Source organism: Haliotis asinina, chromosome 2 (assembly GCF_037392515.1).
Source record: "Haliotis asinina isolate JCU_RB_2024 chromosome 2, JCU_Hal_asi_v2, whole genome shotgun sequence".
NCBI classification, from domain to species: Eukaryota; Metazoa; Mollusca; class Gastropoda; order Lepetellida; family Haliotidae; genus Haliotis; species Haliotis asinina.
This window is the reverse complement of record NC_090281.1, coordinates 56,016,922-56,073,626: the sequence shown is the minus strand read 5'-3', so window position 1 is coordinate 56,073,626 and position 56,705 is coordinate 56,016,922. Positions and strand designations below refer to the sequence as shown.

At 39.0% G+C, this 56,705-nt stretch overlaps 2 protein-coding genes across 8 annotated transcripts; one reads left to right on the top strand and one right to left on the bottom strand.

Annotated features, from left to right (window-relative positions):
• Positions 1-5,119: 5,119 nt before the first annotated feature.
• Positions 5,120-56,301, bottom strand: LOC137273947 (centrosomal protein of 135 kDa-like). Of its 7 annotated transcripts, XM_067806861.1 has the most exons (23): positions 56,150-56,301; positions 54,476-54,807; positions 52,109-52,276; positions 51,127-51,353; positions 19,359-19,487; positions 18,017-18,232; positions 16,989-17,054; positions 15,436-15,586; positions 15,012-15,268; positions 14,249-14,467; positions 13,412-13,648; positions 13,066-13,143; positions 12,811-12,962; positions 11,734-12,004; positions 11,328-11,383; positions 10,872-11,040; positions 10,337-10,447; positions 9,931-10,116; positions 9,325-9,534; positions 8,798-9,000; positions 8,388-8,492; positions 8,071-8,220; positions 5,120-7,669 (listed from the first exon to the last, which is right to left on the bottom strand). In XM_067806861.1, exons 2-23 carry the CDS (start codon positions 54,789-54,791, stop codon positions 7,537-7,539), a joined length of 3,810 nt encoding a protein of 1,269 aa, XP_067662962.1. In that variant the 5' UTR covers positions 54,792-54,807; positions 56,150-56,301; the 3' UTR covers positions 5,120-7,536. The 7 variants fall into 7 exon arrangements, with proteins under 7 accessions (XP_067662962.1, XP_067662963.1, XP_067662964.1 ...); XM_067806862.1 differs by lacking the exon at positions 16,989-17,054 and having other exon boundaries at positions 56,150-56,265; XM_067806863.1 differs by lacking the exons at positions 51,127-51,353; positions 52,109-52,276; positions 54,476-54,807; positions 56,150-56,301 and adding an exon at positions 30,732-30,866.
• On the top strand, positions 38,139-39,830 carry LOC137272718 (uncharacterized). Its single transcript, XM_067805102.1, has one exon. The coding sequence runs from the start codon at positions 38,147-38,149 to the stop codon at positions 39,269-39,271; it is 1,125 nt and encodes a 374-aa protein (XP_067661203.1). The 5' UTR covers positions 38,139-38,146; the 3' UTR covers positions 39,272-39,830.
• Positions 56,302-56,705: the final 404 nt, after the last annotated feature.

Below are 56,705 nucleotides of genomic sequence, written 5' to 3'. Positions count from 1 at the left end.
GGTACCATTATTGTTTCAGCATCGATTATGTACTAGTCTAGACTTATCCAGGCTTATATTTGGCCCCATGACCACAATTATCAATAAGTTTTGCCACATTAAAATTGAAAGTTACCCTGTTCATATGAAGATAATTGTACCTTTAAATATGTTTAAGGAACTTATAAAACAGGTAAGGCTGTTGTCTATTATTAGGGCACACCAATTTTATTTCTTGTTTTAAGGATCCACCGATCTTATTTTTTCAAGAATAAGAAAATAAGTTGATATTAACTGCTCAAAAGATAAAATTGTAATGTTTTTATTAACCAATGCAAACTCACAAGAATTTTTCTTAGATTGAATTTCTCCCCGTATACACTTCATAAACTGCCAAAAGTAAAATACTTTTAGTATTTAGAAGGAATATTACTTTGACTGGTGATTTTAATTTAATTTTTTTTACCCCCTACCTTTGAAGGACTTAAATCTGTAAACTAGAAATATAAGTGGTCTGGCCTTACCAACTAAAAGTAAAACTGTTTTGTCCCAATTTGCCTGTTAAGGCACACTTGACACAATTATTCTAGATTAATTCCTGACATATATGTGGCATGATGATCAGTTCCTGGGGACTTGACTAACAAAATGTTGAAATGAAAGTGTTTACTCTGTTATATTCCATCAATGCCCTTGTGCCCTTATTGTTCCACATTTGTTTATTGCAGCTGTATCTGAGGATGTTTACTTTTGTGAATTGTCTTCAGTTGCTGTTTATTTGGGGACAGTGTCTTCAGCTGCTGTTTACTTGGGGACAGTGTCATCAGTTGCTGTTTACTTGGGGAAAGTGTCATCAGTTGCTGTTTACTTGGGGACAGTGTCTTCTGTTGCTGTTTACTTGGAGACAGTCCTCAGTTGCTGTTTGCATGAGGATTGTGTCTCTAGTTCCTGTTTATTTGGAGATAGTGTCTGAAGTTGCTGTTTACTTGGAGACAGTGTCTTCTGGTGTTGGTTGCTTTGGGACAGTGTCTTCTGTTGCTGTTAACTTGGATACAGTGTCTTCTGTTGCTGTTAACTTGGAGACAGTGTCTTCTGTTGCTGTTAACTTGGAGACAGTGTCTTCTGTTGCTGTTTACTTAGAAACAGTCTCTTCTGGTGCGGTTTACTGAGAAACAGTGTCTTCTGGAGCTGTGTACTTTTGTGCCGTCAACATCTGGCAGATTGCAACAAACTGGATTGCGCTCTTAAGCTCAAATAGACAAGCGGTCAGGGTGCAGCATGCTGTACAGAGTTGCTTCCCTCAGCCATGTGAAGATCTTATGACCAGAGGTTTAAAGCTGTATGGAGTAAAATATTTCCATTATCAGCATGACATTCTCTGTTAATATAAGTATAGCTGCTGCTGAGGGTCAGCTGCTCACTAGGACTTGTGTATTGTCAGTGTTGGGACTAGAGTTGATTGTAGTATCCAAACATCCACCTTTGCTTCCATCCATGCAGTATACATGTATATGCTTCCACCTTTACTTTGTGGTGCTTTTATTCCTTCCTTCTGCAAGTTTTGGTGGTTTGGAGGTTGGGAACTGTGTCAAAATGTGTGAACAAATGTGTAACTTCAGATTGTTCTTTTCAATCATATTTTCGCATCACAAACAGCTGGTTTCTCTACTGGATTGAATCCCTGTACTGAATAAAGTGAGCTCTACTGTTGTGCTATACTGCATAGTATTGACTCCACTGCTGTGTAACAGTGCACACTGTTGTGCACCTCTGTGTCAGCACTACTGTTGTGTGACATTGTGTCAACTCTGCTGTTGTGTGACATTGTTTCAACTCTACTTTTGTGCTATACTGCATTGTGTCACAGTATATACCATTATGAGAGCTACACAGTGTCACAATGTCCAGTACATATAATAATGCTACATTGTTTCTAACATCGTGATATACCACTTCAGGGGTCAACACAAAGATTAGGAATCCATTTGTTTCTAAATCTCAGTGTGGTTTTTGAGGTCCATTACTAGTACATCTCGCATGCTATGTGAAGCCTGAGACCTCCATTTGTTGTCGTTTCAGATGTTGTTAGATCCTACCAGTTAATCTTCTGGGGATGGTGTTTGATGAGATTTTTGTGAGAAATGATATACTTTTCATTCACTGCTTTTGTCTGTTTTTTAAAACACTGTTGTCATGACAAGTCTTTCAAGAAAATACAAATCCCTATATCATTTTTATCATTATTATTCCGACCAAAATAGTTTTCACAGATTACTGGCTGTTATGTAGGAATGTTGGAATAATAACATCGCACACAACCACCCAGGGAATAAAGCCTGTATTTCCCAGGTGAGGTTTTGACCAGGGAATATAGTGTGTATATACCAAGGGAATCATTTTGGGATTGGGGGATATACACCGTATATATTCCCTGGTCCAGCCTCACTGAATCTGCAGCAAAGTTTCTGGTTGTAAGCCCTGTCTTTCCTTTGTCAGCTGTATGTGCAGTAAAAATATGATATTTTGATATATATTTATCTATGCAGATTTTTTCTATTTTCCTGTAGATGTCTTATGAGTATATCATATGTCAATATGGTGATAGATGTTTGTGCCATTATATATGATATGATATTGTCAATGTGTAAAATAGGATTCACCTAGGCAGTTTACAAACCGACTTAACAACCTGTCCTTTTCTTTGACAGCTGCACTAAAACTTATAAAGAGGTTCAAAGCGTTTTAAGACAGTGCAACAGGGAAATTATGAAGGAATTATGGGAAGCAAAATACCGAAATATATATCTGTTAATTTGCAGTCAAGTGTTAAGATCCAGCTTTACAATTTCTGGAATTAGTCTTCATAATTAAATAATGGAAAGATTGTTTGGTCAGTTTGCAAACTGACATATATTGAGTTGTAAATTGTTATTCGTCTGTTTCCTGAGTGAAAAGCATGCATTTACACTGTGACTGTAACATATATACACATGTACCTACATAACATGTGATGTGTTCAGATTATTTGTGGATATGGTGTCTGTGTACAAACATGTATATTGCAACATTTTTTTCTTTGAATTAGCTGTTTGTCATATACACCTGGGGTTTGTTGCAAGACATAAATAGCTGAGAGTTCGCAAATGTATCGCTGAGATTTAGCAAATTGATTGCTGAGAGTTAGCAAATTAAGTGAATAGATTTAGTAAATTAATTGCTTGGAGTTAGCAGATTAATCCTTTATTCTAGAACTGCTGCTTGAAGAACATGTCTACTCTTCAGAAGAACATAATAGAAGTCTTAAAGATGATGCATTCATGACTGTAGAAGAGATGCCAACCTATAATTTGATTGTATTCATTGCAAAATCAATTGAGGTGAGTCCAATGTTAATAACCAGAGCTTAGACTATATATCTAAAGTTTCATTTGATTTGAAAATTCTTGGAAAAGTTCAAACTAATTTTGGCCCCCAAATACTCATTTTTGCATTGATGTTTGTTCAAAGTTCCAACTGGGCAAATAAGGGTTGGCATCTCTGCTATAGATGATGTGGACTAGACCAGGGATGCTGGGCACATCCTGTTTTTTATGTTGACTTGCATTTGTTACATCCATTTATCTGAAAACTCTGAGTGTTGTTTCTTAGATGTCATGTGTATATACATCACAATTGTCTTTCTGTGAGCATTTGGCTGAATGTTGCTGATGCCCCATACAGTTCCTTGTGTTCACACAGTGATGTGGAGCCTTTGGTGTTCCAACAAGAAATACTGTGAATGATACAGCCTGTAGAATCAAATACCTCAATAGCTTCCTGGTTAGTGTTTAGTCACTGACTATTGTATTTACCAAGTGGGTAAAGAGTGTCTGAAACTGTTGTACACCCAGGAATTGTATCAGAGGATTAGAGATTTGTCACTCTGCTGCTATGATAAGACCAAAATGCTGCTACGAAATAGCCTAAAATGTTGCTTCAGTATGGCCAAATGCTGATATGATATAGGCCAAACGAGTGAGTATAGTATCGGTGTCATGGTTAAGTTTTCATTCATTCACTTCTAAAACTATTGTTGTCATCATTCTACTTTTTTTCTATTTTGTAATAGTTTTGTGTCAAGAGAATGATGGTTGTTTTAATTTCCAAGAGACACAGTAATGTGTAATTTTACTGAAAGTAGTGTTGTCAGTTTACTGCAGTGTTTTCTGGAGATCATCCTCATGTACCCAGGGAATTTTATATCCAGTAATACCCTTTACAAAAACCATATTAAACACACTATAACTGTATCTCTGCCCAGACTGTGTAGTTTTTGGTTTATGTTTTTTTGTTTGATTACATCTTTGTTAAGAATACAAAAGTATTGGCTATTGAACTTTTATTTTATATTTTATTTTTGGGATTATTTTTGAGTTTGTCCTTTAACTGTTAATGTAAAGTGATAGTGACGGTTGATGGGCGTTTTTTTCCCTGATTTGATGAATTTGAGTTGCAACTTTCCAACACATTATTTTGGTATGTTAGCTTTAATTGACTGAGGTTGTGTCCTGTCAGAACAGCTGCACAGCTCCAGATTTCCATCTTACATGATCATTATGTATTATGATAATCCTGTGTCACCAACTGTCGGCTTGTATAAACTGTACCTAGTCAGCTGTCTCATTGCAATAAATTACTTTTATAGCAAATCCATATTCTTCTACAGTTATTCACAAGTTGATGATTCAGACTGAAACACTGCGATTATATTACAAGTCACGATAAGTGTTGTGGAAAAACCCAGACTCATGGCAGATTTGAACCCTGAGTCACAGAAAGTCTTTACAAGCAACCATCCAAAATAGAGTGAGTTTGCTTTAATGCCGCTTTTAGCAATATTCCAGCACCAGGGGACACCAGAAATGGGTGTCACAAATTGTATGCATGTGGGGAATCGAACCTGTGTCGTCAGCGTGACGAGCCACCCCACTTCCCTTCCCAAAATGGAAGCTAACCTTCTAAGGTTTTCACTGAAAACTCAAGAGATTAACTTTCAGAATATTGACAACACTGTTTATTAACCAAAATAAAACTGTCAAGTCTGGTCCTTGAATCAGTCAGTTTTTCAATAAAAAGTCCACTAAAGAAATGACAGACCCACTTTGATTATGGACATAATTTATTGAGGAGTGGACAGATCAGAATCAACTACATCTGCAGACATCATAAGGCAGTATGGTAATGGAGGCGTGTTGATGGAAGACGATCCTTCGTTGGAATAATGCTATTACCACCATAGAAACATTGCACTGTGGGTTTCCAGCAAGAGTGTCAGAAGTTGGAAAATATTCAGTCTTCTGAGAGATGATTCTTGTACACACGTGAGACACCAGAAGAACAATTTAAAAGGAGAGGATAAGAGTGGATAAATTTAACAAAACTGAACATAATAGGCACCTTGTCAAACCAAGTCTTCATAAACTGGAATGAACTCACAGTGCTGATGTTTACAGGGCTGAGCACACCAGTCTCATCTGTCAAGCAGTAGCTACAGGTCCACAGAAGCTTAGGAAGAAGACTGCATGAGTTGTCTCCCCTACTGGAATGTAGAGTTCCACACACTGCATGGTGGAAAGGTTGGAATGTATCTGAGCTGTGAGTTTCCTACACAATATCTATGACAGTTTCAATGTTAGATTATGTAACAAAATAGAAATATATATATAGGACTACATGGAAAACCTCTGCACGCCACATTTCATGATTTTCTTGTCCATCTGTGACTAACGTTAATCTTGCACACCTTGAAGGGTCCTTGATATTAGTTTCATAGGTCATGAACTATTGAGTTATGAAAGGCAATTTAATAAAATATTTATATATAAACAATTAGTCATTGTACACTTTGTTCAAAAACTAAAATATCCATCAATAATATTGAGATTACTACTAAGAATGTAAAATATATCTGATGTTTCCAAGTTGTAAATATGGAATTTCAGAAGAAAATATGTAATGTTCCAAAATGAGGATGTTATCTGGTTCCCTACACACTAAATCTACAATTTCAAATCAATACCTATTTGTTATATTTGTTACTGTAGTATATAAACAAAGTACATCCATCTATCTACAATACTGGTACAAAACACGAACACAAAAAATAAAGATGGTTGGAGGGAATACCTATGTAAAACTAGCAGACCATTGGACGGATTTCATGCCACAGGTTTCAGTACAAAATTCTAGAGCCAGCCTCGCACAGCTTTAATAAATATAACAGAAATAAATATAGCACTCGTCATTAACAAGAGGGAACTGACTTCAAATTAGCAAAACTGTTAAATTCCACATTGGGGTATTTTATAGTTGAAGTTGTTTCACACCAAGGCATCTTAACTAAAAGTCCAATAATAATTTCTGGTGTGGTGTGAACAAACCCAACTTTCATTGATAACTTTTACCGTGAATTTTATAATATAAACATAAACAATACTATAATGATTTGAAAACTAAAATGTTAATCTTTTGAAAAATGTTAAAGTGTTCAAAATATTCCTAAATATATCCTTCCCACAGTTTTCTGACATATTGACTTTGGTGCATTATTTTGTTAGTTCATATTAGGACAAGCGCATTGCTGTGGGCTGAGACTGCTTTGTGGCAAAAGTTGAGAGGTAGCCATCACGTGGCAGTTACTAGCTACAATGTAGTCCTTCAGCCTTCATTCACAAGCGGCATGTACGATGACTGGCTCCAAGGACAAACACGTATCACAGTCCAGCTTATTAAATACAACAGACATGCCAAGAGTTGCACACTATATACCTTGGTTTGACCTACAACAATCAACAGTATAACCTTTTGCAGCTTCAAATCTTAAAGCAACGACATCCCTTCCAAATATATATGCTGGACAAGGGTATGAACAAGAGTGAGAAACACTGGCTACTTGACCATGAAAACCGTGTCCAACATACACATTTATCTTTAGAAGGGAGACAGCAGTAAACTACATCTTCAATGCTGTTTTATTATCACAGATGTCTTTGTAAAGTTTGCATAGGAATCGCTATTCCCATTCTGTAAGAAGACAAACCATGACATATAGAGTCAACCATAGCTACACATAACAATACTCCTAAAATAAATAATATCTCAAGTGACAGGAAGTGGCCATGAGTTGTTTCCCTTTGTCGACTCTCCACTAGAGAAGGCTGGAATGTTTGGCAGTGATGTTCCTCTGCTACAAGTCCAATGTTAGTATGTGATTACAAGGAACTGGCACAGAATTATTCAACTCGACTTCCATTCTTATCTTAATTCAGAGGAAGAGGTATGGTATACTGGATTGTCATATCTCATCTTTGACAAAATGCATCATATGTGCAGTATGATACAAGGCAAATACAAAGACTTCGATAAAATATAATACTCAGATGTTATGCAAGGATGGAGATTTTATCTTTCATGTCAAACAAATTTCTGACAGTGACTGATCTGTTTATCGAAGTAATCCTGTGCCTGCTGTCACAACATTCCCTGGAAATCAAGATGTTGGTTCTGATGTCACAGCATTTACAGTACATCTTGACTGTAGCTTTTTGGTGAAGTTTCCAGGAGGTCGTCATCCTGTCCGATGAAGCTGGTACGTTCTGGTGACCGACGACGGATGGAGGAACTCAACATGGAAGTGTCTGGACTGCGATATCTGGATCATTAACAGATTACAGTATGACCAACAATTGCAAAAGAAAGATGCATTCAAGAAGCATCAAGGAACAGGAAGAAAATGGCAACAATGTAGTTATTTCATGGAACTTTCTTTGTTTTAAAGAAGCAAAATAACTGGGTCTGGATAAGATAATCCAGTGACTAACATGATGAGCACTAATATACACAAAAGGATACGATGGTATGAGCCAAGATGGCAATTCTGAGCACCCAGTTCCATTAGTTATCTCTTACAACATGCACAGGTTGCTAGGGACAATTTTTAACTTGCATTTTCACTGGACTCTTTCATTTACAGATTTCCTACATCTATCTGAACAAGTCTGACTGCATGAACAAACTCCTCGTGACTTTTATTACATCAATACCGAAACCTACCTGCTAGGACTAGGTGATCTTGACCTTGAGCGCGACCTTGCCCTCCCTGGACTTAGTGACCTTGACACACGAGTGATTGAGGATGAATACTCTGATATCATAACTGGTGGATTGAGCCCATGTCTCCTCATCTCCTGCACAGCCCTCTCTCTGGAAACAAAATCACATCATTTACATTTGCTCAACACTAAGGCCTGTACATAATAGAATCTTGCTAAGCCAAACCTTGTGAATGTCATCATCGATGTCATCCTCCTCCTCCTCATCATCATCTACTGCTACTGCTACTGCTACGGGATCTGGTTGATGATACATACCTCTCGAACCTTTCCCCTGTGAGTTGTCGACGGAGTCTCTCTACGTCTCCCTCAAGCTCCACGTTCCTGGTCCTCAGTGACGCAATCTCTCGACTCTGACTTTGGCTGCGGGTAAATCAGGATCAATCAATACACTGGGATACTGAGTACACATTGATGGTAAGATGAAATGATTTTTTCCCCTAATTCTGACTGTACAGTTGTACCGCTGAAGGTTGTGCAACAATGTCCTTCTTGCAAATAAAATACACTAGTACTTTCATTATTTCCCTTGGCTGTGTTCCACAAAGTTCTATGTATCACAGGCTTTCGACAATCACAGCTTTGTGCAATGGGCCCAGCTCAAAATCCATAACATCAATACTAGGAGCTAGTACTTGCTGCACAAACCAACACATGACTTGACTCACATTTTGCTCTCATTGAGTGACAGCCTGTCCTTGAGCATCTGGACTTCTGCATTCCTCTCCTGGGTGGTGAGCTGGAACTGGAACTCCTTCTCACGATTGTTCTGCAGGAGACTCTCCAGGTTCTTGGAAGCTGTTCGCTCTGATGACACCTGGCCCTTCAGCAGCTCACCCTCCTGGCGCAGGTCCTCAATGACACTTGCCAACTACAGACAGAAATGAGTGTATCAAAGGATAACGGGCCCTTCTACTTGTTATCTGGCAGGTTAGAGAACATCAGAACATTCTGAACATTAATATAGAGATCTACAATACAGAAGCAATGAAAACTGTAAACAAGCAGCAACCTCTGGGAACAATAGCTGAGAAGGTAAATTTCACCTCTCCAAATGAGCCTAATCTGTTTAATCTCTTTGTCCAGAAGTTCCACAATCCAGCCAAATATACAACATATGAAACATTCTGTGATACTGACTTCATCCAAGTACATGAGACAATATGAACACGCGTATGTACAAGGCTCTGCATACCTGCTCCTTGTCAAGGGAGGCAGAGGTGAGTTGTCTCTGCAGGGTCTCCTTCACGCCCTCCAGACGGCTGCACATCTCACGGACAGCAGTCAGGTCAGCCAGCAGGTTCTGCTTGTCTTCCTCTGTCTGCCGTAGACTTTCCTCTAATGTGGCCACCGACCGGGTCAAGTTCGATAGCTGGATCTCGTACGACTGCTGGGCTGACAGATGCTGCAGCAACAGAAACAATATCTCGCTGAACACACATCCCAGTGACACTTCTCAGATGGAAAACGAAAATAGCTTATCAAGGTCAATTCAGTTTTTAGACACTGTCTTTACCAATTGTTTCTGTAAAAGCATGGTGCAATATTACCAAGTTTTATATGCAACAATATTTTCAGTTACATGGTTTCTATAATACAACACTCAGCAATATTCCAGCTGCATGACTTCAGTTGTAAGTAATCAACTAATTTAGCAAGAGATACCATCTGATGTTATCAACCATCTCTCATGACGAGCATGGTTTACTGAAAATCAATGCGATCCTTGACCATCGCAAATAGAGACGAAATGTATGAATGATCGATGTCATTCAAGCAAGTGCAGGACTTCAAGTCTTACCTCCTGGACCTCTCTCTCCAAGTTTTCAGTCTTGTCACGGTAGCGCCGCAGCTCAGAGTCCTTCGTCATGAGCTCTAGTCGCAGGTTGGATCCCTCGCTCTCCAGCTGGTGGCTGGTGGTCTGGTACTGCTCTGCCTCCATCGACAGCCGGCGGTACTGCTCTAGTAAGTCTGACCGCTCCTGCTCCTGAACACATACAACAATGTGAATCAGCACAAGAGTCTGAATACAAGTCGATCTGTTTGGCAAATGTGACGCACTTCAACTTGTACTTATGAAGCGTCTTACGGCAAGTTCTCAATACTTTCATTCATTTCCTCTTACATTTCAACATAAAGTTGTACTAAGTCATTCCTTTTTCTGTGCAAGCTATATAGGAACAGACAGCTCAAGAGACTTATCCTACCTTGGATGAAAGGACGTCCTCAGTGCGCTTGACCTCGATGATGTACTCCTGGACCTGGACCTTGAGTTGCTCCCGCTCTTCCAGGGCATCTTGCAGCTCCTGGTTCAGCTTCTGTAAAATGGCAACCACAGGCGATAATGTGAGGGAATCTGTAGAAGCTATGCTTGGCACTGGAAAATGTGTGGTACTTTGGTTATCCAGCTGGCCCCATCACCACACGCAAACCTCAGTAACGTATGGTTTGACCTTAGTGATGTAGGGTGACCTAGGAAATGTGTTGTAATACCTGGATAATGTATAAGTGACCTGAGTAATGTGGGGGCATGGATCTCAGTAATACATGGGGATGTCAGTAATGCATGGCAGACATGGGAGATGCAAACTTGGATTACTACAGGAACTTTATGGGTGAACTGAGCAATGACCTTTGGACCTGAGTAATATCTAGGGACCTTGGTACTGTATATGAGACATGTATATTGTTACAGACTGGTATGTAGGCAGTAACTAAGTATGTTCCAGCTGCTGTACTTGCCTGGTTCTCCTTGGTCATGACGGCAAGGTCGTCCTGGAGCCGCCGGTTCTCCCTCAGTGCAATGTCCTTGCTGCGGCTGGTCTCCGTCAGATCCTCCCCAGTGGAGTCCAGCTGACGCCTCATGCTCTTCAACTCCCTGTCCTTCAGGTTCAAGTTCTCATTGGCATGTCTGGGGAGTAGAGGGAACCACTAAACAATGGTAGCAGTAGTACTAAATAGGGCAGATCTAAACATTATTCATCATGCAGACAACAACTCAAATACACCGAAATAAAGAGTGAACCAGCTTTGAGGAAGAAGATCGAGTCAGTTACTACCTATACTCACTGACATGTAACTAAATCAGGCATATGCAGTATCGTCTAGTTAAATACAACAGCATGTCAAATACCACAGACATTGTTACAATACTTGATGTTCACATCAAATAGCATGACACTATTCCAGTAAACTCACCCAAGTTGAGCTTCCAGCTCAGACACCCGAATCTTGAGATCACTAATAAACCTCTCCTGCAAGACAAGAGTCACACAAGCTTGAAACAAATAACCCAGTGAAGAGAAAAATACATGTATAGATTCCACACCTCCCATTCACCCGAAGACACAAAGATATTATCAAACTCTGGTTGTAACTTAAATAATAATATTTTTATGACAATGAAAAATATGACTCATTCAGCTCATTTCAACACTTTTTAATTCAAGACACTTATTTTCAGACATAATATTTTAAGATTTCTACCATACCCTTCACCTAAAGCCGAAACAATCTGACTGAACGGATCCCTATATATTGCAGCATTCAGTGAGGCTCTGTTCCATGTGAACTGCTGCAGCTGAACATCTCTACACACACTAACCCTGTCATGGAGTTCATTATTCAGCTGTGCTTGCTTCTCCGTTTTCTCATCAACAGTGAGCTGTAGTGAGTCCTTCTCACGGTCCATGGCGTTAATTGTGTTGCGGAGCTGATTGCCCTCGTCTCGGGCAATTTGCAAAGCTCTGGACAACTCTGCAAGACGCTCCTCAAGATTTACAGATCTTTCTTCCTGAGATTGCAGTTCTCCCTCGCGGCGGGAGAGGCGTCTCTGAGTCTCCTCTAGAGACTTCTCATTCTCCTCTGCCAACATTCTGTCACACAATACATCATATATATAGACATAGTTCTGACTATAACATACACCTGGTCATAAGAGAAGATGTGTAATTTGCCCCACATTCGGCCAAACAATACATTGTATATACAGACATACTTTTGACTACAACATACACTTGCCTCATTAACATTGCTGTGTGAATTATTATCAAATAACAGTGTATAGTCAAAGACCCGTAAAGATTGGGGTTAGTACTGGTCTTCAGTGACCCATGCTTGTCATTAGAAGAGACTAACGGGATTGGGTGGTCAGGCCTGCTGACTTGGATGCCATCATATCCTAATTGCATGGATCGATGCTCATGATGCTGATCACTGGTTTGTCTGGTCCTGACTTGATTATTTGCAGATTGCTGTCATATAGCTGGAATAATGCCGAGGGGGACGGATGGTCCATGACAAACCAGCTATGAATATTCAACATGAAAAGACTGAAAGCCAGCAGAATCTTTATATGTAAATGTAACCATGTGCCTTGAAACACATTCCACAGCGCCTAAAATGTTTAATGTTACATCATTGTGAGAGAGTTTTACATCATTTTTAGCAGTATTCCAGCAATATCACATTGAGGACACCAGAAATGGGCTTCACACATTGTAGCCATGGGGGGAATCAAACCCAGGTCTTCGGTGTGACAAGCAAATGCTTTAACCACTAGTCTACTCCATCGCCCCTAACATCATTGTGAAATATACTCCTCATTGATATGGGAGAAGACATTCAGAAGGATGTTGGTGACAATGGTGACACGGGAAGCTCAATAGAGTGGAATGCTTACTTCATCTGGCTGGCTGTGGACCTGACCTTGGAAGCGTCATCTGTCACCTCTGTCAGCCTGAAGGACATGTCTTTCAACTGTTCCTCTAATGTTTTGATTTCCTCCTTGAGAACATTCACCCGTACTATGTATTCATTCCGCTCAGCTTCCACCTAAACAGAAATCAGGTCCGTGATCATACAAACTACATGTCTAGAAATATCAAAACAGGTTTCCGCTTTGAACTGTGGTGATGTTTAAAACGGTTATACTTACTGTATGTAGTGTATTTTCTAAATCTTCCACCCTCTGTTCCAGACGAGCTCGGTCAGACAGAGATGTCTCAGTAGCAATCTGGGTGCAAAGAAAGAAAACATTTACACATTTATGGCAATATTTTATCCAATCATATTATTGCTATAATCATTTTGCAACAAACTGAATTAAAATTCAATTAAATTCCTCCTCAGCCAAACTGCCTGATACAACACCAAACCATTATCAGTTGTTTACTTGTTAGGAGGGTGAGGTTGACGTGCCTAGTATGTTTGTTTATGTACCCTCACATTGCATCAAATAGACGTGTCCGAAACAGACAGACACTCCAAGTTACTGCTGTTACCTTGAGGCGTTCTCGTAGACTGTCTCGCTCCGTGGTGAGGCGGCGGAGGTCAGCGACGACATCGTCACGCTCATTCTCTGCACGTCGGAGGAGGGCCTGAGCTGCAAGAGATGGTTTGGGGGATTTGGGAGAGATGACCAGCTCCCTCCTCAGTCGCATCAGCTCATCACGTGTCTCCTCATACATGCTGTTGAGTTTGTCCCGCTCAGATGTCAGCACCTTTACGTTGGCCTGGATCTGTCAACAAACATAATGTTGCTGCTTTTACAAAGCAAGAGTCACCAGGAGATGACAGGTCATCCTGGTCTGGAGCAATTTAAAAATGAGTTGGCAACTAATTTCAGTTCAGTTTCACTGGATGCCTTCAGTTCAGTATTTTTCAACATTCAAACCATCAACATTGCTACATTGATCAGCATACTGAGTTTCATACAGAAAAATTTCGACAAACCATGAGTTCAGCTTTGGAAATGGGAAACAGATAATGAACAGATGGACATGCTGACTTGACATCCTCCCAATATTCTCAAATAGGTGGATAATGAATAAAGGCCTCAGCATGACTTTGTGAAACAAATAGTCAAGACATCAGAATTAGGGAACTGACCATGGGCTTCACAGATGTTGCCAAGCGAAGGGTTAACCACAACGCTGGGCCACAGGGCCATCAAGGAACAATATTTGATGCAGTAAATAACACATCTGAGATTTACTGTTTCCTTTCTCAACATCAACAGCCATGAAGTTGAGATGACTGTAAATGGCAGATTCATTTGCTGCTTCTCCTGCTAATCATGAAATGCTAAAACTATTCATATGTGCCTGGATATGTCCTACCTCAGCCATATGTCTCTCAAACTTGTCAAGGAGTCCCTTCAGTTCATCCCTCTCCCGAGTTAGGCGACTAATCTCAGCCTCTTCCACCACACCCTTGGTGGGTGAGGATCTGATGGGTGTGGCTGATCGCTTAAGGGCCTTGAGGGCCTCATACTCCCTCTTGTAGTAGTCTTTCTCCTCCTCCAGGACCCGCAAGATGGTCTCATACTGCACAATGCTCTGTACAACAGTGAGGAGTAGTGTCATACTAGGTGGTACATCAATACAGTCAACAGGCAGTGACAGGCAGCAACTCTCCATGGATCATTCACCTCACCGAGTGCTATTCAATCACTAACCTGGGCCTAGATTTTCGAAGCTCTCTATGCACTAAGATAGTCGTAAGTGCCATACTTTGACATTACCTTACGACTATCTTAGCGCTAAGAGAGCCTTGAAAATTTAGGACCTGAATCGTATTGGAAGATATAAATGACCTGCTTTTTCAATCAGGAAATAACATATTTTGATGAAAACATATACTGATGAGCATAAATAAGGAAACAAAAGTAAAGTTGATATCTGAAATGAAATAGGGATAACTAGAGGTAGATTCCCTCTACTGTTAACCATACTGACAAATTAGAATCTTAGTTTCTTTCTAGAGAAACTCTTCAACAATGTCTTATGTTGGAAACATTTTTAGCTTGTGCACAAATACACTTTCTACATCTTTGCTCCTTAATTTCTTTTGAATAAACTATACGTAGATGCAGTCTCTAACCTTTTTGTCTGATCTTGATGGTGTGGCCTCCCTGACTGGACTTCCTGCTCTGGATGAAGGTCGAGACCTGATAGGGCTGCGGGCTCGAGGAGCATCACCACGTAGCAGACGCTGCAGCGACTCGGCCTGCTCACGGTAGTAATCTCTCTCCTCCTCCACACTGCGGATAAATGCATCCAGCTTGCTTGGAATCTTGCCCTTCTTCACTGGACCATTCTTTCGTTTCAGACGCTCAATCTCCAGGACTAACTCCTTCTCTATATGCCCAATAGAAAGATCCCAGTTAATGAATAAGGTATTTAAATATGTCTAATCTACCATTTTTCAAATGTATTCTAATAAACCAAAATTAGAAGAATTACATCAGTGTAAGTCGTCCATGTAACTATGACAACACAACTATCCCTATGGGTCAAGATCTCACCATTGGCGGTCATCTTGTTGCATCGCTGACTGAGACGTCGCTTCTCCTCCTCGATGCGGTCAAGAAGACCCTCCAAACGAATGTTCTCATTCTCTTTTGAAGAAAGCCTGATCTTCATCTCAGAAAGCTCCTTTGACAAACGTTTTGTTTCCTAGACACAAGAGGAAATATTCAGAACATTTCTTGAGAAAAGGGTAGTTCTTAAAACTATTTTCTCTTACTGATAAATTGAAAATCCAAGTTCCATTAAAGAAATGATTGTAAATATCAAAGCAGTTTTTCAAAAGCAAGGTGACTTTTACTAGAGGCTAGATTTAGAACTACATGCAATACTGAGATGGCCACACGAGACAACAGCTTAGAATTAAACGGAAACCATATAAAGATTTACATCGTACAGTGTAACAAGGAGCAATCACAACAAACAACACAAAGTGCTTACATGTGCTTATTGATATATCTGAGCTGTGTCTGTTTCAAAGGTGTTGAGAAATTCACTGAGAAAATCATAGCCATGTAACTCATTAAATGATCAATATCTGGCAAACAAACAGCAATTATTTTCAAATTCATTTTCATGAAAGTCAAATTAATTTTTCAATTTTATCTAACAAGTTTAAATACTTTTTTCCCCATCTCATTTTTGATGTCACTAAGTAAACCTGACATCTTTTGTCTGATGTCTGACACGATTAGTTATTTAAGCATTGTGAATCAAGCCTCTGGTTTTGTACTTAGTAGAAGAGGACAACGAAAAATCTACTAAGGATGTTCAGTTCTTATTTCATCACAAGCAGACACACAAAGTGATCCGACATTTTAGCAAGTAACATTTCCTGAACATATCACATTACTATTTCTACCAAATACTGTTTATTCTGAGCCATAAACATGGAAGAATGCATAAATGCATGAATGCATAAATGCAATGAAGTAAGATCTCAAGAGACAAGGTCAGCATGAAACACAATTCTGCATTAATATCCTACTTTCAATCATCTCAGTGTTACTGCCTTTGTGTTACATATATGAACGACTAATGCTGTAGTACACATTAATACCATCAGTGAAATTACTCGTTCCAACAATTTTCTTGTAATATAACTTAATTCAGACATTCATTTCAGACTTGCTAAATACTTCTTGATTAGTTCAATCAACTTTAATAAATGAATAACTCTTTGACAACTTTTTTATCAACATCATTATAAATTTCACCAGTATTAATTTTTCTATGAACTTTTCTATGCAAGAATGAATTACTCGTTCCAACAAATTTTGTTATTTATTGTAATTTAGACATTCATTTCAGACTTGCTAAATAGTTCTTGATTAGTTTACTTTATCAAATGAATAATTCTTTCACAAGCTTTTTTTTAGCAACATGATTACAAATTTCATCAGCATTAATTTTTTCTGTGAACTTTTCTATGCAAGAATATATCTGTTGAAAGTAACACTATTTTCCAGTATTAGATTAGTATGACTATGGAGATTGTCTACAGTCAGTATGAACTGGTTAACCAGCTGGTAGGCACAGTGGGGACACCTACAGTCTTGTACTGGGCCACAGTCAAGTCGAGTCCCTCCAGCTCGAACCGAGATTTCTCCAACTCCTCCTGCAGGCGACATATTGTGTGAGTGAGGCGACTATACAAGCACTACAGTGAGGGAGTGATATCATTCTATGTTGTATTTGAAACATCTCCGTCATGTGACTATGATACTGGTGGAAGGATCTAACATAGGTGAAACAAGAATCATCTCATTAGTCTTCATATTACTACAAAAAAAAAGACAACAAAAAACCCCAGTGTGATAAAGCAGAAAAGACTGAGGAAAATGCCCTCTAATGCCATTTGAACAGTGTTTCAGTCACAGAAAGGCAGCTTGAGATGGGATGAAAACCTGCAGTTATATATCAAAGACCCATCACTAAAATGCTATCAACTGTCTCACAACAGAAATGAAATGTAATAGACTACAATATATCTACAATAACATCACAAAAAACTAGAAACTAGCTGATTCAGGCAGACTACATATTAGCTATTAAACTGTTGACATTCATAGCAAAAATGAATGCTAGACAACGGAAAGAGAACAATTTAACAGCTAGAAATATTCATACAAGAGAAAGATAAAATTAAAAACTTTTTCCATGCACAAAGAAGAAAACATTGAACTTTTCTAGACTTGATTGAGTGAATATTTTCAGCAATATTCCAGCTAAGTCAGGGTCACATGTGTATAATCAAATCTCGACCAGAGAAATCAGGAAATGAAAAAACAAATTGCAACAATCACTGTCATCACGCATGATGCCATGTCATCAACCATGCTGACCTGATCTGATCTATATTACTAAAAAGTTAAGAGAACAACAGGAGGATGCATGTAGAAACAATTCAATCAAATAGATAAACTGATCTTTGACCATTACAAACATTTTTTTTATCAGTACCGAAACAAGATTCCATTCATTTCCTTCACTAAGACGTGGAACAAGCTCAGCACAATGGCACCATCTTTAGATTAGTCCTAACCCTGACATCATCCATGCCCTGGTGTACGTCCTTACCTTCGCCTCGAGCATCTCCCGGTCAGCTGTCTTCACCACCTTCTCCTTGTCCCCCTGGATACGTTTGGCAATGCGGTCCACATCCTGAAGCTCTGCCTCCAAATCACGGATCTGGGACTGACGTTTCATCAGTTTGGAGTCTGCATCTGAGATCTTGTAGTTGGAGTCATGCAGCTTTCTCTCCAGCTCTCGGTTCTTGTTACTCAAGAAGTCCACCTACACGGGCAGAATCAATTATTAACACACAGGCTTTCATAATACGTGAAAACAGCTATGGCTTTACTAAACTGGAGCTAACTCATGATGTAATGCTTCATCTCATTTCTTTGAAACAAAACATTTCGAAGCTGGGATGTACTAGTGCAACCTTGTCTGACTGGCATACATGACTAATCACAACCCATGTGCACCCCAAAGAGGATTTGGGGATTTCTACCAACTGAAATACAAAACATCCCATTAAAATTTTAACACAGGGAGAAATTCCCTATTACTTATACATGTTTACACTACGAAATAACATCGAAATATCCAGTTATTACTTCTGAAAATTCCATTGTTCAGATTAAGGAAGAGATTTTCCCCAATGACCATTTGCTCCGTAGTGATCCCTGAAGTCTGACATAGTAGTAAAAGACTTATTCTGAGTTGCTGGTGAACTGTAACAGCACAGACTGTTTTCTCCTTTTAATAGACAGACTGATTGACTCAACAATATACATATGTACCTGAGTTACTAGTAGAGAGGTTTACAGGTGAGTCACAGTGAAATGGGGGTCTGCATTCACGTGCTTCTTTTCAAGTGAGAGTGTCTGTATTTTGTTGAGAATTGATTTTAGGGACAGTCAACTGAGAAACCATGCCACTGTTTAAGATGGATATTTGACAAGACAAAGTATGCTGATTCCAAGTTGACTGGTTTTTGTCATCTCTTTAATGCTCAGCACCAGGTAGGAAAAACACCATCATCTAACATCTGTATGCCATAGTTGTGGACCGAACCACCAAGATCCCGCTTTCAAAGTTCATGTTCCATCCATAGGACCAGGGTGCAGGTCACTGTACAGTATGACACTACTGGCAATGTTCCAGCTTGGTCTACCCTGAGTGGGATTCAAATCTTCATGGAGTCAAACACAACTCCTCTGGAGTCAAACACAACTCTCACTTTTACAACTAACCTCCCACCTTACTCATGAGAGTACATCACCAACCAGATCTTCTTGACAGTTACTATGAAGTATGTATACAAAAACCCCTATTCTCAAATTGTACATATTATGACAGATGAATAATAACACTAAAAACAGGGCTAATGAGTATGAGAAAGGGTGTAACTCACCTGTATGTTGAGGTGGGAGATCATCCGCTCGTTGGCACGGTTGCGCGACTCGAGAGCCACCACATCGGCCGGGCGGCCGCCATCCAACATCCTGCTCATCCTCTCTATTTCCTCATCTCTTCCTTCAACCTGGAACACAACAACAAGACATTAACAACAAGACATTAACAACAACAAGACACAGTACAAAACCACAAAATTGTATCAAATAGTTGCTGAAAAATTTTCCATTCCATCTATCTCTTATTGTAATACTATGGCCCTAAATGCAACAAGTCTAGACTTTCTGAAAATTCCTCTCTCATTGGTCCCTCCCTCTATCTCGTTTCCATCAGAATGTTTGTGTTTTTTCTGTGGACTGGATTTAGCAGAGTAATTGTTGAACGTACACATCATGTAATTGATTATCACTGTCCAATGAGTCCCTAATTATCAGATGAAGGACAATGTCTGACAAGGTTCCATGTGGTATCCAGCTTTCTACTGTTATTTTGTGCTAACACAGTAACATTGGATCATTATTGAACTCTGTGCCACTTGAATTATGGCCTGATCAAGCCTGGGTTGGGAAATCATTGTGAACTGAACGCATCACAATAATCACCATATCTCATCTGCCCCTGGTGTCAATACACATAACTCCTTCCATGGATCTTAGTTTCCAGCTGATTACACTACAGGGCACTAACAATTACTTCCTGGGTATGAACTGGGAATCTGAGTGACATATTGACAGGGCCAGTGCTTGTGTAGTATGGCACCAGAACATGCCTGTTGGGAGATATTGACACAGGCCAACAAGTCTGTAATGTTGTACACACAGTAAGCATGCTGAAAGACTGACAGTAGTCCATGTTCTGTAGTACAGCACAGCGGACAAACATTCAGAGGGTGAGTGAGGTTGCTTTTACTCACTTTTAACAATTTTCCTGCAATATCACAGCAAGGGACACCAGAAACAGGTCTCACACATTGTGCCCATAGGGAATCAAACATGGGACTTCATAATGATGAGCGAACTCTTCAACCACTAGGCTACTCTACTGCTCTTGAGACAGATACTGATAAAGGGTAGCACACTTGTAGTATGGTACATGTGATCACCATATCAATTGGTCAGAAATCTGACCGTTAATGATTTGAGAGCAAAAACAACTCCAGCACAGAACACAACAGAACAGAGTGCGGGTCAGTAGTTAAACAGACCTCCTGTGGTCCTGGCTATGGGATCAGGACGCCATATCTATAAAGGTACAGGTCATTGTTGATCTGCGACAATATTAATTTCACTGATACCCCGACTGTAGCCAAAGACAATCTAACATTGTGTAAATACTTGACTACTTTATGTGAACTTCACTGGTATCAGAAATGACATATACTTTCACAATACATAATCAGAAAAGCAACACCATCTATTTCACAGCAGATGCAGAATAAAACTATAATGGAAGACAATCCTTGACCTGAGTAAAACCTTTTTCTGCCACCACTGCCATGATACATGCTACCACCATCTGATGCACAACACCGAACAGAGATAAATTTTACTACCATCAGTGAGGCATGCAAAACACAAAGCTCGTCTTTTGTGAGTGTGTGAAGTACAATGGGCCGATTGATTTGCTGGTCCCCAGCTTGATCAACCGGTTACAAATCACAAAATCAATCTTACCAACTTCTCTGGCACTGTACGTACGGCTTCAGGTTATCAAACCCACCATGGACATTTCAGTATCAGCATGTAGTTTCATAATGCCACAGATTTAAGAGACAATGATGAAAAATTAATTCCAAATTCACCTGAATAAGGAAACAGGGTTATTGTTTAGCCTGGATATGAGAAAGCTATTTCACACTATCAATTTCTACAACTAATCCCATTTTGTACAGGTGAAGCTATTGTCAAGCTACTTGTAGTGAATTCTTTTACAACCTCAGGTTATAAATAAATCAATACTAGGAAATTTCTATGGCATGCATTTACTGGGCACACAGTGGCAGCAAGATGGTAAACATGGTGACTGCAATATCAATATTCTACACAAAGTTGTGCAAAAACAAACAATTTTTGCCATTCACAAAAAACCTCGAGTATTCATTGGAACAATAAAATGTTGATCTACGGATTCCTTTAGATAGAGTCTTGCTGCATTACCTTCTAAAAGCATCTTTTATTAAACAGTTAGTATGGGAAGAAAATTAGGCAGTTGGAGAAACAAAAATACTTTACTTATAGCATAACATTTTGGAAACCAGTTTAAAAGTTTATGTACCTATAAATACTTTGCCCATCTGCTTCTGAGTTAAGCTGACCTGAAGTGTGAACTTCCTATTTCAGCTAAGTTACTTACATGTTTCTTTCTTAGTTGACAATGATTCAATAACAGTCTGAATCATAAGTATGAATCATTTCCTGTCACAGACTGCCTTCATTACCAGTTTAATTCCTTGTACATGCATAATGTACATGTCTATATGATGCATAAAGTGTAACTGAAATGCCTTTGGCATCTGTTCCCACTGAGCCAATAAATTCTAAACCTATCGTAGTAAGAATTAGTACTGTCTGTAAGTTAAGATTAAAGTACTTACTTTGCAAAAAATACACAACAGAAATGTTAATCTACATATTCCTATTGATGGGGTCTTGCTATTTGTTGAAAAATATGCTACCACAAATATTACTGAATAAGGACATGTACTTCAATCAACCAGCTTAATTCCCTGTCTGTAAATGGTAATTGATACACAGGTTGTCATGCAGTACAGCATGCCACAGTCATATCCTACATCGTACCATGACAAACAAACAGCCATCATACAACAGCTACATTTCTCATTATCAGATTAGAACTAACTGATTTAGTTCCAGGCCCACCAATATCCTGTAGTCAGCTGTGCACTTGGGTTCCTGTCATGCTTACTCAAACGGAACTGCCAATCTGCACTCGACTCTGGAGTTCTTTACCTCCTAGATTAGAGAGCAAGTCTGGACATATCACAACACGTACTTGAAATAGTATGGAGAAAGGAGTGGAGCTGTTACAATCACTCAGCTTGCTTACAGACATGCATGAGTATTGATCTGACCAAAGATGTCTCGAGTTACATATAGAACGACATATTTATAGACTATTCATTCAAGAAAAAAAAAATTGTCTAAGAGGAGTCATTGATTTCTCAGGAAATATTTTTTCTTACAAGTTATGGGAGAGGGCCATTAGGGACTTTGGACATAAATATTCAATAAAAAGTTCAAACTCAAATAGTATACATATAATATTCATGCAAGATATTCACAGCCACTGTAATGCTTTTTCTGAACCCAAAACAGTTCATTAACACCTACATGATGATCTACTTTCAAGAATCAAAGTTGCAGGGAAAATATTTGCAACTTGTTAACTTGCTTGAAAAAATCAGTGTTTGTTTAAGATAGACATGTACATCATGCTTATGGTCAGAAGATACAATAACAACATTGATGACAGACATTTTGTCTAAGAAATAAAGCAATCACATTTAAATATACATATCTACAAACGCTATAATATGTAATACCATAAAGGAATTAAGAACAAGTCTTAACTTCAAAGCTAAGAGGATCTAGACTTGTCCAATCATTCTAGTCTCAGTATTGACTCTGTTTCTAATTTATTCTCTTGGGTCTTGGAGGCAGACTTACAATATGCCAGGTTAGCATTATATGTATAAGTTAACATTACAATGATGAGATGAACATAAATTCTTTCCTCCTGCAGTTACTTCACACAAAACTAAAAAAAACATGTTCACAGCAAAACAACCATTCTCTTCCCACATTGGTTACTTGTCACATCTTCCTGTGTAGCCTCTGATCTAATACGACCCTTTCATGGTGTGACTATTCATGACTTGTGATTGGAGGCAATCAGATTTAGTAGTGCAATCAGTGACCTTGTTTCAAAAGTGATTGTTCGAAAGATCTCAGTAATTTCCGGATGCATCATGAAAACTAGAACCTCTTCCTGAGCGTGATACTCAAATGTTTCTTCTAGACAGAACTCAGATATGTCATTTTTGTTTCTCCACATTGCTTGCATTTGTCAAATTGAATCTAAGTCGATGTAACACGTGTTCTGAGTGGACAGAAAAGGGAGATAAATCTGCTGCCATTTTTTGCCGCTAGGGGATTTTAAGAGGACCGCGAAATATGGCGGCATTAGAACCGAGGTTCGTAGGAAGATATGACAAGTAACCTCTGTGGGAAGAGAATGGAAAACAACAATCTTCAATAAAACATACTTACTCATCTCTTTAAACATATATGAAAGTTTCCACCAATGTCATAAGTCATTTAATACAAAGCAATGACTTTGTGACAAGAGTTCCTCCAGATCACAATTATCATCTAATACCCAGCACCAAAGCCCTGACTTACATGGGTGAGTAAAGCTGTACACAGTGAGGTAATACTGGGCTTTGTCCCCAACAGTACACCTGCTGTAGGCGGTAGAACCTGCCTAACTCTTGTCTGCCATTCAATCCGGCGTGAACAACTAAGACCATTGACTGACTTGTGTACAATAGTGTGACATAATACCCAGGGTAACTATCAAGTGTGGCTCAGACATCTTGTAAAGCCAGGGTCCACCTACTTGCCAAACATTCAATGAAGTACTTAACAATGATTGTGAGATAATTCATAACTGGCAAATAGTGGTTGTTGTCAGGGTACAGTCATGTTAATAAGATTTCTTCACATTTAGGGCTTGACTTTAAGTAGTAAAAAGTTCCTCAGCTAGCAAAGGACAGAATATTATATGCATCAAATATACTCCCATTAACAAAACAAATGTCTAAATACTGAAGAAAATGTACAAAAGGAACAATACATAAAACTTGAGACAAACAAACCTGGAAACAACCTGTCTATATTTGGAAATATAACTGGATATACATTTTGTATACTGAACAGGAAAAGAAATGCATCAGCTTGAAGTGATGAATAAGACTGTCATAGCCAAATCAATAATTCTAATCATTATACCCCAACAGACAGAATATTCACATGTATTTCTGCCAAATTGCTGCAACTTGCATCACGAAACGCAAACTTGATCAAACCATATAAATCTCCATTTGACTGGCTATAATTGTTGAAGGACTCACAGGTATGGATAACACTATACATGACATAGCCAACACAACAAAATGTAAATCAAACTCTGTGTTAATACACTATATCAATATTGACAACAATATCTGAAAGCCTGTTTCAACAATTGCTATCAAGATGAAAGCAGATGTCAACCTCACTATCCCATGGAGCAATATCCCTGGGCACAAATCACTCCACAGTGAGTAACATTGTGTGGACACTATACACACAAACATATGTGTAGATTTTAGACTACATAAATTATATCCCTCAATAGAACAGGTGTTCCTTCCTTACAAAAAAGCATATCCTATCAGTTGTATTCTGACAACCAAAAGAGAGACACTGCGTCAGTGTTGTTTACAGTGGTTGCAAAATTTCATGAGGACGTTTTCACAATTTAGGTACTGCAATGTCTATTGTTCAGCAAGATTCTGAAATAATATAGGGTCTATGATATCAGTGTAGTGATTGACAGCATGACAACCCACGCAATTAGGTTAGAGAGACATACCATCCCCCAAGTCATTGAATCTACAATTTCAAGCTGCTGGAGACTGATAACTTTACCCTGATACACTATGGGTGCAGCCCTGAAACCTGAAGGTTTTCAAACTACCAAAATCAGTACCACTGCAAATGTTTTTCAGTCTGTCTGTTCAGGTATTGAGACTGTACTGGAAAGGTTGGACATTGTGCAAAAATCTGTAGCAAAAAGGTTTGAGAGTGCACTGGTATCTTTATGCAGCACCAAATATCCATTCAGCTCTCTGTACCCTTATGGAAAACAAACCTGACATGACAAACAGACACCTTACCTACTTATAATGCTCTATCACTCCTGAGACACAATTAATACCAAGAACTAGCGTATGTGCATAGAGTCAAGGTATGTGATTGGTCCATCTAACAGACCAAAACCCATGCTTTGTATCCACTCACCTCTCTACAACACTTTCACAGACATAGCATTTTATCAAACGAATTAGTGCCTGCAAGAATAATAACACTTTCGTCAACAAAATGACACTGATGAACGAACAACATCCACAAACATAGCCAGTGATGCTGGGGACCAATCAGGTGATGACTTGTGGTGTGATGAATTTGTAAATAGTCTTGTGACTTCAATCAGATGATACTATCTGCATCTGATTCCTTGTTATGAGTGAGTGAGTGAGTGAGTGAGGTTTTAAGCCACTTTTAGCAATATTCCAACAATATCACAGCGTGGGACACCAGAAATTGGCTTCACATATTGTACCCATGTGGGAAATCGAATCCAGGTCTTTAGTGTGAAAAGCAAACATATTTAGAAAGACTTCTATCAAGTGGTGGTTATATATGTGGTGACATCAACTGACTGCTTCCATGCTAGGGGAATCGAACCGTGGTCTTCGGTGTGATGAGCGACCGCTTTAACCACTACCCCACTGTCCACTTCTGCAGAGTGACAAGCATGCACTTACTAACTTCAACTAGTATTTACAAATAGTCTTTCAGAGTAACAGGACATTGGGTTCTGTAAGTTTCAGGGCTCTGTCTGACCCAATGAAAATTCACAGGACTCAAAAAATAAAAATTAAACACACATTTCACATTTAACATTTCTTATGATAAGCATTAAAATTATCAACAAAGAAGTGTGACATGTCACGTGTAACAACTTCAGTCACAGTGATAAACATACAGACACAGGGCCAGGCGGGTTGTAGACTTCTTTTGTACCCTCTGCGCATCTGCTGGATTTGTCAGAGGGTCTGACTCTATTTGTGAACACTGTTCAACTAGTCACCACATTTACTTGTTTCCATTTTCATCACTGAAGCCTACAATGTAAGGCTATTTTTTCCTGCATTGATACATACAGAAGTCTCACAACATCCAGTTCACAAAACAACCTGTCTGAACTTAAGTTAAAGCAACAGTCTTATCACCAACCCCATAGACTGATAAGTTGTTTTTCAAAGAACTTCCCCTCCATCATGCTGCCTTTCATGTCAAGTACATACCAGTTACAACAATTTATCAACAAGAGCCACAGACATATATCTCACATCGTAACCCTCAAGTACGACCTACAATCTCAAGGCTCCCTGGGACTCCTCCAGTGCTGTGATCAATAGGCAGGTAAGTCCACCCATCTCCGAGATCGATGCACTTGTAGTTATCCTTTCAGCACTACGGCTTTTATCTTACAAAATCGAGACATGGCACGACACTGTGGACACTTTCATGGATAAACTATCTCAATAATTAATTCATCTGTTCTGGGGACTGGTATTGATTTGGAATATGTTCAATCTATTATTGACAGAATGGGGTTAAATAGGATCAGATAAAAACATACCACATCTCGAGTGTGAAAGTGTTGAGTTGGCAGTAATGAACATATACCAGCAACTGATCCCAACACGGATTCTTTACACAGCATAGCTGGTCCAAACTGTGTCATTTAGCCCTGGTTGTCAGTAAGGAATGCTTTGACGACAGTTGTAAAATACAAGGATAAAGATCATTGTAAAACATCAGGATACATGAAACAATACCTGGTTGTGTTGACGCAGACCATGTATGGCTTTACAAGGTGTTAATAATTATTCCTTCCACAGGGCTTGATTTATTGCTTTGTTACTTGCACAGGTGTAACCCAATATTACAAAGTGAAACCTAGGTATTAGTCGACCATCCACCAGGTGCAAGTCAGTTTTAAGTGGGTAAACTTCTGAATGAAACATCTAAATAAATTGGGCTCTGCTTCCATAATAATCTTCACACACTGTACCCATGTGGAGAATTGAACCAACATTGACGACATAATTTTGTCATATGCTTTGATTACCAAACTTCTGTACTAGAAATAAAAGGCATGTTTTTCATCCCCCATCCACTACTTATCTTGGAGATGTATGTCACTTTGCCTTAGAGATATAAGTCACTTGTCTTAGAGATGTAAGTCACTTGTCCTAGTGAGTGAGTGACATAATCCTTATCATCACATCAGCAATAATTCAGCCATACTGTTACAAGAGCAATTAATTATCAGGTAATCATAAAACAATATCATTATAAGAGAACCAGCAACTGTAGGTAGATCACCACACTCAGGACCATGGGGACTTACAGTACCTTTGCTACCTGCATGGACCGTAGTTGGATTTGGACCATCCCTTCAGCTGCTGGTGCACTTATCTTAGAGATGTAAGTCAAAGCCATGCCAAAATATTTTAAAAGTAAGTATTAACATGTCATCACCAGGGTCCACCGATAACCCTGAATCTCCACAGCTAATCACCATTGTTTAACAGGATGTGCGTATTGCTGTACTTTCCTTTGAATGATACCATGCTGCATTAAAACTGAAGACAACAGCTCAACATGCACCTGTTTAGTATTTACCTGATGCCAAGAGAAAAATAACCCAGTTATATCATTCACTGGCTCCAGCTCATTAACAGTGTATTATCTCTATGCAAACATTGCCTCTAACTGTAAACTTTGTTGTCTGTACAAATTTCATATCTTGATTGAAGAAAATGAGAAGTTAAACACAATGCTCTTCAGAAAATACACCTATACTAAACATGACATGACTGACAAAGTCATTACCATGAATCCCAAGACTCGGAAATATTCTCTCAGATGAGCAGAAAGTAAGAAACTTTATAGACAACAACTTCTTTATTACATATGATGCATTGTTTTGGAATAGATTCTTACACCATTGTCAAGCAAGAATGACTCATCATCGTATATAATCTAGAAGTTGTTATCCATAGAGTTTCTTTCTTTTTTATTACTGACCAACTTCTAAAATGTCAATCAAACAGATCCGGATAGTAGACCTGTAATAAGTCATGAGGGTCCATTTTACTGAAGACGAGAATACATGTTCAGGGCAGTATTCTAGCCCCATGGACAATCAGAATGTATTCCACTACTTCTGGTGCTCCTTGTCAACATACCTAGTCTGAGCTGAATGAAGTCTACAGCACACAGACCCATGTACCTGGTAACAGCCCCCAACTGAAGTATCTGGTATTGTATGTGCACAACTAACCTGGGAACACATGCATTACCTACTTAATTAGTACAGATTACCTGCCACTAATGTACATAATAGTTACCTTAACGAGCACCCAGTAAATAGACTAACCAGTTTGATGTCTAAGTGATATCAATTGTATCATTAGGTGGCTAATCCAGTTTGGTTGTTAAGTGTGCACATTAAACATGGAACTACGTTTCGTTATTATCTACTCTGCTGGATAATTATTTTGTTGGCACTGATAATTGTCTGCCAAAATCCCTGATCAGTTTGCGGGGTTCAATTTAGTGCTTTGTTACTTGCACAGGTGCAACCCAATATTACAAAGAACAACATACTTATGAATCTTAGCTTGCACAAGGTGCAAGTCAATTTTTGAGAATCATATTACTTTCCCTCCCTACAATACTAACGCCCTTAATGAGAAACAAGTCTAAATTTCTCTAAGTTCAGCTTATCTGGTCCCCTGGGGGTCCTTTTCAATTTCAATGTGTGTTTTTTTTGTTACAATCCAGATTATATACATATATATTTAGAGACTAAGCCTTAGTCTATAATAAGAGGGACAATACAAAAGGCTAACCATAACAGATGAATGGCTTTTGAATCAAATAAAGACAGTGAGTTCAACATACACAGACAGCCATATCATAGTCTGAGTCTCTGAAATACATGTAACACCAGTCACCAAAACAAAAGCATTTTAATATATCTAATGATATGGTACAGTCTTAGCCAAACCCATTACCAAGTTAGAATAAAACTGACAAATAAAAAAGTTTCTTGAATCATCTGTTGTAACATTCATCCAACCCTATATCTCAAATCTGTCTGTTATTAACTTAAGCTTTACTGGTGTCTGGAAATATATCATTATTGATAGTCTGATATTCAATTGGTCATCCATACCAGGTTGAATAAACAATTCTGTCTTTATCACCTTTATGTGTGGACTTGAGATAAGGGGGGTAATAAATCAAGCCTCTACAAGCCCCTTCCTTATCAACCCCAGGCTTTCCAGGGTAATGCAGTATATTGCACAGCTATCTTGGCGCAATATTACCTGACGAAATAGGTTAAATTTCAAAATCTTGAACAATATCAATTTTCAAAACTCAAAATACTTTCATAAACAAATTACTGGAAAAATGCATATTGTAATAAGAAAACACATGTAGGTCTCGTAATTTAGCTGAAAATATGTCAAAGACCACAGATTCTTTCAAAATACTAACTTTAATTTGGAATACCATGACAGATGAACTTAATCAAAATGAATTTCTTCAGTGATTTTTTTTAAAAACAAAATTATGTTGAATAGTATAGTTTTCAATAAATACTGTATTATACATCATTTATGTCTGATATCTAAACCTGCAATTTCTTAATCGAACCATTGCTATATGTCTGTAATTGACGTGTCATGAATTTTTAACTCTCTCTTTATCTTGCCTTTAAGACAAGTGATGAAGTTCTTGACTTTACATTATCAGGCACAAAATCCTCTGTTCATTATTAACCAGTCTAAACGTACATCGGGTGATAACAGCAATTTTCACTTGTGCAGATACTAATACCCACAGGGCATCAATGTAATTATAGGACAACAACAGATCTCATTATCACCAAACAGCTTTGTTTCATCTGTCGATCCAATCGTGCCAACAGGCACAACTGGCAATTACAGCCACAGAAGTAGTCACACAACAAAAAAACCCCCAGTCAACATGCAAGCTTGGGATGAGTTGAACTGTCAATACCTGTCAACTGGTCAATATGGACAATAGCACCACGGGGGAGATACGACTGTTATACTAACCTTAGAGATAACGGTTGGTCATGAGTTGGTTGAACCGTGACAGTTTAAATACACTTGTTCCACCCCAACAATTTCTTCAGACAAGCTATGACTCGTGATAGTATCTGCAAACACTTTAAGCTACATTCACTTGAGCTTCGCGCCAATTTCCGACTTCAAATCAGCCAGCCCATGTGTCATGTCCGAACATGCCTGTCAATTGCCGGGTGTAGGTTAATGTAATCTACAGCAGTACAAGAAGCTATTGATGTTATTAACCTAACCCAGCAGTGTATGCAGCTTAGACTGGCCCAACACACAGAATATAGAAACTTGCAAAACTCTACTCTGGTGAAATTATAGTAAATATGATTATTGACCCACCTGAATGAAAGAAGTATCCGTGTGAGGTGTGCTGGTCCTCTGCAGTCCACTGACTGGCGACCCTTGTAAAGCAGTGAAGGAGATTTGTTTTAGCCTCCCCTGCAGACCAACACACTAGGTACACCCGAGTCTGATCACAATATACCCCCACCTTTGTTGTCACATAACCCCAGATAATGCCTAATTAATTCAATTCTTTCTCTGACTGACAGCCAGTTCAATTACCTTGGCCCCGCCTCCATGGATTTTCAGCCAATCAGTGGGAGCCAAACTCACTTGCTCACTGACCCAGCAGATTGGAATTTGACCTCTCATGGTTGCTAAGCTTTTAGCGTACATGGCAACAGGTGAGTAGACTGGCTGTGTTAAGAGGGACAGCCATGTTCAGGAGAAATACCTATTAAAAACAACCCTATCACTCCCGTCTGGATAAGATTAACACAGTGATCAATAAATAAAATATTTACAAGACCTGCTATTCAATGAATGTCGCTCACAGCACCTATGACATGGGGAACTGTTTAGTAAGGGAAGCAAATTTAAATATCCACTAGCTGGTATACCTGCCGAAACAGGCATCAGATCTGGAGGCAAAACTTGACTATACCTCACAAGTATATCTGACAGCAATGAATGGCAGCAGACACTTCAGGTTGACCCCAGGCTGAGAAACCTTTAGATACGACACAAAAACTGCTCCAATGAAAGCACTAGAGTTGTTGTAAGGAGTATGTTAATTACAGAAATATCAAAGCAAGTTTCACAGAGATTTTCACAACAACAAAACATGGTGGTCATGAAAGGGAAGGACAGAAACATGACACATGATAAACCTAATATTTTTTCAGAACATGAAGTTAATTAGTGGACACTGAAACAAGTTCTTTCCAATGTGGCATGTCAGTCAGAAAATGACTTCTCAAACACTTATTTGACAAATACATATAAATATACGTGTAGTGGTTCAACCTCTTTCACAGTCACCTCCTTACAATAGCCATCCACAAGTGTAACATCATACGCTTGTGACAGGATGAAATATTTGTAAATATTCTGCGTTTTTATTCTTTAGTTTTAACTGAATTAGATATTCAGTTTAGCATATTTTTAAACACTATATACTTCACGCTCCAGTTTCTCTAACCCCTTTCTCTCAGCTTACAATTACACTGAGCACTGCCACACAATAGCCAGCCCAAGCGCGCCACTTAGCGTCCCTTTGTCATAAACTTTGTCAGCTTACTAGCTGTCCCCTGTTTAAAGTTTGTTGTCTATTAGCAGTTGAGTTTTAACATTTCTACTGGTCACAAAGCTGTCGGGATCACTTCCAGAGGTTAGTCTCTTTCAATACATTTTATGGTTGTACATATTCATGTCATGCGTACAGTGTATATATGCTTTGATAATTTGGCTGCTTTGTCATATTGTAGGTATTGAGTAGTTTGTGATAATTAGTTGTTTTGCAGATTGCAATAAACCATGAGTTTAATTATTTACAAATGGTAAATAATTCGGTAAGTGATATACATGTACGATGTGTAAATGCGTGATGAGTGAATGTGTACATAGATATTTGTGTTCTATGTATGAATTAAAGTATACTAGTATATGGAATCTGCTATCAATTAAGTATTGAGGCAATGTGTATGAAATGGCTCAGCAACGATGATATTCTGTAAATGGTTATATATATACACAGATTGTATTAATGACTGATATTATCTATCAGCATATACTTACGTTGTACTTAAAGGATGTTTTATTTGTTTCAGGGTTTTTTCTACATGAGTATAAATAAAGGCCATATTGCGAACACCACCGTGTCTGTTCATATATTGAGACAGTTTCGGTTTCAATGGAGCCCCCAGTGAGGAACATGGCCTACTAAGACACCATCATCTGCGTATTCATCCCTCGTTCACTACAAGTGTTATGACGTCACTCTCGGAGACCTAAGATGCTGTTAAAGGCGTGAGAGACATCTTTGTGTGTTATTCAGAAAGACACTTTATACTGTGCTTCATGTGAACTGCCAGTCGTCACATAACCAAAGAACGTGCCGGTGCTCAGTTCTTTGACTGTACAATCATATTTCCTAACTTTGCTTTATGCATACTATTGATAGTAATGTAGCCTTAAGGTACACCACCCGGGTTTAACTATACTGTTTACCTTGTTGTAAACCTTGTCAATTGATATCACTACATGTTGTACGTACAAATACTGTAGATTCGGGCCCTAGTTGAACTTTCTTGGGTATAATATGCTGATAATTTTGCCGTGCCTCAGAGCATAAACTGGTTCATATACATTGTAGTGTCTTTCAGTGAGCGCTCACATTTATGGTATTTTGCTAGAAAGAAATTTACATATTCCTTTTCTGTGTGGTGCCCTGTGAGTGAATGAACAATGACTGAGAATATGATGTTGGTTTGCGTGTATGATTGATGTGAGATACAAAACTTCACATTGAAAACCTTGCAAAAATAAACAACTAAATATTTAACCAGATAAGTTTCATCATGTAGGGTTGGTGTTGTGTTCCAAGGTCAGTAGTGGCATTATTATTGTCTTTTGCAAGTGAAATTATACCATATCGTTCATTTACTTGCATTACGTGTACCTTCTTGTGTCAGTAGGGATTTGCCTTGTTTGCTGGGTCTATTCTTAAGGCATTGCCATAGTGTTCCCTCCTTTCTGTTTCCATGCCCTGCGCGCGTAAATATACATTGCATATAGACTCAAGCACAACCGTCAACTCTGTTCTTTATATTTGGTCTCTTTGATTTGTGTGAAATATTAACAGCTTGTTAATGGTTTAGTTATTCGGCCATTATATTCCAGGTGTCTCGCCCATCTTTCGATGTCATTACCCCAGGTGTACGCTCTCATTTGTATCATGCGCTTGTTGTTCAGTACATCCTGAGTGTACACGTACATTTTCATATTTCCACCTGCTTTTATCGGCATATCCCGATTCCGGTTATTTACACAACATTAACGTTGTTTTCCCACATCACTTGTCTTCATTTTTTTTTTTCTTTCGCCATCATGAGTAAACCTCTACCCGAAGAGTTTGAGAAACTAATATCATCCTTTCAGGCTCTTGGTACCTGGCCTACTGTTGATAATGCAGAGGACTTGGTGAAGTGGATGCGAGCATACACTCAGACCAAGGTGAAGGTTGAGGATGGTGAATCCACCCTGCCTTCTAACTCTGGTACTCCGTCTAATTCAAATAGTTCAGGCGCTCAAGCACCTGTTACATTAGCTCAGGCGGCAAAAGTCCCATCTTTTTCTGGTGACAAGAAGGGCGAAACATCTTTTGATGTTTGGAAGTACCAAGTCGAGTGTTTGATTCAAAACAAGTCTTTTTCATCACAAACTGTTGCAAACATAGTCCAGCAATCCCTGCGTGGTAGGGCAGCCACGGTTGCCATGTGTCTTGGTCCTGAGGCTGACATCAAACAACTTATTTCCAAGCTAGATTCTACTTTTGGTAGCGTAGATACGGGTCAGTCACTTCTGGCTAATTTTTATAGCTCACGTCAAGAGACCACAGAGGAAGTTACGGCATGGGCATGCAGGTTAGAGCATTTACTCATTCAAGCAGAGACACAAGGCCCTCTTCCCCAGTCAACCAGGAATGAGATGCTCCGTACACAGTTGTGGTCAGGGTCCAAGCCAGAACTCAGAGATCAGACAGCTCACATCTATGATCAAGGAAGCACTTTTGATGACCTCCTCAGAGCACTGCGGAGAGCTGAAGTGGACTTGCAACAGAGAGGAGCTGGAGCTAAGAAGAAGATTTCAGTTCCTAGTATGGCCGCTGTAAACCCACAGGACACTGAAATGAAGGAGATCAAAGGGATGCTCAGACAGTTGTCTGGTGAAGTTGCGGAACTGAAGAAGCAACAGAGTCACCCATCGTATGTTTCCCCTGATCCTTGGATGAACCGAAACCCAGGACCCATAGGACCATCAGCACATCAGCAGCCTCAGTCTCAACAGTATTGGTCACCATCTCCAGGATTGCCACCACGGTACCAGGACTCCAGGAATCAACGACCATCTAAGGATTCCGTAACTGGAGAGCCAATTTGTTTCCGATGCAACCAGCCGGGACATCTACAGTATGGTTGCCGTGTAATACTTGACCACAGACGCACTTTAAACAGGAAGAAACCTATGGGACGGGGCAGGCCATAGGTTATAGGAAGACGCGCCCCATCACTAATCAGCAAGCTGCCAAGCTGGTGGGTCAACCAAATGAGGGGACAGTTTTCATTAATGGAGTTAAAGCCACAGCTCTTTTTGATACAGGCTCCACTGTGTCAACTGTCTCCCACAGCTTTTATACAAAACATCTATTGGATATTCCCATTAAACCTTTGGATGTATTCTTGCAGATTGATTGTGCAGATGGACAACGTCTCCCATATTATGGCCACATTGAAGTTGAATTGAGAGATACAGGAGCCATACCCCCACTTCCATGTATCCTACTAATTGTTCCAGACACATCCTATAACTCAACAGTCCCTGTGTTACTTGGTACTAACATCTTGTCCTCTTGCATGGACACATGCAAACAACAGTATGGAACTCGTTTTCTCCAACAGGCAGATATTCATACAGCCTGGTACATGGCTTTCCGGAACATGATGCTTCAGGAGAAGGAACTGGCAAGAAACGATTACTCACTCGGAAAGGTTAGAAGCGCTGAGACTGAACAACTGATAATACTACCCAACACTGAAAGAGTTATTTCAGGATATATAACCAAGCCTCTTGTTTATAAGGATACGTGCGCAATGATACATCCGACTATTGGATCCACGATACCATCTGATCTCGATATAGCACCAACTGTCATCAACTACCATTATGACGACAAGATTATGGTACAAGTACACGTTGCTAATGTAACAACAAGGACTGTGGCCATTCCACCCCGTGCAGTTTTGTGTGAACTCCAAGTCGTCAAGGTTGAATATCTTCCCCATAGTGAAAGCCAAGGTGAAGGCCAAGATGTAATGAATCTCATGGACTTCAGGGAAGCAGCAGTGACACTCAAAGAGTTGGAAATTGGCAAGCAGGTTATCTCACAATATTTGGATGTATTTTCCAATGGTGAGACAGACTTAGGACATGTCCCGAATGTTAAGCACCGGATTGACCTTGAGGACGAGCGACCTTTCAAGGAGAGACACAGAAGAATTGCACCATCAATGTATCAAGAAGTCAAAGAACACCTACAACAATTGCTGGCATGTGGAGTTATCCGACATTCGTACTCTCCATGGTCATCTAATGTGGTTCTAGTCAGGAGAAAGAATGGAAAACTACGCCTATGTGTGGACTTCAGACAGTTGAACCGTCGGACCATCAAGGACTCATACTCTCTACCACGAATAGAGGAGATGTTCGATGCACTAGCAGGATCAAGATATTTCAGCACACTGGACATGAAATCGGGATATCATCAGGTAGAAATTGAGGAAACCCATAAGGAGAGAACAGCTTTTACTGTAGGTCCTTTGGGATTCTTTGAGTATAATCGCATGCCATTTGGTCTCTGCAACAGCCCTGCAACATATCAACGAGTCATGAATGAATGCTTTGAAGGACTACACCTTAGAATATGTCTTATCTATATGGACGATATTATCATCTTCTCCAGCTCATACGAAGAACACCTAGAACGGCTTGAACAAGTCCTCAAACGATCCAGAGAGACGGGAATGAAGCTAAGCGCTGACAAGTGTTCTTTCTTTAAGAAGAAGATTAAGTTTCTTGGCCACATTGTGTCTGAAGATGGAATTGAGGCAGATCCTGACAAGATACAGAGGATTAAGGACTGGCCTACACCCGTGAACCCTGATGAAGTGCGCAAGTTTCTTGGGTTTGCCGGTTACTACAGGAAATTTGTCAAAGATTTTGCTAAGATTTCCAAACCTTTATCTGCTTTGATACCAGCTACAAAGACCAAGGCACGAAGGAAAACCAGTCAAGCCCACAAACCAGACAAGCCATGGCAATGGGGACCACAACAGGATAGTGCTTTCAAGACACTCAAGACATGCCTGTTAACACCACCAGTCCTTGGATATGCAGATTATACTAAGCCCTTTGAGGTTCACACTGATGCCAGTAGCCATGGACTGGGGGCTGTCTTGTACCAAGAACAGAATGGATTGAAGAAAGTCATCGGTTATGCAAGCCGTGGGTTGAACAAGGCAGAGAGCAACTATTCAGCACACCGTTTAGAGTTTCTAGCTTTGAAATGGGCAGTGACGGAAAAGTTCAAGGATTATCTGTATGGTAACACCTTCCGTGTTTATACTGATAATAACCCTCTGACCTATGTGCTTACTTCTGCAAAGTTGGATGCTACAGGTCATCGCTGGCTGGCAGCCTTATCAGCATACAACTTTGATATCGTCTACAGACCAGGACTCAATAATGCAGATGCTGATGGTCTTTCCAGGCTACCAGGAATAGAAGCTGAAAGACAACAGATAACATCGGAATCAATACAGGCTGTGTGTAACGTTTCACAGGACCATCCTTTGGTGCACAGTCTTTGCTTTTTAGCAACGCCAGATCTATCAAGCCTAGAAGATCATCCCGGAAAGGACCTTGAAGTGATGACAGACAGAGACTGGAGAAAGGCCCAGGCTGCAGACGACGTTCTTAGGCCATGGATTAACTTGATAAGGATTAACAGAAAGCCAAAGCGACAAGATTATCCCCCTTGTCAAGCCAATACTGTTATCTACAGGAACTTTGACAGTCTAGTTCTCCAAAATGGAATCCTTTGCAGGAAAACTAACGTCAACGGCCAAGAACGACAACAGCGTGTTTTACCATCAGCCATGGTTGAAAATGTGCTCAGAGGACTTCATAATGATGTAGGACACCCTGGAAGAGAGAGAACCCTGTCGCTTGTCAGAGATCGTTTCTTCTGGCCAGGCATGGCCAAAGACGTAGAAGACTGGATCCGGAGATGTGACAGATGTTTAAGAAGGAAGTCTCCCACCAATGCACGTGCTCCTCTAGTCAACATCACCACCACCCAACCTTTAGAGCTTGTCTGTCTTGACTTTTTAACTTTGGAACCGTCAAAGGGAGGCCACCAGAATATTCTCGTTATCACAGACCACTTTACGAGATATGCACAAGCTATCCCAACTAGGAATCAAACTGCCAAAACTACAGCAGAAGCCTTGTTTAAGAACTACATAATGCATTATGGGATCCCAAAGCGTATCCATAGTGATCAAGGAGCAAACTTTGAGAGCCAACTTATGAAGGAATTGTGCAATCTCTTGGGAATGGAGAAAAGCCGAACTACATCTTATCATCCCATGGGTAACGGTATGGTTGAACACTTCAACCGGACTCTGCTTAACATGTTGGGAACTCTCCAACCAGACAAGAAAGCAGACTGGAAGACCTATGTAGCTCCGCTTGTCCACGCCTATAACAGCATCCGGCATGAGTCAACAAATCAGTCTCCATTCTTCCTTATGTTTGGTCGTGAACCTCGTCTTCCTATAGACCTTGCGTTTGGGATAGAGACCAACAAGAGTCACCAGTCTCTTACAGCTTATTCAGAGTCTCTTAAGAAGAAGCTTCAGGAAGCATACACTCTGGCATCCAAGGCATCAAGGAGAGCCCAAGACAAGCAGAAGGCCAGCTATGACTTGAAGACGAGAGGAGCCACAGTCCAAACAGGTGATCGAGTTCTGGTAAAGACATTAGCCTTTGATGGTAAACACAAGTTGGCTGATCGATGGGAGGAAGATCCTTATGTTGTTCTCTTGCAGCCAAACCAGGATATCCCTGTGTTTGTTGTGCAAAGAGAATCTGGTGAGGGGAGGAAGAGGACGCTGCATAGAAACCACCTCCTGCCCATTGGATCAGTACCAGCGATCACGGAGAACAACAGCATACCAAGAGCCACGAAGCCAACTCCTAGACCAAGAAAGACACTGAACAAGACTGTAGAAGATGACAATCATGAGGATAAAGAGTCTGAGTATGATGCTCCATTCTTTTTTCCCACAGTTGCTGAGGATGTTACTATCATCAGTGAGGACACTGTGGAAGAGAGTGTGGCTACTTCAGAGACAACAGGTGACGATCTACAGTCTCTTGAAGTAGCAGGTGATGCTTCTGGTGGTGACGACCACGTATCTGATGACGAAAACAGCTCAGAAGTAGATCCTGCAAAGGAGCAACCATCACAGAACACGGAAGTGGAGCCAGAAGACTCAGTCAGAGATGATCTACCCCATCCTGCACCTCCCGATACTCATCCTCAACCCATACCTGCACCGAGAAGAACTGGCAGACTAACCAGGAAGCCTGCTTGGCAGACCTCGGGAGATTACGTAATGTGCCAGACTTCTGACCCGGATTGGCAACAGAAGAGTCGACGATTGGAACAGCTGGCAGCGACAGGCATTCTGGGGCACATCAGCACCAGTATCTCCAAGGCATTGCTTTCCCTTGTTGATGAAGAACCGGAATGACGAGGACGTCATTATTCAAGGGAGGGAAGTATGTGACAGGATGAAATATTTGTAAATATTCTGCGTTTTTATTCTTTAGTTTTAACTGAATTAGATATTCAGTTTAGCATATTTTTAAACACTATATACTTCACGCTCCAGTTTCTCTAACCCCTTTCTCTCAGCTTACAATTACACTGAGCACTGCCACACAATAGCCAGCCCAAGCGCGCCACTTAGCGTCCCTTTGTCATAAACTTTGTCAGCTTACTAGCTGTCCCCTGTTTAAAGTTTGTTGTCTATTAGCAGTTGAGTTTTAACATTTCTACTGGTCACAAAGCTGTCGGGATCACTTCCAGAGGTTAGTCTCTTTCAATACATTTTATGGTTGTACATATTCATGTCATGCGTACAGTGTATATATGCTTTGATAATTTGGCTGCTTTGTCATATTGTAGGTATTGAGTAGTTTGTGATAATTAGTTGTTTTGCAGATTGCAATAAACCATGAGTTTAATTATTTACAAATGGTAAATAATTCGGTAAGTGATATACATGTACGATGTGTAAATGCGTGATGAGTGAATGTGTACATAGATATTTGTGTTCTATGTATGAATTAAAGTATACTAGTATATGGAATCTGCTATCAATTAAGTATTGAGGCAATGTGTATGAAATGGCTCAGCAACGATGATATTCTGTAAATGGTTATATATATACACAGATTGTATTAATGACTGATATTATCTATCAGCATATACTTACGTTGTACTTAAAGGATGTTTTATTTGTTTCAGGGTTTTTTCTACATGAGTATAAATAAAGGCCATATTGCGAACACCACCGTGTCTGTTCATATATTGAGACAGTTTCGGTTTCACGCTTACTAATCAAACTGGGGATTGGGAGCTGTATATCCTCTGTGGGCAAATTTGGGAAACAATTATGCTGCATATTCTTTTGATCTTTTAAATGTTCCTTTCATGTGTTTTCATGGGTTTTGTGTTCATATTGTAATGTAAAACAAAGCATTAGAACTTTTTCCACCTTGAGAGTTGGTCCTGTCATGAGTGAAATACCTCTACAAGGCTATTATACTGGACAAAAAAGGTTAGGGATATAAGTTATTTATGTAAATTTTGAAATCATTAATAGTGATATTTTTTTTTATTGACACACTGATAAGATATCAATCATTAAAAAACCAATATCCCTAACCTATTTTGTCCAGTGCATAACAGTCCTAACTGTACTGATATGAATTTGGAAATTTGAAAGGAAACTTTGAATTTTGACGCTGTCCTGCTGTACACAACAAAAATGGTCTACAATATATTCAATACATCCCAGTGAATACTGTTCTGAGGATGAATGTCAAACACCTTTGTTTAAGAAATCTCGACATAGACACACAAACACTGCTACTTTTAAAAATGTTCAAATATATTGACCACATTTATTCAGTGACTCCATATGATAATCACAATCAGCACCTAACATTGCCTACATTCCTGTTACCATGGTAATCCTGATGAACAACACACTGAATAGAAGTCTAATGAGGATGAAGAATATCTTCTGTTTTCCTGTTACATAGATTTAGTTTGGCCTTTAATTAGACGCCTTAATGTGAAATAATGACCCCACCGGAGTACATCTAATTAATAATCCCACCACTCAATGACACAGAAATATAATAGAAACTAGAGAACCATTCACATCTCAAATTTCACTTCACCCAAATCAATAATATGGCTGTTCAATTATTCATCTATATTTGATATTGTCAACTCAACAGAACAGTTATTTGATTCAAAGAGGTTCTAGTGTGTGTAGAACAAAATTTATAAAGTAAGCTTTAAAAAAATAAGATAAAATTACCAAAACATTTCAAAGCAGCCGTCTAGCAAAACAACCAATTCCAAATAGCTTACTTTGGATATCAGCCTTATGTTAAGCAGTATATACTAACTAGTAAATTCAAAATTGAAACTTGGATATTTTACTCCTTGGATATCTCCTCTTTCTGTTGTCTACTAAACTGTGTCCCTAGAAACTCTCAAACCTAATACCACGTTTCCCTCCCAACTACACCACACAAGAATTATAAGTCAAGACAACTTCTACTATGACTAAAAGTCAGCTAAACTATACACAAGTTAAGCCACAAGGCATACAAACAATCACTTATTAGCCCCTGGGCTTTTGGTCATAAATTACCCTCTGTCAATAGCCATGTTTTGCCTATTGAAAGCAGCTTGGCAATTGCTCCTACATGAAGCTTTCCCGCTTCAAGAACAACGTCAAGTTGAATTCTTCAGCATATATAGCCTGGACAATGACTTGTTGAAGGGGTTGTGATTGTATGTATGGGCAAGATATTGTGTTTAACATGGTATACCTTCTACACTGTATGTGTTGCTATAGCCCAAGTGGGAACCATGTCCCGTTTCACATAGTTTATTACTAAGGATGACATCATATCTATATTAATTGGTTTGTAGATCTCACAACTGTAAACATCAGGTAGTAGAAAAAAAAAGTGACAATAAATATTTTTTATTTCCGTTTAGCAATAAACTATCTAACAAACTATTTCCTTGCATGTCCTGACACAAGATAATCACAACAATCTTATTATAAATAATTGTTTGACATCTTGGCAATTATGACCCTGAATTGTTATTACCTATTGTTAAAATGTATACCGATCTAGTTTACTCAAATGACCCAAAAAATTTCAAAATGCTTTATTCCAAGCCCTTAAAGTTTTCAGACAAAAAATTTACAACCCAATCATAAAAATAGCCTTTGTTAACCTGCATACATTAGGCATGTGAGTATTTTATATTTGTTTAGTTGTAAATAATTTACAACCTGATTATGAAAATAGTGTCTGTTAACCTGCATGCATAAGGCATGTGAGTATTTTGTATTTCTTTAGTTATAATTACTAAACATTAGTTAATTTTTTTTGAGTGGAATTTTATAACTCTGCATAAGTGCAGTACAAGAATCTGTATTGAAATAGATACAGATATTCATGAAGTTTGTCAGTATTGTACTTGCCTAAACATTGCTTTGTTCTTTTGTTTTACTGCAGGAAGAGCACTCCCAGATGGTACAGGTGTTGACTCAGTAGAACACCTTAACAGGGCATGGCACTTAAGGATCAAATATTGAGAACATTTTGTATTCTAAACCCCAACCTTGTGGTCTAGTAGGGTTCAGATAGATGTACCCTCAACTATACTGGACAGAGAAAGTCCTGAGAACATGAAATCACATAAAAGTAAGCTTTCATGTTTATGTCTTCTATTTAAAACCTTGACAACAAGCATTGTCACTAAGGTGACATAATCCCAAATTATCAAATCAAACTTTAAAAGGAATGAAAGTGAAGGTCATAATTTAAGATGAAGTTAAATGTCGACGAAAACATGACCAATCAGCCTCTCTTGATATCTTGCTCTGTAGTTTTCAAGACTCACTTTGATTTTAACATGAATGTCATAGTGTATGAAATATGCAAAAGTATTAATAAAGAAATTGGTTTTGGAAAAACATTCAAGGAAAGTCTTGAAAGTCTATGAAGAAAATCCAGTGATATGTTCTTGTGATATCTCGCTGACAATCATAACATGCAGACTAAGATGCTGAAATCTTCAAAGTGTTGCCAGGACCTTGAAAATTAAGTAAAGGTCCCCCAAAATGACTGGGCCCAGTGCCTTCCATATATAAAGCTTGTTGTTGAATCTGAAGAAAATCCAGAGAACAGTTCTGGAGATATCTCACTGACAAGGGTAAAATGCTTAAGTCTCCTTATGACCTTGAAATGAAGGTCAAGATCACAAAACCTGACTGGGACCTTTCTTATACCGTGATGAAACTAGGTACCAAACATGAAAATAGTCAACAGTTCTGAAGATATTCCAAATCGTACATACGGACAGAGCCTAAAACTATATGCTCTGCATAGTGCTATACTCGCAGGGGATAAACATGATGAAAAACTGTAAGTATGAGCAAAACAGTTTTACCTGTAGGCACTTGTGATAGAATGTGAGTGAGTGAGTGAGTTTAGTTTTACGTCGCACTTAGCAATATTCCAGCTATATGGCGACGGTCTGTAAATAATCGAGTCTGGACCAGACAATCCAGTGATCAACAACATGAGCATCGATCTGCGCAAGTGGGAACCGATGACATGTGTCAACCAAGTCAGGTAGTCTGACCACCCGATCCCGTTAGTCGCCTCTTACGACAAGCATAGTCACCTTTTATGGCAAGCATGGGTTGCTGAAGGCCTATTCTACCCCGGGACCTTCACGGGTCTGTGATAGAATGTAGGTTTAATAATGAGGTCTGAGATTTTCTCAACACACACACAATTGTGTATATATACTAATTTGGGGAATGTCTTGTATCACAGGTATATGAAATATATTACTTATTCTTTCCTTGGTTCCATAAGGGTGGGAAAATATGAAAGCCCATATTTAATGAATATATGGATCTAAATACCTTACAACATGCAAACATTTTAAATTGAATCTTAAAAAATATTGAAAATACAAAATCTCTCTCAAGCAGCTCTACAATCTAATCCTGATGTGGAGAATATACAAGGTCACTAAATGTGTAGAGATCTCTGATGGGGTTAGAGTAAACATGCAGACACTCAATGAGTAAGTGAGGATCGCTTTCAGCAATATTCCAGCAATAGCACAGGGGACACAAAAATGGGCTTCACACATTGTACCCATGTGGGGAATTGAACTCAGGTCTTTGGTGTGATGAGCAAACGCTTTAACCACTGGGCTACCCCACCGCTGCAAGAAACTCAATGAAACACAACACTACTCTATCAACGATGATACTATAACTTATTTCCGCCAAGAGACCAATCCCATCCTTTAACTGTCTGCAGTTTCCAGGTATTGTTTGTCACTGGTTAAATTCAAATTATCTTATTCGATTAAACCGATAAATGGAAGGACCTCAATTTACTTGATAACAGCCCGGTCAGCGATCAATCATCAATAACCAGCAGTCAAAACATCATTACATTGCATGTTCCATACATTAAAGGTCACATGTGACCAAAAAATCAAACATAATTAAAACCAGTCTAAGTAAACTTAGTCCCAGTGTATTTCGTTACACTCCCCCAATGAGTCTAACAAAACCTAGTAGAAGGTCGCGTCTGGTAACCTTTGAGCTACTTATAACTGTCAAATCAAACGCGAGATGGTTAAATAGAATGAACCAATCAAACAACGGCTACTATTTAAGGATCGGAGGGACTTTCAAAATATTCAGGTTACCGACAGAGATCTCTCCACAAACAAAAATCTGTATATAACACAGTTATTTGACCAGCTGTATATACGCTTTGGGGGTTCTGTTGACATGGTTACCATTAGCCAATATTTCCGCTAGACGACATACTTGACTATTGCCAAAAACAATTATTTTCAGGGACTGTTTACTCACCGTTGTCATGGTTGTAACGTGCGCCGTGTGCATCACCCGGAAGGGATCATACACTAAATAGCATTCGGAATCGTTCGGGTACGAACCTTTTCGAGATAAAAAGTTCAAAAGGTATGTGTGAATGTCCACTTTTGCGATTTGGTAAGCTGTGTTCTGATTGGTCAATCTCAAAGGTTACCTGACGCGACCTCCCATACGGTTTTGTTAGACTCAGTAGTGGTGGAGTGTAACAAAAAGTACTGAGGATAAGTTTACTTAGATTGAATTAAAACACAATTATCACTTATTCATGACATATAATATACATTGCCGCTTGTAAAAAAAACAAACAAAATTATAAGCGTACAATTGCGATTCAAAAGTGCAATATTTTGTACTTGGGCTTACTTCCCTCAAAACAAAGCCCTCGGGAGACCGAACCCTGTCATACCGATTGGATGTGCACTCATATGTAACGACTTCTTCCGATTGGCTGGTTCATTTGCTGATACGCCGAGGGCTCATAGTGTGTTCAGAAAGATGATCTGTTAGATGGGCATTTTAGAACTATGGCGAGTCACAAGAAAGTAAGATTCTTTATGGATAACAACTTCTTTTATTGTACTTGATACGTCTTTTCAGTATGGATTCATATGCCGTTGTCAAACAAAATCATATACATTAGAAGAAGATGTTATCCATAAAGAATGTATGTAGAGATGTTGGCTTTTGTCAATACATGCTCTCTGAATTTCCGTTCGATCCAATCAAAAATCATCTCAGCAGAGATGGTGAACTACTGGAAACTGTCATTCGTCCAAGTACAAAGCAGGACTTGAAACTGACAAGAGTTTCCACCAGTTTCCGTTAGATCCAGTCATCCGATAAAAATGGATGTACATGTAGTTTCTTTGCAACCCGACAGAAAAACATGTCATGTGTACAAGTATCACACCTGCCTAATTACAAAATGTGCCAGCAACAGGACTCGGGTGCACGAGTCATAAATCAATTTATTTTGTTTATGGCGCATAGCCTGATAGTGATAAGTTTAAATTGCATGTGGTCAATGATTGAAGCTGTGTATTGCATATTGTCTTTAGCAGACAGGCAGGCAGACATATAGGTGTCAATAAACCAGACATTGAGCTTTCTCTGTGACAGAGGCTGCTTACCACAATCAACAAGGTTTTTTTATGCAATGAGTAGTATATTTACTTGTTTGTGTACACAACCAAGATTAGACTACTGCTCCCGACCTCATACTCCGGGCGTGCATATTGTTTCAAGCTCCATGAACCTATTCACTGCGCATGCATTCTGGGCGCAGCGCAGCACAGCTGTTGAAACCACTTTTCCCCCCAGTGCTGGGGGAAATTTAGTGAATCGTTTAAACTCTTTTCATCACGTTTTTCTTCAACTTTATAGGTTGAATTAGCATTTTTGACGATTTGTTTCGGTAACTGCATATCGAAAGGTATCAGAATCTGCAAAGTTGCGTTTTACGTTGCATGTGACCTTTAAATTATATACCAAATTAGCCACTTTGTGTGAATGGATATCATTATCCTTGCAGTAACAGTGACAGTGACTGAGAAGAATGACCACTTGCAGTGACCCTGCTCTTAGCAACGTTGAGATTCAATAATAAACCAATATCAAAATCCCTTCTCATCTTGTAGTGGAGTTGTCTCTGTCAATAGTCTGTCTCTCAGTCTCCAAACTAATTTTTTTTCCCAGGCACTCCACCCTTTATGCAATATGAAAAGCTTTGAACAAAACAGGTTTAGATGTAAAACATATGTCATATCTGGGCTTACACTTTCCTAGTAAAGTACAAAGTCAAGTACTTTTTTGGTTGAGTCCCATCCGGGATTTCGAACCCGCACCCTTACAGTCAAGCACCTAATCGTCATTGCACAAAGTCAGCCACCCAGCCCGCTCAGCCACTGTGACTTCCAAAAAAATGGAAGTCGGACAACTAGTAGTCTAGACTGCGTACTTTCTGTACCCCTCTTATAAGTGTAAATTGGCATGGCTCCCACGGCCGAATGCTATGATTAAACAATGCCATTTGATAGTGGTCAAATGTAACATATGTCATGTTTGGGATTACATTTTCTTAGTAAAGTACAAATTCTAGTACTTTCTTGGTTGAGTGCCATCCAGGATTTGAACTCCCACCCTCACAGTCATGCCAGTTTACACTTATCAAAGGGGTACACAAAGTACACAGTCTAGACTACCAGTTTATTTATCATATAATCAAATATCCCATAAACATGCCATTTTTAATTGTTAATAACTGATAAAGTGTTCTCGTATATCACAAGGTAATAAAAAACATTTCAAGTTTTCATGAAATTTGAGCATAAAAATATATTATTCGAAAAAAAAAAAAGACGTTAAAGAACACCTGAAGCTTCCATAATAATTGGGTTCAGGCCTGACAGTTCAGTGATTGATATTGTGAGTCTGGACTCATGTTTGTCTTATAGCCTGCTGAGATTACCAAGAGGTATATAGCAGGAATATTACATATGAAGTTTCAAATATCTGTCATAAAATAAATGTGACAAAATTTTTTCCATACTTAGAAAATGAACACAGTGGTGTAAAAGGTATTAACTGTGGTGGTCAAGTTACAGGTAACATACTTAACTCACATTATACAGTGTTCCCAGAAATTATTGAGAAAATCTTTGTTTTTTTTTCTAATGATGCTAAGATTGGAAAAAGGGCTTTCACTATGCACTAAGCATACTAAATAAGGGAGACAACTCTTGAAGCCTTAGAAGGCAGCTCATTACGTCAAGAGTTATCTCCCTTGTCTGAGCAGACGGCTTCCTGTGTTGACATGGCAGAATTTACAGCAAGAGAGAAAAGAAAGCTCATTCTAGATGATTTTGAAAGGGGTGAGGCTGATGCTAAAGTGTTAGCTTGTAGACATGGTATTCCTCTGTCTACAGTATACAGAACTTTGAAGAATATTCAAACAGGAACCGGGATAGAGCACAAAGCAGGGGCAGGTCGGCCTAGGAAATTCAGTGCTGTGGATCGCCGAAGACTTGGACAGATTGTGAGTAGGGGCAAATTGAAAAGTGTTGAGAACATCAGAAATGAAATGATTAGCAGAGGAAGTCCTCAGGTATGCAATGAAACAGTTAGGCAGGAATTACAGAGACTTAATTGGGTGAAAAAACATGGAATTCCCTCGCCGTTGATGAAAGATGCACAAAAGGAAAAACGTTTAAACTGGTGTCGGGCTCATGAAAATCAAGATTGGGATAATGTTTTCTTTTCGGATGAAAGTTCTGTTTGGCTTTTCCCTAATTGTGTGAAAATTTGGACCAAAGATACTGTCAAACCTATCTACCAGCGACCAAAACATAGCCCGAAGTTTCACATGTGGGGTGGCATATCCGCTCGCGGAGTGACGCCATTGTGTGTTTTCACGGGAAACTTGACAAAAGAAAGATACGTTGACATTCTAAATGGTCACCTTCTTCCGACAGCACAAACACTGTATGAAGATGATTGGATTTTCCAGCATGATAATGACCCAAAACACACTGTGCGCTACACAAAACAGTGGTTGTCGGGCGAAAATGTTCAAGTTTTAGACTGGCCCAGTTACAGCCCAGACCTAAACCCAATTGAGAATGTGTGGGGAGTCATGAAGGACAGAATAAACCAAAAGGGACTGAGAAATATTGAAGATATGAAAGCCGAGGTGGTCCAATATTGGGATACCCTGTCACACGATTACCTACAAACTTTGATGGGTAGTGTGCCTAGGCGTATTCAGGCATGCATTGCTGAGCGAGGAGGTCTAACAAAGTACTAAAACAAGACTGAGACTGTAAAAGGATGATGTTTTAACATGTTTATGTAAGTAAAACACCAGAAGTTAATAAACGTAATGAGTTACATGACGCAACATGATTCTCAATAATTTCTGGGAATACTATACAACTTACTTAAGAGATAAACAACAGGAACAATCAATGCAGAGAAATTTCATCCCTGATTTCAAATCATAGTCATCCAATAATGATGGAGAATGTCATGTGTTTCCATCAATTTGCTGGTGAGAATGATGATTATATTTTTTGCATTTAATATTAATAAGTTGCATTTTTTCCAAATGCAAAAGATTTCAAACATGGATGCAGATACCTGTCAAGTACCATGTTTTTGTTTCAAGATGATAGTTATCATGAAAAGATTTACTATTGCAAGTGATTTACAACATGGTACAAATGCCAGATATTTCATGCTGACATGTCCTATTGCTACAAAATGCGCTCTTCCATATTCCACCTCTATGGTAACAACCTGCAAACCTTCTGGATACCAGACAATCCAGTGATTGATATTTCAGGGAAATGGACCATGTGCCTGAGGTACTGGGACTTGCTGCAGCAGCCAAGAAAGCATTGCTTGGTGGGGACTGAGTGCAACCTGATGCCTGATCAAGAGTGGATTGTTTGGTTCAGTCTTTCTATATAAGTCCTAGTTTAACCATACTGACATTACTAGCAAAAAAATTACAAGCTGTCCAATTAAGCAAGTTGTCAACATAAGTGTGTAGTACATTTATCATCATTCGAAAGCTCTGCAATCTGGCAGCTGTGAATTCCAGTTTGTGGCATGAAATGAGCCGCCCAAATATGTGGTATAACAGTAATCAGCACTGTTTACTCAGGCACGTGGTGAGGAGTTTGCCAGATGTGTACTGTCACCAATTAATCCTAAGGTTAAACTACATGGCTGCCAACAAAGATAATTTAATCTTAGTTCAGTAAGGGCATACTTGTACATGTAATTAGTGAGTTTACACATTTTATTGTCAATGCATGCAGTAATTGAGAGAATCATATGATACAACAATGTATCTGAGAGTGACAAAATTGGTTCAATTCTAGTCAAAGGTAACCTTGTCAGCTCTACAATCCATCACAGTATCTAAACCAGATTATTTTTTCAGTCCCAATGTGTACCTGTATAGACAGTTTCTGAGTCATTGGTCGGGACAATTTATTAAGGGTATCAGCATCCCTGCAGATTTACAGGGAAGAATGTTTATAAGAAACTGAGGATGCTACTGCTCAAAACCTCACACTGTCTTTCCAATAATCTGTAGTAGTGACTGGAGAAGAAATTATAGTACAGGAAATTTACAACCTTCAAAACAGCGATAATGGTATCGAAATTTGAGACAAAGGTGTCAGCTTTGATTTTCGATGAATCAAAGTGAATTGTTCAGCCCTACTACACAGTATATAGTATAAGTGACAATATTTGATTTAAAGTTGAATGTGAATTGCGACATCCCATCTGTAACTCCCTGCAGTGATGGCTGGACACTAATTCTCTCAATGGTTTTGAAAACTGACAAAACTGCTCTTAATTTCAGTGTGTTTTGTCAAAAATCATTTCCATAGATTCAGTCAAGCCAATATTGTCTCCCCTGCAGCTACTGAGACCGTAGCCCAGTAGGGAGTCAAGGTGACCCACATGTTTTGAGGCTATAGTAAACCCCTTGCTCAGTCAATGACCAGATTTCATTGGTACACTGAATGATTTTGTGGGAGCTTCAGTCAACTTGTTCATATTTGTGGTATCACATGCACATAATTAATTATGTGAAAAACACATTTCCATGTCAACTGTTAAACCTGAAACAAATGTTTAAAGCTGTCATGAACAATAAAACTTAAACCAATCTCCAACTAAACAATATCGTACCAAGCACATGAACATTGGCTTTCATGTACCTGTCATCTCGAGCACCCAGGGCATTACAATGACAGATAGCTAAAGATGGCAGAAAGATACATCTGTTTTAGACATGTCTCCTGGGAAAGAAGTGATGAAGTGAAATGAGGTTCAGTAGTACATTTTATATTGTGCCTGCACAAGTCCATGAAAATATGGTGGAGGAAAATGAGGGCGTTTTGGTGAAAGTGGCAAGCACAAATGTTGTGCCGACAGAACAAGAATATTATCAGAGGGAGAGATAAACCAGTGCCTTACAGCATCTAGCTGTTGTGTGTTTTGGGACAAACAACTGAACAAATTGTAGAACTGCCATCAATGCCTTCAGTTTTTAGGAAATAGGGTAAACCAGTGTATGCGTTTGCGATGATGGTAGGCTTTGATCTCAAACATCCTTACAGGTGCTTAGATGATGAATGATGCCAGGCCAATTAAAAGTCTCCAAGCGTGTTCAAAATTATATGATTTGAAATTGAGGCTTGGTCCTGTATTACCCAGTATTATTTCCCATTTGTCAAGGGACCTTTAAATGTTCAACAGATAACATCAAGCCTACGCTAAAAACCACTGGGTTTAAATTTAAAAACTGACAGTTCCAAGTATGTGCCATTTCCTACCTGTTGCCTGAAAGTCTTGATCTTCCTGTCCATAACATCCTTCTCATCCTGCAGTGTGCGCACCTCCTCCTCCAGGTTGGCGATGCGGGTATCAGCGACCTGGAGCAGGTCAGCCACATAAGGGTCGTCCGGAGGAGGCACATTGAACCCTGAATGCTCTGCTGATGGGACAGTCAGATCAATCTCCATTCGCTGTCGGCGGAATGGAATTGTCTTCTTTCTACCACCTACAAATTCAGTTGAAGTTGAACATATAGAGTTAAAAGCTCAAAGTATTTGGGCTGTACATTTTACTATTAACAAGCAGTAAGATATACCTTTGATATTTCGAGTATCAAATCAATTGCCGACCGACCAGATGCTACACTGTTGTTTCACACTTACTGACACTGAGAATCATCTTTGAAGCTCATATATTCCTTATGCAATGATTAAGTGAAACATAACTTTAAGATATAAATCTAACATATGAAAATGCAGGTTGGCCAATCGTAAATACACTTGCAGTACATTATATGTACTACAATGTCAATGCCCGATCCCATTAGTCTCCCCTTATGACAAGCATAGTCTCCTCTTATGGCAAGACCTATTCAACTGACAAACATCCAAAAGGAATATTGTACAATGCTCAGTATGTGGTAGGACTCTACACTATTTCTGCACTCTCTGTGCACATGACCAGGGAGGATATCTCTCAAAGGGAAGGAATATTTCAGGTTCCCAACTGTCCAAATATTACCCCATTTTTCCGAGAGAAACTGAACTAGAAATTTAACAACAGTTTTGTTAAAAATGACTGAAGTTTAAAGAGGGGGAAACCAAGTTCTATGGACACTCAACTTGTTTAAAGCTATTCACTGAACTTGGTTTTCCTTCATATTTACATTCCTCTCAACGATGTTACATGGAGTTTGTACAACAGTGTGGAAGTTGTAGAGAGGTACCTGGAGTTTGCACAACAACTTGGGAGGTAACCTACCTGGAGTTTGTACAACAGCATGGAAATTTTTCTCTTGCAGACTGAGGATGCGATCTGCCTTCTCACGAGCCTCTTTCTCCAGCTGCCGGACCTTGTGCACATACTGGTTGTTGAGGAACTTCAAATCTGCGTTCTCATGCTCCAGCTTACGCAGTGAGGCCTTCAGCTCTGACAACAGAAAGTCTTCTGTAAAACACAAGCTTTTCAGCTCTGACTTTAGAAAATGATGCTTTAACACCTAGCCTTCAGCTCTAATATCAGAGAGCCTAACTGCAAAACCATGTATTCTGACATTTGGAAGGAATAAAGGCAGCCATTTCAGTCTTAGTAAGTTGAGTAAATGATCAGTGTTCATTTTCAGTTTTGTAAGTGTGCGTCCAGATATGGAATAATAAACATGTAGTCCAAATTTTTTGCACATTAAATTTTTATTACTATCTGGAATCATTTCAAAATTTGTTTCTAACTATATTGCTGTTTTACTTTAATGTACTTTTTAAAATTAATCACATCAAAATCTATGCACTGAAACCATCTGCAAAATATCATTTTTGAGTGCTTTCATTTATTTGGAGGGGGATGTATGAAAAAACACATAGGTTTCTGGGTTAACACAAACACTGAAGATGGAGAGAATTGGGGATCAATGGCAGTCAGTCTCTCATTCCAACACCAACATGGTACAGCTAGCCTCTTAATTCCCTCCTATTTCACACTATCATCTTATAATAGTAATATGGCGTAATGAAAACCCTACAGTCGTCAATACTACTTTTATAAGCAAGCTGAGAAAGTGAAAAATGACACTTGTAGCAGGAATCTACATTCATTTAAAAATGTACAACTAAACACATTATGAACCTTGTATATCATGTACCATATCGCAACCCCTGTATATCATGTACCATATCGCAACCCCTGTATATCATGTACCATATCGCAACCCCTGTATATCATGTACCATATCGCAACCCCTGTATATCATGTACCATATCGCAACCCCTGTGTATCATGTACCATATTACTACACTTGTGTATAATGTATCCTATCACAACCACTCTGTATCATGTGCCATTGCATCACCTGTATATCATGTACCATATCGCAACCCCTGTGTATCATGTACCATATTACTACACTTGTGTATAATGTATCCTATCACAACCACTCTGTATCATGTGCCACTGCAACATCTGTATATCATGGAACATATTGCACCCCCTGTATATCATGCAAAATATAGCTACCTCTGTGTATCATGTAACAAATTGCAACCTCTGTATATCATGTACCATATCACAACCTCTGTGTATCATGTAACATATCGCCACCTCTGTGTATCATGTACCATACTGCTACACTTGTACATCAAGTACCATGTCACAACATCTGTGTATCATGCTACATACTGCTATACTTAAATAGCATGTACCATATCACAACCCATGTGTATCAGTGTACTATCACATACCATATCCAGAGCTCTAGATAAGTTTTTTTTTGCAATTTGATTATGCTATCCATGGTGTCTGTGATAGTGGGTAGTCTGTGGATAGTACTGATCTTCAGTGGGTACTCAAATTTTCTAATAACCATGCTTTTCTTAAAATGTGGGTATATCCTATGTCAGTAATTTTTTTTTAAAGTTTAAAATATAACCAATTGTTTGTATTTCAGTCGTTTATACGGTCAATACAAAAAAGTGAAGTCTTTATAAGAATGGCGATTTCAATGGGTGATATTTTCAGAAGAACAAATTAATATGAATGATACAAACATAAATGACCTGTGAAGATCCGGGGTCGGGTGGTCAGACTCACTGACTTGTTTGACATATCATCAGTTCCCATTTGCACAGATCGATGCTCATGCTGTTGATCACTGGATTGTCTGATCCAGATTTGATTATTTACAGACCACCACCATATAGTGTAATATTGCTGACTATGGCGCAAAACTAAACTAACTCACTCACTACAAGCATTACTAGGTGTGTTTGTATGAATGTTTCTTTCAGTATTTCATAAAGTATAGTTCCATAGAGAAATCCGTTCAATAATCTACTTGTAAGATCTGACAGTTAATTTCTCTTACGTATTCGTTTTTCAATGGTAAGTGTGGGTATGCAAGTCAACAACTAACCAAAGCGTTTCTGTAATTTCCTTTGCATGTTTCGGAGGATACAGATATATTCTAGGATATTATAATGCTTATTCTGGAATTTTCAAAGTGTATTTTACGCAGATACGCAGCTTATCTAGACTTCTGCATATCACAATCCCTGTGTATCATATGGCTACACATTTGTATCAAGTACCATATCTCTCCTGTATCATGTACCATATCAGTCTATAGTGTCTGCCTACCTCTGACAGCAGTGTCCATGTCTTCCTTCTGTTTAACGAGCTGCAGATGAATCTCATTGTTCTCCCGCACAAGCTTGGCATTGTCCAGCTTGTAAGGTTCCACGGCACCATCAGCCTCTTTCGTCTCATTCTGACGTTTACCAAGCTCCAATTTTGCATTCTTTAAACTTTCTGTTGTGTGAATAAGATCTGCAAACAGTTTCTCCACAAGTGGGAGAGATTCAATTCCAAGGGTTTGTCGGTATCCTAACTGATCCAGGCGACGTCGAAGATTTGTAAATTTCTGCTGCGCTTGAGCAGATGCAGTGGCAGCCATTGTTGTGCCCTCCTGCCTGACATGGAAAAGAGAAACATGATCAGTCACAAATCCAAATCTGCCTTTGACAGAACATGAACAAACCATAACAATAATATAAAATGCAACTTTGGTGAGAATGTCTGTGCCAAAACGTTATCATGATTATGACTGCTACTGACCTGGGCATAGATTTTCTAACCTCTCTTAGCACTAAGGCAGTCATAAGTTAATGTTATTGTATGGCACTTACGACTATCTTAGCGCTTAGACAGTTTCGAAAATCTAGGCCCTGACTTGTGTGACAAATGAACAAACACTGTCAGATGTTCACTTCAGAAATGTCTGTCAATCATGTCATTTTATGACTATTTCTGACTTGACTTACATGACTAATGAACAAGTATTGTCAGACTTTCACTTCAGATTGGTGGCTAGAGTTGGCAAGAAGTGTCATTTGTGGTATTCTGGCAACATGCAAGAATGTTTGTGTGTGATTGCTCATCATACCAGCTTCCATATGCCACTTATGGAAGATATTCTTGTAATAGACTAGTGCTGGTTTTGTAGTGCTAGCTCAGTGAGATCAATGCTGCAGTTTATAAGCATATAACATGCAGCTCACACATTCTGACTGGAGCCCTACAAGTCCAGGTTTTGCAATCTGAATGCCAGGAAAGTACTATCCTACATCAGATTTGAAGACATACGAATTATTTAAAAAATTATGTTCCTCTTCAAACGTAAAATGTTTTTTAGGTAGATATGATGACCATAGATATTCTAATGCTATACAAGACAAACAAGGTTTGATTTACATTAGTATGTTTACAAACAATTTTGTCCAACCACTGAATGGCCTTTTTTTCATGCATATTAAAATGCAAAAGTGCACAACGAGAGCTTGTCGTTACTGGCTAAGGTCTTATCAACACTACACAAATTTCAAAGAAATCCCTGAATCTTCTGTATATTTGGAAGATTATGTTAACTTTTTGCTGTCTTAACAAACTGAACATCTAAGATCCATTAGATTCACCAAGAGAGTTGACAAATTTTCGCTTGATCTCCGAACAATTGTCTCATCAGCTGATCGTTCAACAAACATTAGCACTAGTGCACTAAACATTGAACACGAGCTGTCTTTTCATAAATAAAGTCAACTAAGGTCCGTCAACATTACTTTAATAACTTTAATGTGTAAAGGTTAGAAATTCAAGCACATGATACCCATGACAACGTGACCTATCGATCTAGGTATTGTTGTCTGTCAAGACTCATCCATGTTTGACATTTTGACAGAAATTGACGCTCCAATTCAAAACATTATTTTGAAAATCAAATGTCATTGTTCTTCTAATCTACTAATAATACAGTACCTCTGCGAACAGAGATGAAGTCAAAGGGTGTTGTTGTTTTCAATGTGCTCCGGTATATTTAGCCATGCAATTTTTCTCAAAAGCATGTCACAACAAGCTCTAATTGCATTTGAAAATGGCGCAAGCCTGACCCGGAGCAAGAAGCTAAGATCAGAGTTACCTCCCTTACGCCAAAGTGGTTATCAAACTCACATGATATCCCAGCAGGGGTTACACCTCTTGGTCTGCTGACGATTGTCGAGATATTATGCCGAATATACTGCTGCAGGGGGACATATGTATATTTGATAATCACTAAAGTAAGACATATCAATCAAGAAATGTTTCTTCGGTTGGGGTGAATGTGAAATAGTCTGACCTTACCTTTTGAGGATTTTATTCAAACAATTATTAAGTTTCCAAAATTCATTCCTTCAATTTTCAAACATTCATTCGTTTTTATTTCAAATATTAAATAACTATACTTTTGAAACATTCAGCAAACGTTTATCAGTTTATATACTCATACATCGTTGGGAGAGGGATTGGATGGGGGTGAGGGTGCATTTGAAGCACT

Excerpts from the sequence above, each read along its gene's own strand:
- LOC137273947 (XM_067806861.1), bottom strand. The coding sequence starts at position 54,791 with ATGGCTGCCACTGCATCTGCTCAAGCGCAGCAGAAATTTACAAATCTT. Across the intron at positions 19,488-51,126 it reads TCAAGACTTTCAGGCAACAG|GTTGAAGGAAGAGATGAGGA; the intron begins GTAGGAAATGGC and ends GTTGTGTTCCAG. Across the intron at positions 7,670-8,070 it reads AGATCACCTAGTCCTAGCAG|ATATCGCAGTCCAGACACTT; the intron begins GTAGGTTTCGGT and ends TTAATGATCCAG.
- LOC137272718 (XM_067805102.1), top strand. The coding sequence starts at position 38,147 with ATGTTGGGAACTCTCCAACCAGACAAGAAAGCAGACTGGAAGACCTAT.